The following is a 72,089-nucleotide window of genomic DNA, read 5'->3' as shown; positions in this document are numbered from 1 at the left end:
CATAATTTATATCTGCTCTCAACGGAACGAATGCAGGGATGACATTCTGGCTTTTCGATGACCCCTTTATCCCTCAAAATCTGCAGACTAAATCAGCAGATTATTGTTATTATCATGTTTATGTTGAATTTCTAGGTGAAGGCAGCCTGTCAGCATGTTCTACATTCCCTACATTTGGGTGTTCTTCAGCAGGATCAGCATCTTGTCATGGTAATAAAAAAAAATATTCAGCTCTTGAATATCTTGAAAAATCATGATTGAATATAATATGCAGACGACAGTAAAATTGAATCAGTTCTTTGAAATGAATATAGAGTCCCTTTTGGAGCACTATGATCAAGTCGTAGGTCAGCCTTGTAAATTTAATAGGCAATACAAGTTCTGTTACAAAAATAAAAGAAAATTATAACACATGTGATATTGACACTTCATAGCCATTCTTACAACGATTGATGATACCTTTGGCTTAATAGCCAATAACGTTATATAGCAATGAGTGTATGTCATTTCATCTTGTTGTTCGTTTTTTTCCCATTGCAAAATTTACAATTTGTTTCGAACATTTTGATATACAAATTAGAGCTGGAAAACATATAGCAAATTTCTATGTACATGTATGATAATTACAATAAAAAATGTCGTAAGTATACCGATAAATGTAAGATCCCATTCATTAAGGCTCGTTCGAGGAAATATTATAAAAAGGAAAGGGACAAGGGTTATGAAATTAAAAATGTAAAACAAAAACTTTTTTGCTAAAAAGAAATGAATTTCGGCACTGAAGGGCCGCAGGCAGGTATTACTTTGGCGAAAACGAATTTGCAGACGTTTACTCTTCATTTAGCATATTTTCGGCGTACTTTTATTACTTTTACTAGTAATTCAGTTCAATTCAATCCTATTCAATTAAACATCTGTTTTCCTCAGATGGACATCCAATGTCATATAAGATATACAAACCAATAACATAATTATAAAACAATGGATGGAAATACAATATGTTATGCACATTGAATAAGGCGTATGATAGACCCAGGAAGCAAGTGAATGTGTTTCCGAAATGACTGACCTTATAGCTCCAGTAGACCTGACCTTATATCTTCAATAGGACTGACGTTCTATCTACAAAATTACTGACCTATTTCCAATATGACTAAACTTCTACAGGACTGACCTTATCTCTCAAAGAGGATTGACCTTCTTTTAATTGTTCGTATTTTTCTAGAGAATAAATTTAAATGATCATATGGCCAAATTGTTGCAATGCAATGCCAATGATGTTCAATGAATATAGTGCAAATACCAAACGGAATACCTGTATGTACACAACAATATTTTAAATAATTTATAATCCTACGTTTCCAAATGCAATTCTGAAACTCGTTACTTTATCATTTATCCATTTAGGTGATGGATATCTTGGGTGTTTTGTGGATGTTTCCGGTAACAGAGTGTTATCTGGCAATATGAATATTAGTCATCTACGTGTATATCAAGCATTATCCTACGTTTTTACCTTTTTTATTCATCATATAGGTGAGGGATATCTTGGATGTTTTGTGGATAATAGGGATGACAGGGTGCTTCCAGGCGAAAGTACGACAAATAATCCACTGATGAGTATTTCATATTGCATCCAGTTCTGTCAAGAGTCTACCACAGCTAACTATACATACGCTGGTGTTGAAAGTGGAAATGAATGTTACTGTGGAAAGGCCAGTGATAACTATACTAGACATGGAGTGGGAGTAAATTCAGACTGTTCTCTTCCATGTCATGGAGACCCAACTGAGAGCTGTGGTGGACCTGGATACATAGCTGTCTTTAGAAGTAAATTCAAATGTTACAATAATCATTCCTATAAACGGGAATGTATCCATTCCGTACTGACATGGGATGACGCAGTAGTTGATAATAACTTAGTTTTATTTTCCCTGCATTCATAAATAATACAATTTTTTTTCAAAGAATTATTATCTATATAAGTTTTTAATATCAGCTGACAGATGATATCGAGAATGAAATATCTTGGAAGAAGGAGAGTTTAAAGTTATTCATACTCGTAGTAGAGTAGTAAAACAGCCAGAGTGGTTAGGATTTTTGAAGACGCACGATGTTATTTATTACATACATGCATTCATATATTCTACATAAAAAATATCAGTGAATACTATATGTTACTTTCTTATATTCTTACACTTTCAAAAAGTATACGGGAAATATAAACTTAATCAATATATACAGATTAATTATGGTTCACGCAAAACTTTTATTGTAACAAAATATTTGCCTTAATAAAATGCGCTTGGAGGTATGGAAGTCACTCAAGCTAATGGGTTATAATAAAGAGAGTATGTTGAGTAGAATAGAAATAAATTCAGATTTTCTTTATGAAAAAAGAGGTTATTGAGATCTCGAGTGAGGTGATATTAGTGATGTCGATGATGAAGGATATGTTCCCTATATAGAAAAAAAGACACATTGACGCTTCTTCTTCTTGCTATTATCGTTACTGTCATTATTATCATTAAATTATTATTGTTTTTAACATTATCATTATCCAAATTATCATTATCACCAATAACATTTCTATTACAATTTGAGACATTCACAATTTACTATGAATGCTATAAACAGTATGCTTAAACAACAGTTCACGTCCTACTATTGCGTCAATCTGGTCGACTGAGGGGATACAAGATATAAGCACCCAAAATAAACCGATGACCAGTCAGCAAAGTTTTGAGATGACCAGTGGTCATAGTACAAGCATGGAACTACATCATACTACAAGGAATAATCTTCCGTCATCACCAATCGGCACAACCTTTTTCTCTATGATTCAGCCAAATAGCCACAGTTCTTGTAATTATAGACAATTGAATATTATTTTTTTAAAGATGAGATACTGCATGTCACTCCTTTCTAATTTGAATGATTTCACAACGAATACAAAAAAATGACATTGAATGTGTTTTGTGGTCGATTTAGACCGATTGGGAATGTTTTTAGCCATACACAAACTCTATGTACCATCCTTGAAGAATATTTTTTTTATGTAAATATCAATACCGCATTATATGGGGGCCAGTACGAAGGAAAAAATATAAATATAACACAACCTAGCGCAATGAGTTTGTAATAAAAAGTTTTCACTTCCACGGTGTACGACGAATTAAAGAACAAAGTAAATGTGTTGAAGATGCCCGTCAAATGACAATGGACAACTTGGAGGTCTTTGTCGAAAATAGGTGAACCGGGCGAGCAGTTTTATCCTAAGTTTTGGATCTAACGTAAATGGCAAATTTGTCTTTATTCTAGAGTCCACGAAAAAGATGCTGTTTTGATCCCCCATTTTAGACAATGATTTCTTGGTCGTTCATTGCCATGAAGGGCATTTAACAATGCATGTTCTATGTTTTTGAATCCGTCCTGCGTCTGAAAGCAAAAAAAGTCCCAAACAACTCAGAATTAAAAAATGGTAACAACCGATATAAAATGATTTGCACTAACTCATACATATCATTCTAATGTACAAGCGATACCATTTCTGATGTATGCATTTCCAATTTAATCGCTACAGGTCTAGGTGTTGGACTCGGCGAAGGTGTTGTCATTATTATCCTTATTGTACTCCTCATTGCCTTGGTAATATACATCATTCGTATTCGGAGGTAAGTCCCATTACTTATGATAGCTTTTGCAGTTTGAATAAATAAACATGGCATGGGAAACTATCAAAGTCATACATTCAATTTGAATACAAACACCATACCTTAAAATTTAAACCATATTAATGTATCATATGTAAAATCGAAAATGTATTATGGTCAAGAGAAGCTCGATCATCGCAACCCAGTCAGGGGGTGTCAAAGTATTGAAAGAACCGAATCTTTAGACTACATAGAGGCTTATATACCAGGGAATGACTTCTTAACCCGTTCGCGACGGCATAGTAGAATAGGTTCTAACACCCCAAACGAGATTAATCAGCCGGCCATGTCAAGTTCGAACAGCTCCATTGTTCCGTGCGTGCGAGCTGGATCGTTGATTACAAAAGCGTGTGTGCGATCCACGATGAGTGAATTGATCGATCGATAGTTTTCGCGCATGCGTAGTTCATTTCCTGTTTTGGCTGCACGGAGTTCAGAGCTCACCTGTCGCTCCAGTGCTATAATTATGTCCGTACAGAGTGACTTCTTTGAGAATGTATTGTTGGTGATGTGGGTTTTGAAGTTCTTCTTGGACTTCTTCTTTTTCGATATTACTATTATCATAATATTCTCATAATGTTACTATTATCATAATATTCTCCATTCCTTTCTTCTTCCTTTTCTTCTTTTTCGATCTTCTTATTATTATCAAAATTATTATTCTCATTTCTTTTCTTCTCATATTCTTTTTTTTCGATATTCTTCTTATCTTATCATCCTTATTTCCTTTCTTCTTTTGTTCGATCTCTGTCTCATCTTTTTGTTCTTATACTTCCTATTTATAGACCCCCCCCTTCTCCCTTGATATAGTCTTGCTTTGTTTCCTCTTGCAAATGAAATCCTTGTTTTTTCTTCCTTTTTTATAATGCTCCCTTTTCATTTTCTCCTCCTTCTTCTTCTTCACTGATAATTGTGTAATCCTACACCTCCATCTCCTAAGTTTTCTCTTTCTTTTTCCCTTCTATTTATTCTTGTTATGAATTTGCTTGTGCTTCTTTTTTTCGCCTTTTTTCTTCGTCGTCTTATTTTCTCTTTATACCTATTTTCATTCTTTTACTCCCGTCGTCCTATTTTGCTTAATTTTGTTCTCTCTGTTTTTCTCTTCATGCAAAATGAAAAAAAATGAAGAATATGATATTTCCTTTTAAAAGTATGCCCCCCAAAACATGAATCTTCAAAATATCGTTATATGCATACAAGTAATACTTTCTGAACAAGAAATCATAATCTTCTCGATTAAAATTTGCAAGGTGGTATACGACAATTATTATGAAGATTATTTATCATTTATCATCCAATTACTTAAGTTAGCCCACCCCATCCCCCATGATCACCATTATCTTCTCCCTTCATCTTTTTTCTGTTTCGTCTGCTTTTTTATTTTATCTTTTTCTTTGTCTTATCATTATTATATTCATAATCTTAACCATTGTTGTTGTTATTATTATCAATATTATTATTATTTTTTTATTATCCGATTGTTATATTTTCTTTTATTATTTGTTATTATCATTGTTAGTGTTGATAGTAATGTTTATAATTGTTATCATTGATATTATGTAAACATTTGAATATTTTACATGTAAAGAATAAAAAAATTAGTTTAATTCGATTGAAAATATTATTGTTATTGTCATGAATGCCACCCCCTCTACTCTCTCTAATCCCCTTACCTCTAGTCAACCTCTACTTATATTCTCTCTCTCCTCTATTTTCCCTTTACTTTTTTCCCTTCTATTCAATCAGTAGCTTACGCAGGGGGAGAGGGTTCAATTTCATACGAGGCGCTTTTAATCGAAAAAAATGTACTACAACACTGCGCAGACAAGTGGGTTATGCTCTCTCTCTCTTCTTCATCTCCCGTTCCGTGCCCCCCGGCCCTCTCTCTATTTTTCCCCTTCTGAGTATATTCTCGTCATCACAGAAATATGTCCAAACCCGGCCCTCCAAGCCCAACCCATACTAAAAAATAGAACCTACATTAGGATAGGTGCCCGGCATATTCGGCCCATAATCAATTTCAAATGATTTCTAGATTTTATACGTCGTCGAGAAATGTTCAACAAAAACCTCCAAATTATTTCCTTAATTTAAAATCCAACGGAGACGTTGCCATGTATTTGTGTAAAAAATGAATATTATGTATCAAATGATTCTAGTAATTAAAATTGTATTAAAAACAAGACATTCTGCCTTTCTTTCATTATCCAAGAATATACAATAAGTCCCTGCAAACCGTTTTATTTATTGTGAACTTACTCAATTCTCAGTTTATTTCACTAGTTTAGAACGTGTGTGGTTATTTTCTTGACATGTATGTGCAAAGGATTTAATGATCAACAAATGATTAGTAATTCATGGAAAATGCAAGAAAAAATAACTTAAGTATATGTTGGTCAATTTAAAATGGAAAAAATGAGTGTGACCAGAAAGACATTTTCGGTTTTGCTGGTATTCTAGTTGTCAGAGATCGGCGGTGAACCAAGGAATTCTTGGTGGAGGGGACTATAAATGCGCTACTTTTTCTTTACTTTTTTCTGACAAGCAAAGGGGGGGGGGAGAAATAGAGGTCAGCAATGAAATCGCAACCCAAGTTACACCATTACTATTTTATACCCTTTTTTTATTCTAGTGCATATAAATTATATTCCATCATTTAACCCCCCCCCCCCCATTTGTTTCGCCACACTCACTGTCAAATTTTCGGACAATATATGATTTGATTAACATTTTAGGAACTTTCCGTTCGGAAATTATTATTTCCTGCGTTCAGTTTGTTTTAATATCCAATTTCGTCAAGATGAAAAAGGACTCTGAAAATAATAACCTGCCTTGCCAAAGTATAATTCTAAAATGTCGTAAGTGTATATAATTTCTCACCTGGTACATTCACCTTTACAGAATTTCGATGTATTAAAATAATTCTTATGTTTTATTTCTCCACTTCCTTTTTCCTTGTAGCCAACAATCCATAAGAGCTCCGATGAAAATACAAATATAACGAGTTAATTAGAGAACTGTAAGAGGAAGAGCGTGCTTCAAAAGAGATACATAGAAAGGCCATTCTCGCCTAGCTGCCTAAATATCATATTCCAGCTCATATTAAGTGATATATATTATCTCTAATTAATTAATTAATTGTCTTTATTAATCAATTCATGTACTGATTGCTTTATCTCATATTTATCTTTATCAAAGTTGAACGTCTGTTATATTCTATGGAGTACGGCCAAAAATGAAACAAATAACTGAATGGACGTATATGGAATCACAATATGCTTTATGCCGTTTTTCTCGCACCCTTCTAACAAGCAATTAAAAAAAATTAAACGAGCCGGATGATGATAATGATTAATAATTCATATAATATCCACTAAACATTGTGATCAAGGCGCTCTACTTATTCATTACCCGGCTTACATCATTTGTTCCGTGAAAAGCATTATAGGCCTGTTTGCAGACATAAACATAAATATTTTATTTTAATATATTCTGCTTTTCATTCCCTCTATCTTCTCGAATAATATATCCATGGAATGCATATTTACTCCATGCTCTGGATTCCTATCGCATCACATTTTTTTTATATGCAGGTCAAACCAAACCACGATAACATACTCAATCAGAATAAAATCAATTGGGGAAACCTTAGATTTTTTTCGAAAATTCATATGAGATTACTGATATGGATAAAACATGCTTCATATACTTTGTACATCGTAAATAACACATATTAGTCTTCATTAGCATGATTATGCCTATGTCACGGCGTTTATCACTCTTTGGTGTTAAACCAAACTGACAAAGTGTGAATTCATCCGTACATCCTTCCCTTTCAAGTCACTCTTTTACATTGTTAGTAAGTGGCAACTTTATCGACCTTCGCTGGATGCCCTTTTGTGATTTTCAAAGGAAAGGGGGCCATGCCTCCATCAATTACCACATCCGTATCGTTAGAACAAAATAGAGTGTACGTACGATCCGAGGTATTCTCAATAGCCAGCTGTATACACTTTTTGTTTAGGATTATAGAAATCGATATCAACTTAAAGTCGTGTACTCTCTTCTAGTTTGATCTAGCTTGATCAGTTCATGAAGTTGAATATTATGACAGCCATTTTCAAGAGGCAAATAATGCACCTAAATGAAAGAAGAAAACAAAAATCGATGTGTTATAAACTGAAACCCTGATTTTTCTTCTTCCTATATTTTATCAACGGCGCCATTTTTTAAAAAAAAGAAGTGCACACCTAGTTAGCAGTAATGCATATAGCATTTTCATTTCTTTGAAAAGCAGGATAAAAGAGCATTGTAGATTAAATGCCTTGCTCACGGGCATAGGTGCCGCGGCCGGGATCGAACCCCGGACTTTTTGAAACCTCACAAGCAATCTTATAAAGTATCGATCGTTTTCGATCTATCGTTGATCATATCAGCGCACGCACGCAGCTGTGCGTGCGTTTTGGGTTGCATTTCGCTGCTCCCATTGTTTTCCCTCACTTTTATTGATTACGGTATATACGTGGTTCTGCGAAACTGAAAATCGTTGAAATCAAGCTTCCATCGCGGCAATGCCCACTGTACGCCAATATTGGACTCTCTTCGAAGCATAACTCGTTTTATAATGCTTTATAAACTATAGAAACAAAAGGTAAAAACGTATGACTTTCTGGAATGTGTAGTTTAATTCATGGACATTGTAATTATAACACAGAAAAGGCAGAAACATAGTATGAAATTGTATTTTTAAAGCCTGCAAATGGATGCGAGTAATAGCCTTTGCGGAACCGACTATATACGGCTCCCGTACATGAATAAGTTTTAGGGAACCGTATATATCCGGCTCCCGTTGGCAACGGGTTAAGATGCAAAAAGGTAATACGCTATTCGTCCTTTTCCATCTTATTTTTGTCTTAAATTTTGCAATCTATAGGATGATGAAAGACTCTAACAAGGATCAGAAGACTCAACATGTGGATGTTGTGCAGCCCTCAAGTTCGTATGAAAAAGACACAGGTTTTTATCACGATATTCAGGATGTCATGAAACCGGATCCATCGACAACATCTGACGGCGATATTTACTACTCCTCTCAGATATATGAACATTAAAGGTCAAGTCCACCTCAGAAAATGTTGATTTGAATCAATAGAGGAAAATCAGACAAGCACAATGCTGAAAATGTCATCAAAATCGGATGTAAAATAAGAAAGTTATGACATTTCAAACTTTCGCTTATTTTCAACAAAATAGTTATATGAACGAGTCAGTTACATCCAAATGACAGAGTCGATGATGTCACTCACTCACTATTTCTTTTGTTTTTTAATATTTGAATTATACAATATTTCAATTTTTACGAATTTGACAATTAGGACCTCCTTGCCTGAATAACGAAATGTTAAAAGAATGGAATTCCACGTGTTCAGGGAGGAATGAAACTTCATTTCACATGACAATGACGAGAAAATAAAAATATTTCATATTTCATATAATAAAATACAAAAGAAATAGTGAGCGAGTGATGTCATCAACTCTCTCATTTGGATGTAACTGGCTCGTTCATATAACTATTTTGTTGAAAATAAGCGAAACTATAAAATGCCAAAACTTTCTTATTTTACATCCGATTTTGATGAAATTTTTAGTGTTATGCTTTTTGAGTTTTTCTCTTTTAATTCAAATCAAGTTTTTGTTGGGGTGGACTTGTCCTTTAAGGTGCCTATGTATTTGATTCTGACGACACCAGTGCACCACACCACTCCTATATGATCTAAGGGAGGAATACACACACACACCCACCCTCCCACACACATACAGCCCCCATACGCACACACTCCCTTCCCCCACACACCCCAATACGCCAATACAGTATACACACATGCGTGTGTGGTGTATGTACCGTCATACATACCCCATTTATTAATATAAAGAGAAACAAGAGTTTATGTGAAAGTATTAAGGAAAGTCTATCATATTTACTTCTCTGACCAGTTATTAAATAAAGCAAATATTTTGCTCGGGGAGCCTTGACCAATGCTCGTATTGAAATGTAGCTGACAACTCTTATGGTCATCATATACAAAGCTTTAGATTCAGTCCAACACTGCCCATATTAAAAAAAAATTATGTCGAAAATATTTATTACAAAGATTACAAAGTGTCTTTGATTGAATCTTGACAAACCATATGGGTGCGTGTGTATGTGTGTGTGGGTGTGTGTGTGTGGATTTTTGTATATATAATCATTGTATATATTTTTTATCTCTTTCTTGCTGTAATGTTCTGTATATGGGGCCCCTCTCACAAGCTCTGCTTCTATGTGGTCCCAAACCTATCATGTATTCTCATTTCATGTTAAATTATGTAATATGTCTCTTATTTTGATTCGTTTCAGTAAACTTGAATATAAATAGACAAGGATCCTTATGATTTATTCTGGTTTTGATGGTGTATACACTAATTGCGATTTTCAATCCAGTTTTTCAGATTCCTTTAACAGCTAAAATTTCATGGCATGTAATTATGATTTATTTTTTATATCATAATACTTAAATATCATACATACTAGTATACCCTTAGTCATCTTTCAACCTTGCAAATTAGGATTGACCATTTGTCCTGGGATGAATTATGCTATTTCTGATAAAAAGCAACTTACACATACTGCCAAGAATAAAGAGTATGATAGAGAGGGAGAAAGAGAGAGAGAAGGGGGGGGCATATTTGGTTTCATCCATTGGTCCAATGTCAACATCTGACGAAACAATACTTTTATTATTTTTTTCTTCGAAAGAAATTAATGATTTTAAAATCGAATAATAAAATTAGCTAGATAGAAATGTTTGCAATTTCAGTTATTGCAAATTGAACACTATATTATTCGTTTATTTTATCAGACTATGCTTTCCTTGTGACTGTATTGCAAAATTAATGCGAATAAATGAAAAAATCTTCTAATAAGCTATTATCTTGAGGTTGAAAGATTTCATCGTGAATAAACAAGAATACAAAAATAAATCGCAAGTCTATTTTTTAAACGTAATAAAAAAAAAGTTTTTATATTTGAAGTTGCTCTTTGAAACTTGAATCAATTTGAAATAAGATTAGAGTGTGTAAAATGCATATGAAAGGGAGAGGGAGAGAGAGAAGAGGAGGGATTGTGGTGTGAATAAATACTATTTGTGTATGTGTTAATGGATTGGGGTGTATGTGTAGGTGTGTAATAGATAAATGGTCAAAATTAGACGAGAGAGAGGGAGAGATAGACAGACAGACAGACAGAGAGGGAAAGAAAGCAGTGAGTTTTTGACTGAGAGAGAGAGTTGGGGGGGGGTGTAGGGTAATGGAGGCAAATAAGTTCAGACAAGATGCTAAGAGAATTTGAGAATTGTATTTGCAATTATTTGGATACAATTTTGTTTCAATATAATTTCAAATCATGATGGTTCACATCTTAAATTACATGAAATTTACACAGACTTCAAACCTGCCAAGATTGAAGCTGAGGATCAATACAAAATTCGCTACAGATCATTCATACGAAGGTACACGATGGGCTGTAACCATCGACATAAAAAACTGGATAGGGCTCACTGTATGCTGCCACACAAATGAACTTGAAACTACAGGATAAGTACTCCATGACAAAATTAACAATAAATGGGACCATACCAAGACCTTTTGAGTACTTTTATTTTTTCACCGATTGCATAAAAAATGCTGTTCTATATATGTTTATTTATTTATATACATATGTCAATGGCTGTGACTGAGCCAATTATTCATCCGAACACAATCTCAAAACCCTACGGAAAGTGTACCCCAAAACAAATGACGGTCAAATTTGATTTTCAGACATTATATAAATAGGCTAAGAACATTATAAATACGTTCCCGTCAAAGAGGAACTTGACTCTGAAAATAATTCTGTTTGCCTATTATTCAGATATTTGATCGGGAATCAAGAGCAAACACAATAGAAATCAAACAAAATACTGTTCTTTTGTGAGAAAAAAGGAATGTCAGAATAAATAGTATTCTCAGCAATGTTTCCCGAAATGTGATTAATACAAATGGTATAATAGGAGCAATATAAGTATAGGAAAGACGTAATTTGATTGGTTTAGCATAACTTTGAAGCTACAGTTCCCACTTTCAGTTGTGGTTGCCATTTTGTGAAACCAGGTCCTGTCCAGTATTCTTGAGGGGGCAAAAAGGGGAATTCCTGAAGCTTTGTCGTCACTAGTGAACCTGTAAGTCAAAGTATTCATAAACATATTCCTGCATATTTTGACAGGCAACTGTGATAGTACCATGTATCATCAGACTTAATGATCATGATGATGTGGTTTTATTGCAAGCAGATTATCATTCAGCTCCTAACTAGCCACAGACTGGATTGTTGGATTGTCGACTGGGCAAAAAAGATCTCCTAAATCATTACGTAAAATGGTAATTATACATTGTATTTTCATTATTTCCTTTGTCATTTCATGGTGAGACGGTGGAAACACAAATCATCATTGTCATTATCAAAATCATAAGATATATGTATACCTGTATAGGAGTATATGCATATTTAGATTACTAGACATGTTTGAACTGCAGTATAAAATTAAGATAACAGAGAGTCCTGCTGAGTGAATAACAGGAATAGTATATGAACGATGAGAACAACAGATTGGTGAACGTTTTGCTGAAACAAGGAATTAGACATTTTAGTTGTGAGTGTTTGAAAAAATCAGGATCGATAAGATTGTGGTGATTTGAAATTGATAATTGAGGAGTAACAAGCGATAGAGACAAGTTACCTTTTAACTGTGAAATCTTGAGTTCTTGGGATATGTTGGATACCTTTCCTCTGCAACGTTTATTCATTTAACTGTAATACTGTTTGTTAAATATTGAATAACCCATTTGCCTATCTGATATTCTGATTGGTGTTCTTGTACTAATATAATCTAATTCCCTCATATCATGTATTTCATTATTATCTATTGATTTGATTCCATTTCGTTTCATACCGTTTCATTCTATTTGAGATCATTTAATTCAATTTCATCTAATTTTGATCTATTTTCATATTATTGTATTTCTTTACATTTTACTTTGTTCTTAGGACGAGAATCAAGCCTTAGTAATTATTGCTTTGTGCGCGAGTGAAAAATAAAAGAAAGAAGTGAATTATGGTAACAATTTGAAATGAATCAAACATGTTTTTTTTCCAAAATAAGGACTATGATCATCCAAAATGACCAATGTATTGATGAAGTGCAAGGGACTTTGGGTCCTGTTGTCTGTACTTAGGACAGAAAGGAAAATATACCAAAAAGTGGACTGTGTTAAGGTAATAAAAACCAAATCTGTGAAAACCTTTTGATAGATATGTAATGATTATAATTTTGTATTAAAGCAAATGGACAAGTTTTCCCTGCCCAATGTCATTACATTTGCAAATATATGAAATTTGCGAGGTGATTATCATTTTTTTTACCGAAACTTAAACAATATAACGTTTTTACTTTTTTGTCTATTTCCTTAAAACTTTTGCGTGTGTTTGAATATATACTTTACAGTGACAAAAAGTCACTCTTATTAGATCACGTTCAAGACTATTTGAATTACATGTGGGGGGGGGGAGGGGGCTGTAGGCCATTGATCAAAAACCAAAACAAAGACACAGTCACCAAATTTTAAAAAGTGAGATTATATCTTTGATGAACGAACGCCCTTACAATTCTTCGTACTATTTACAAATTATTCTTATTCATTTATTTCATTGAATTGCCAAGCATAATTTGGTGTAAAACCTTAATAGATTTTTTTTATATGATGCAATACAAGTTTACTGAGCCTACAATATTCTGTTCGGGCAAAATATTAGAGAGAAACCATTGATAAATGGTTCGTCCCTGAAATACATATATTCTTTTCTGCTCTGAACGTCGCGGCATCACTGTACAAGTTATTTCTGTGGTATTCGCCCCAAATTTTAATTGATCCGCAGATTCACGGGTGATTGTATATGATCTAAAAATGAATTGGCATCGGATCATCCTCGTGTTCCTAATGACTCTCCTCGTGCAGTACAGTAATCATATGGTCAGATGCGTCATAACAGTAACAGGTACACCAGAGTTTTATCTTTATCAAAGGCTAAGTCCACCCTAGACATAAACGTTGACTTGAATCAATAGAGAAAAATCAAACAAGCATAAAGCTGAAGATCTCATCAAAATCTGATGTAAAATAAGAAAGTTATGACATTTTAAAGTTTTGCTTATTTTTTTCACAAAATAGTTATATGCACAATTCAGTGATATGCAAATGAGAGAGTCGATGATGCCCCTCTATCAACTGTTAGTTTTTGCCTTTTATTGTTTGAATTATGCAACATTTCAATGTTTACATATTTGACTTTAATGACCAACTCGACTAAACCATTAAATGATAAAACAATAGTATTTGCCCATGCTCATGAAGGATGAAAACTTTGTTTCACAGGAGAATGAGAAAAGTTAGAATATTTCATATTATAAAATACAAAAGAAGTAGTGAGTGACGTCATTACTCCCCTTATTTGCATACCGACCAGGATGTGCACATAACTGTTTTGTGAAACCAAGCAAAACTTATTTTACATACGATTTTGATCACATTTTCAGTGTTATGCTTGTTGATTTTTCTCTTTTTATTCACATCAACTTTGTGAGGTTGACTTGTCCTTTAAATGACCTAAGGCATCATGTAGTACAAATATCAAGAACGCCGTAATTTATTTAATGAATGTCTGTCTGTCTGCCCTATAAGCCAGTTCGTAGTTCCTTTCTGCGCATGATCAAAAGATTCTACGCATGATCAGAAAAAGGTCAGTTGTACTAAAGTGACATGGTGCTTTAAAATCTAATGAGATAAGCACCAACTTTGATGTCTTGATTATTCATATATTCTCTTGAATTGTCGTTTTCATTTACATCCACAAAAAACAACAATGCTTCCACGAACGACTGGTATTTCACAGTTTGTCAAGTACATTGTGCAACATGCTAAGATATGCATTCAAAGTAGGAATGCAACAAATACCTTCATTAAGTGTTCATTGGTGTGCTATTCTAGTCACCTGGTCTATTCAATTTCTTCATCCTGCTATGTAAGGTAAGCTTACGTAATATCTTGCTTTGAAATCTGCCTATCATGATGAAAGAAATGAAAGGTCATTTGACCAAAATTGCCCATGAAGTAACTACGAACTGGTCTATTGATTCGAAGGGTCTTGAATGTACTTTGAAGTGATGAAAGAAAAAGTCTACAAACATGAAAAGACAAATTTTAACCTAAATAACCTCGATATTTCGGAATCCATATGAAGGTAAAACTTGCAATAGTGATCAACTATTTTCCGTGTTTATGAAAGTCTGATACAAGTACATTGTCTGTAGAGGATCGGGTGACAGTTGGAACTTGAAAGAAGTTGTTCCCTTTGAAAGCCAATCCTATAGCCGCAAATTTAGTTCTCTCCTAGATTCATGCTCATTTACACACGTTACCTTTTCTTGATAGATGTACAACTGGTTGATGGTCCATCATCTAATAAAGGTACAGTAGAGATCAAGCAAGATGGCGGCGATTGGGAGACGACATGTGGAATAAATCTTGATACCAATGACGTCATCGTCATCTGCAGACAGTTAAGATTCACAGGAGCAAGCCTAGCAATGACAGCCACACCTTATGGGCAGAATTCAATTCCTACCATAGGGCTGCATTGTAACGGAAGTAAATACATACCATTTGATATATCTCCCATAAAATACTCTTACATACATGAACCTTTCTAAAGTAGTAACTTTATATTCTTAATCGAACAAAAAAAATGTAAATAACTGTTTTGGCGTCACCCATGCATGGGAAGCGAAAAGAGAATTGACTCACTATTACACGCAGGTCTCTCCTCCCGAACTGACAGGGAGAGTGCAGCTGGACTTCTCCACCGGGGTTCCCCTACAGATGTGTGTCTGATTTCACAACTCCTGAAATAGATATATAAAATGGCCGAAAAAGTTGTCAGTTTATAGAGTTCGCCGTTCATGGAGGATTTTAAACCGCTGTGAAGAGCGCATCGCCAACGCGGATTAGAGCTGTAATGGCGCTGATCTGTTTTGTGGCGGCAAAGTTCATGTGCGCACCCACTACTCCGTGTAAACAGTGTCATTGTGTAGGTCCATGCTTTGACCAGGGAACTGCCTATAGTGATTGGGCTTCGATTCCCGTTTCATTCAAAACCACCAATACTGTCTCTAGAAAAATAAGAAAGTTTAGTGATGGTACAGTCAAACTGGCCAAAACGAATCCAAATAAAACAAATTTGATAATCAACAACCAGCGGTCAATTTGAAGGCAGATGTAACAATTCATCTGCCAAAGTGGCTCGAACTATCTATAGCCGCCATCTAATAATACAGCATTGATTTTCACTATAAAGGAGAATTACTTGTTAGACTTCGATGTTCCAGCAGCTTCTAATCGGCAAAAAGGTCAATGTGGATATAAAATGGAGAGGGTATACCATACCATCATTATCTTTGTTATACAGTCCAAAGCTTTGAGTTCTATTTGTCGGATGTGTAAAAATTATATACGTGGTTTAATATTCTCTACTTATCCATCACATATGTACTCTCAACAATACGAATGCAGGGATGACATGCTGTCTTTCAATTGCTCCTATATTCTTCATTCTGTTTCTATTAAATGTTAATTATATTTTCAGATTTAAAGAATGCAGACGTAAGTCATCAGACTGTTGTTTATCATGTTCATGTTGAATTTCTAGGTGAAGGTAACCTGTCAGCTTGTTCTACATCCTCACATACATCGGAGTGTTCGCCAGCAGGAGCAGCATCTTGTCATGGTAATTACAAAAACAATATTCAGCTCTTGAATATCTTCAAAAATTATGATAGAATATAATATGCAGACGACACTAAAATTGAATCAGTTCTTTGAAATGAATATAGAGTCCCTTTTGGAGCACTATGATCAAGTATTTGGCCAGCTTTGTGAATTTGATAGGCAAATACAACTTGTATAAAAAACCCAAAAATTGTGTAACACATGCGAAATTGACTCTTCCTAGCCATTTTTACAACGATTAATGATATCATTGGCTTAATAGTCAATAATGTTATAAAGCAATGAGGTTATGTCATTTCATCTTCCTTTTCGATTAATTCCATTGCAACATTTACAATTTGTTTATATTGATATACAAATTAGAGCAGGAAAATATAAAGCAAATTTCTATGTACATATATAATAATCATCATAAAAAATATGTCGTAAGTATACCGATAAAGGTAAGATCCCAAGGCTCGTTCGAGGAAAATATTCCAAAAAGTAAGGGACAGGGTGAATGAAAATAAAAATGTGAAAGAAAAACCTTTTTGCTTAAATTTTTTTTTAAGCAAAAAGGTAGCCAAAAGGTTTTTGCTCTAAACCAAAATTAAGTTTTTGAATTTTGGCACTGAAGTGCCGCAGATATTATTTAGGAGAAAGTGAATTTGCAGACCTTTATTCTTCATTTAGCATATTTTTAGTGTACTTTGGCTAAATTCTTTTATTTTACTAGCCAAAAGGTTTTTGCTTTAAACAAAAATTAAGTTTTTGAATTTCGGCACTGAAGTGCCGCAGATATTTTTTGGAGAAAGTGAATTTGCAGACCTTTACTCTTCATTTAGCATATTTTTGGTGTACTAGGGCTAAATTATTTTATTTCACTAGCCAAAAGGTTTTTGCTTTAAACAAAAATTATGTTTTTGAATTTCGGCACTGAAGTGCCGCAGATATTACTTTGGAGAAAGTGAATTTGCAGACCTTTACTCTTCATTTAGCATACTTTTGGTGTACTTTGGCTAACTTCTTTTATTTTACTAGTTCAGTTCAGTTCAATTACCAATTCAGTTCAATTCATTTTTATTCAAGTAAACATTTATTTTCTTCAGATGGACATCCAATGTCATATAAGATATACAACTCAATAACATAATCATAAAACAATGGATGGAAATACAATATGTTAGGCACATGGAAGAAGGCGTATGATAGACCCAGGAAGCAAGTGAATGTGTTTCCAAAAGGACTGACCTTACAGCTCCAGTAGACCTGACCTTATATCTCCAATAGGACTGACGTTCTATCTACAAAATTACTGACCTATTTCCAATATGACTAAACTTCTACAGGACTGACCTTATCTCTCAAATAGGATTGACCTTCTTTTAATTGTTCGTATTTTTCTAGAGAATAAATTTAAATGATCATATGGCCAAATTGTTGCAATGCAATGCCAATGATGTTCAATGAATAGAATGCAAAAACTTAAAGAGAATAACTGTATATACGGATTTATTCATGTATGCAATAATAATATCGGTATATATTTTGTGTACACAACGATTTTTAAAATAATTTATAATCCTACGTTTCCAAATGCAATCCTGAAACTCGTTACTTTATCATTTATCATTTTAGGTGAGGGATATCTCGGATGTTTTGTGGATATTTCTCGTGACAGAGTGTTATCTGGCAATATGAATGTTAGTCCATTGATGAGTATTTCATATTGCATCCAGTTCTGTCAAGGTTCTACCACAGCTAACTATGTATACGCTGGTGTTAAAAATGGAAATGAATGTTACTGTGGAAAGGCCAGTGATAACTATGCTAGACATGGAGTGGGAGTAGATGCAGACCGTTCTTTTCCATGTCATGGAGACCCTACTGAGAGCTGTGGTGGTAGTGGATACATAGCAGTCTTTACCAGTGAGTATAAAAATTTCTGACACAAGCAATTTTTTTGTTAGTTTTATGTATCACCGGTAAACAACTTTTGTTATTTTTTGACAATGTATTGTAACTTTAATTCTCTTGTGCTGTTCTACATCTTTTCTTTATTGTTTTTCCTTCCTTGTTTTTTTTTTAAATAAAATACAATTGCAATATCAGTCGCCATGACGACAACAGTGAGTACACCGACCATGCCGACTACGGTATTTGGTATGTTTTCCCTCTTATTATGACACACGTAATGTAGTATTCAAATATGCATCCTGATTTTAGCAAAATACATTTGTAAATCAACCCAATGTTATAAAAAAATTGAGCAGCTCCTTGTCATGTTAATACAAATTATTATTAATACTATAAATTAAGTTGTTACTAATACTATTAAATAATGTCCGTCGCTACCATTGGGAAATAGGCAAATGCAGCCAATAAACAGGATACACAACAATGTTACCACTCAAAAGAGATATTGATGATGTTTGAGGTTCTCATTTGAATGGTTTATTTCCCATCATTTGAGGGATTGATTTGTTATCATCTTCATTTCATCAATCATGTGGATAGAATGCTGGAGACTCCACACTCTTTGATTTGAACTCCAGTACCAGTTCTGTAGCGGAAAAATGCAAATAGTAATGATAAAGAAATCACATAAATTTGTTGAGGAAAGTTCTGAACATCATGATTAAGAATAAAGATATTGCATTTATAAGTCTAAATAATTCAGACAAAAATGGGTTTGGTATCTTTTTGACCCAATCTAATAAAAATCGTTAAAAAGAATACGGTTTTACGGTGAGCATGGTGAGAGGCAAGGTGTATTATTGCATGAATGCATGGACCTAGCAGGTCCATGAAACATGACAGCTTTTTGATACTGATCTTTTGATCAAAATTGATCTTTTGATACTGTAAAAAGCAAAATTTGGCTGTCAATAGAATTTTCATTCCCTTTGAATGCAGCAAATAATGAATAGATAATTGTACAAATAATCAAGGTAATCTCAAAAAACAATTGCGATTCTTTAATAAAAAACAGATAAACAATACTCGATATTAAAGCATGTCACGATTTTGTTTACTCAAATTGCCACATAAAGTGCAGTGTTACATGGATTAAAGATATATGTCATTGGGCAATACATTTAATGCAAAATTATAATTCATTCGAAACAGCTACTTCTCCACTTTCGACGACATCCATTGTAACTTCAACCAACCAGGTACCCACAACAAGTAACGGTGATAGAATTTCATCATCATCACCACCACCACAACCATCAACATCATCATCCTCACCATCTTCATCTCCTTCGTCATCATCATCATCATCATCATCATCATCGCCACCACCTCCGTCATCTTCGCCATTACTTTCATCATCTCTTGAACCTCAAGGGACACCCGATCTTCATACGGCAGGAAATAGTACAGGTAATTTAAAGAACTCCTAATAAATGTACACCATATACTTTTAGTAAACCCTAAGTTTATAATTACCCTATCATTATTTTTCTATTTTACTTTCTCTTAGGATAGCAACACAAATCATATTTACAGCAAATGATCCTAGTGACAGTAAAAGAACTGAAAATTTGATTAATTTTGGTAAGAAAGTAATTCTGACGATGAAGGCAGCTAATGCGTATGAAATTAATAGTGGAGAAACCAGTAATAACTATACTAGACATGGAGTGGGAGTCGATTCGAATTGTTCTATTCCATGCCATGGAGACCCTACTGAGAGCTGTGGTGTTTCAGGATTCATAGCCCACATAGCTGTCTTTATGAGTGAGTTCCGATCTTAAAATCACCATTTCCAATAGACAATGATGTATCTAGTCCTAGCTGACATGAAATGACACGCTAGTGAATAATTACTTTGTTTTTATATCCTCTGCATTCATAAATCATATAGAACTTTCAAAATTTAGTATTGTACATTAAGTTTCAGTATGAATAAAAAATGAAACAGACAATGAAATATCTTTATAGTAGGAGACTAAGGAGAGATTAAAAGAGTAGTTAAACGGCCATAAACGGCTAGGTATAGGATTTATGAAGATGTACTTATTGTGTTCATACAACATATTTCATTCTTCATCAAACCATCCTTTCATTCTGTCATTTTATCATGCTATTAATTCATGCCTCATTATTGCCCTGTTGACATTTGCACGCATTGTGGTTCCCGCATAGTTTGCGCATGGGCACGCACTCATGCGGGCCAATGCGCGAGCTATGCGTGCCAGCTTGCGGATAGGTGCGTAGCAGTGCGTGAAATGCGTGCCAAAATTTTCAACATGTTGAAAATTGTGGCACGCATTACAAATTCGTGAACTGTTCGTGAACTATGCGCGACCTATGCGCAACCTTCGTGCCACTGCGTGGCATCGAAATAGATATTTCGCGGCGCAAAGAATAGTAGGCACACCCCCGGAGTAGTGGTACGTACTTCACGACTAGTTCACGACAGGGTCGCGCATACTTTGCGCATATGTCAAGCATACTTCACGCATAGTTCACGAATGATATGCGCAAAATTGTGAATGCAGACCACATGATCAGTATGAGTCGTCCTAATCAACAAACGTAGAGGGTGTCAACAGAAGAACGTTGAATATTTAAATTTGCGCGAGATATGTCACAGAATAGGGTGTCGAGAATATTTGCTGAAAGCACGTCGGGACACTGCGTGAACACTGCGTGAATTGTGCGCGAACACTGCGTGAACTATGCGCGAACTATGTGCAAACAATGCGCAAACATGTCGGGACACTGATATAGCCTAGTCGTGCCATAAAGTGTCCCGCACTGGCACGCATCAATGCGGGGCAATGCGGGCACCACAGTGCGTGCAGGTGTCAACCGGGCATATCTCATTTACTGTTTCCATCTCCGTTCACAAGCTCACTATCATGACTATCATCATGTTTCTTCCCCAGACCAGTTGTGTAAATATTGACCATGCTGTATTACCCCCACCATGAACAACCCCTTGTTCAACTCCATCTGTTTATACTTTCCTCAGAATATTATGTAACTATGTACAGTGAATTATATATTGTAGTTTAGTATAGAGAATAAAGTTAGTTGTGAATGTGACTCCAAGCCAAGCAGACATGCCTAGTTATTGAGTAGAGATCGAGACCGAGTATGAGTTCAAGTGTGTATTAGAGTTAGAATACGCATACACAAAATTGGCGACGAGGATAAAGACCTGAAAAGGCAGAGAAAGTATGGCTCGACGCGTGGACCTTTCGCAGCCAGCACCCTTTGATGTCCGTTCAGCTAGAGCAGGGATTGCCTGGCCAAAATGGAGAAGGACATTCGAGTACTACCTAGCAGCATCAGGAGTCTCAGCAGATGGTCAGAAGCGGGCCCTTCTACTACATTGTGCTGGACCAGATGTTCAAAAATTGTATAAGACACTGGTTGAGACACAGATGAGGAGGAGCCGAGGTATGAGACAACGCTGAAGGCTCTGACCAATTACTTTGAGCCCTGGAAAAATGTGGTATTTGAGAGACATGCTTTTCGACAAGCAGTTCAAAGTGATGGAGAGACAGTCGATAAATATTGCACTAGACTGAGTGTTTTGGCAGCATCATGTGCATTTGGTGAACATACTGATGAACATATCCGTGACCAAATTGTGGATACGTGTACGTCAAGCTCACTTCGAAGGAAGTTACTCAGGACAGATAACCTGAAACTGGAAGACTTGCTATCGATAGCAAGAGCAACTGAATCTGCAGACCGGCAGGCTGGAGTGATGGAGGCGTCGGGAAGAATGTCGGAATCTGCGTGTGTGATTAAAGGAGGACCAGTGAGACAGCCTAATCGCAGTGTCAGGCAAGTGAAGCAACAAAAGTCATCAGAGTGTGTAAACAATCAAGACAATATATGCGGAAACTGGAATATTGGGACATCGACCAGGAGATCGAGCATGCCCCGCCCAAAATCGTGAGTGTCTTGTTTGCAAACGAGTAGGTCATTTTGCACGTGTTTGAAACTAAGGTCTGGTAGTTTGAGATTGGGGACGGGGCAAACTTGGCATCGAAGACGAGTGACAATTTGAATCAGACCTTCAACTCAGAAGAGGACAATTTAATGTTCAGCGTGAGAGAGGAGGGGATTGCCCTTCCTAAACGATCGATTATGGTGAACAATGCAAAGATTAATGCCCTTGTTGATTCGGGATCGTCAGTAGATATCATTGACGAGAGTACTTTTGGCTGGATGAGAAGCCGGTGCTCACCACTCCGGTTGACCCCCAGTCGCCCCAGTCGCATGAGATTATACGCATATGGAAGTCGCAGCCCACTTCCGCTCCTGGGACAATTCTTTGGGAGAGTGTCGACAGTGTCATCGTCAACCACGACTCGATTTGTGGTAGTGAGAGGCAACAGTGAATGTGCACTCAGTCGGAAGACATCAACAGAGCTCGGACTGATACGCTTAGCGGGAGGTGCTCAGACACAGGAGCAGCACGTTGATGAGGTGGATGATTACGAGCTATGGACCGTTGTCCAACGGAGAAGGAATAGGATGAGGAATGTTCAGAGGAGGAATATTCGGCGCTAAAAAAAGTTGAGAAATATGGACCGATAACTTGAAAACGGAACTGGACTGATTATGACCTACGGAACAGAACTGTGAAACTTTGTAAATATTGTAGTAAAGCATAGAAAAAGAGGAATAACTGAGAACATTAATATCTTTTGACTTATTCCATTAATTGCTAAGCTAAGTTCACATGTGATTTCTTAAAGTAAATTGGAAAGGTTATGTGCATGTGGAAAATCTTACGATTGTTGTTATTGCCTTCAAATATTACCGTACCTTAATTAATTAATTCATGCCTCAATTATCTCAACTACTGTTTCCATCTCCGTTCACAAGCTCACTATCATTATGTTTCCACCCCAGACCAGTTTTGTAAATATTGACCATGCTGTATTACCCTCACCATGAACAACCCCTTGTTCAACTCCATCTGTTTATACTTTCCTTATCACTTTGCCTTCCTAAGAATATTATCTAACTATGCACAGTGAATTATATATTGTAGTTTCGTATAGAGAATAAAGTAAGTTGTGAATGTGACTGCAAGCCAAGCAGTTATGCCTAGTTATTGAGTAGATATCGAGACCAAGTATGAGTTCAAGTGTGTATTAGAGTTAGAATACGCGTACACAAAAGTACTATGTTATGCATTCATATATTGTATGTCTATAAAACACTGTATTATTTTGTTATACTCTCATACACCCCCCACCGGGGGGGGGGGGTGCTATACAGTTACAAATTCAAGACTTTTGAAAATACAACCAAAAAAGGTTTCCTTAAACAATATGCAGATATGATAACAGAGTATATTGAGTTGAATGGAAATAAATTAATATATGTTCATTAAAAAAGAGAGGTCATAGAAAATGATGGCGATGGAGGTGATGAAAATGATAATGAACACTATTAAAACAAATCAGTCAAATTGAGTTAACTAGACCAGTACCCAGCTGGGTGCAACTGATATGTCTAGTCAAATTTCTTACATATATTAGAATATGTGTCAGAAAATAAAAATACGACTAGAAAATAGTTCAATATAAGTAGAATAACAGTTGCACCCAGCTGACCCTAATAACTAGTCATGTTTGACTGATTTGTTTCTAGATTAAAGGGTATGTTCCCTTAAAAACATGACACATTGACAATTCTTCTTCGTCCTCTCTATATTTTCTTATTCTTTCTACTATTATTGCTATTATTATTATTATTATTCATAACATCATCTTTATTTATATCATTAACAAAATCATCATCATTAATGTGCAAAACTCTCACAATTTACTATGTATGATAATAATAGTAATAATATTAATAATAATAGTAATGAATAATAACAATAATAATAATTAAAATAATACATGTGACTTATCCACCCTCCACAGTACTAGGCGCATAAAGAAATCAAGAAGTAAAAAGAAAGGTTCCAAAACTATTTTCAAAGATTCAACAGAGGAACAGTTATAGATCCTTAAAATACAATTTAAAATGGTATTCTTGGAAGACTTAACCGAGATACAATTCTAAATGGTATCCTTTACCAATAGTTCACGTCAAGACCAATGAAACCACATCTACTATTGCTTCATCCTGGTTGACTGAGGAGGTACAAGATATAAGCACCCAAAAGAAACTGATGACCACTCAGCCAAGTTCTGAGATGACCAGTGGTCATAGTACAAGCATGGAACTACATCATACTACAGCGAATAATCTTACGTCATCACCAATCGCCACAATCTTCTCCACGCTCCAGCCCAATAGCCACAGTTCTTGTAATTATAGACAATTGAATATTATTTTTTTTTAAAGATGGGATACTGCATGCCACTCTTTCCTAATTTGAATGATTTCACAACGAATGAAAAAAATGACATTGAATGTGTTTTGTGGTCGGTTTAGACCGATTAAGAATGTTTTAATCATATACATACTCTATGTATCATCCTTGAAGAATATATTTTTTATGTAAATATTGATATCAAAATATATGGGACCAGTAAGAAATGAGAAGAATGTAAAAATAACACAACCTGGCGCATGAGATTATAACAGGAAGTTTCGCTTCAACGATGCAAGACCAATTCAAGAACACAGTAAATCTGTTGTAGATGCCCGACAAATGACAATGAACAGCTTGGAGGTCTTTGTCGAAAATTGGTGAACCGGAACCGCAGTTTCCTCTTTAGTTTTGGAGCTGACGAGCAGTTACAAATCTGTTGGTTGTCCAGAGGCCACGACGAAACTGCTGTTTTGATTCCTCATTTTGGACAATAACTTCTTGGTTGTTCATTGTCATAAAGAACATTTAACAATACATGTTCTCTGTCCTTGAATCCGTTCGCGTCGTGGAGATCAACAAGTCTCAAGCAACTCATAATTGATAGTAACGACAGATCGAAAATGATATTGCACTAATTTATATAAATGTTTCTTTTGTATACAAGCGATACCATTTCTGATGTGTGCCTATCCAAATTAATCGCTACAGGTCTAGGCGTTGGACTTGGCGAAGGTGTTGTCATTATTATCCTTAGTGTACTTCTCATCGTCTTGGTAATATACATCTTTCGCAGCCGGAGGTGAGTCCCATTTCTTTTGAAAGGTTTTGCAATTTGAATAAATAAACATGGCGTGGAAAGGAATTAAAATCATACATTAAATTTGAATACAAACACCCGACCTAATATATCAAGGTTAGCAGAAAGCATATTATGGTCAAGAGAAGCAAGATCATCGCAACCCAGCAACTACCATATAGTCAGGGGATGTCCAAGTATTGAAAGAACCGAATCTTTAGAATACATAGAGCCTTATATACCAGGAAATGACATCTTAAAATTAAAAAAGTAATACGCCATTTTTCTAAAGTATCCTATTCCATTTTTGTCTTAACTTCTTGATACCCTAAAGGATGATGAAAGACCCTAACAAGGATCAGAAAACACAACAAGTAGATTTGGTCCAGTCCTCAAGTTCGCCTGTAAAAGATACAGGTTTTTATCATGATATTCAGGATGTCATGAAATCGGAGCCATCGACAACATCTGATGGCGATGTTCACTACTCCTCTCAGATATACGAACATAAACGTGCCAATGTATAGGATCCTGACGACACCAGTGCACCACACCACTCCTATATGATCTAAGGAAGGAATACACAAACACACCAGCACCCTCACCCACAAAAACTCTTACGCACACCCACACATATATATTCGTGTATGTGGGGAGGGTATGTGCGTGTGTGGGAGGGAGGTTTTATGTGTGAGGATGGACGAGTGGGTGTATTGTTGTGTGTATAGTCGGACATACTCAAGTTGTGAAAGTTGAGAAGAATACGGTTTACGCATTTAGGGGGAGACTTTTTAATTGTATGACCATTTATTACAAAACATTTTACACCAATATAATTTTCTCATAGTGCTGCTATTCTTTGGAATCAGCTGGATAGTAGTGCAGTTTCGTGGCAATCCTTCTCTTTATATGGTCCGGGTTATAACTGAGCAAGGTGCCACTTGGAGAAGGAGAAATTTTCATATAGTGCCTCTAGACCAGTTTTTTACGCTGAATATGAATATATGAGGTAAACAGGCTGTATCCTAAAAATTAACCTATGAGGGCGCTTTTTTCAAAATGGCCGCCAAATTTTCATAAAATTTGAATATTCGTCCATAGATTTTGACACAAGCATCCAATTGCCATGAAATTAGTGTCATATGAAAGCCAATTAAATTTCCTACGATTTGATACTATTTATGGGGGGATAAGTAGGTCATTTGGCTGAGATTTTAAGTAGAAAACTCCATTTTTTGTAATTTTTTCCCCAAAATTGAAAATATTGCAAATACATAAATTTACATAATTCTAAGAAAAATAAATCAATTACCTTGAAATATTCCAGGAAACTTTACTGGTATACTATTATCACGTGTATGAAATCCCAGGTCTGTATCATTTTGTTTAGCGAATTTATAAGGTGTCAAACTTGAATTCTTCAATATCAGAAATGTTGCTTTTGTATGCATTTCCATAGACTAATACGTGTATTACATGTATAATACATGGATGTATAATGTTTACCGGTAATTTAAAAATTAAATGCAATTATCTCCGCTTTTAAACCACTTGTAGAGTTAAGAGTAGGCTTTTCTTTATCAGCTACATAAGAAAATGTTGGCACAGCACATCAAGGCCTGACCCTCTCATGGGGATGGGGGTTTCGAAGTCACCCGCCCTTTGTTATATCATGTTATTGTACATGTTGTATATTGCCTATTTGTTAGAAAAATAACTGTTTTTGGAGCACTCATGGAGGCAAAAACAGGCATTTCTGTTATAAAGTACAGCCACTTTGATCTCTTTGAAACCACTTGGAGGGGAAAGAGTAGGCTTTGTTCTACCTGCTAAATCTAAAGAAGTGGTACATCGAAGCCTACCCCTCTCGGGGGGGGGGGAGCTTTTGCTTAATATTGCCAATTTATTTGAAAATTCACAATTTTTGGACCCAACATTGAGGCCAAAAAGCGTTTGTGCTTTGTTGTACACCCCATTTTATTGATTTGAAACCACATAGAAAGGAAGGGTTTACCAGCTACATATAAACAAGCGCTGGCACGTCAAGCCCTAGCCCTCTCAGGGGCTGTCTAAGTCAACCCCCCCTATATCATGTATATTGCCTATTTCATTGGATATTTCACCATTTTGAATCGCCCATTGAGGCAAAAGGGCATTTATACTGTACATGTATAGTACAGTCAATTTTATTTTCTTGCAATGACTTGGATAGGAAAGAGTAAGCTTTGATCTATCAGCTATATATAAACAAGTGCTGGCAAATAAAAAACTATCCCCTCCGGGATGCAGTTGAAATCACCCCATCCCTTCTGCATTATTGCATATTTATTGACAAATTCACCATTTTGAAGCCCCCATTTAGGAAAAAAGAGTTCTGATATATAGTTCTTCCACTTTTACTGCCTTGAAACCACTTAAGGAGGAAAGAATAGGTTTTGCTTTATCAGCCACACATAAAGAAGTGTTGGCAAATAAAAACCTACCCCCTCCGGGAGGCTGTTGAAATCACCCCATCCCTTCAGCATTATCACCTTTTTATTGGAAATTCACCATTTTGGAGCCCCCGGTATGCAAAAAGGCGTTCTGATAAATAGTTCTACCACTTTTGCTGCCTTGAAACCACTAAAGGAGGAAAGAATAGGTTTTGCCTGATCAGCCACATATAAAGAAGGGCTGGCAAATAAAAGCCTATCCCCTCCGAAAGGCTGTCGAAATCCCTTTTGCATTATTGCCCATTCATTGAAAAAATCTTGAAGCCCTCTTTGAGGCAAAAAGGCATTTCTGATATATAGTTATGCCTTTTTTCTCCCTTGAAACTACTTGGAGAGAAAAGAATAAAGGCTTTGCTTTAACAGCTACATATAGAGACATGCTCGAAAATAAAAGCATATATCCCCATCAGAGGGCTGCTGAAATCACCCTACCCCTTTTTCATTATTGCTTATTTATTGGAAAATTCACCATTTTGGTGCCCCCATTGAGGCAAAAAGGCGGTTCTGATATATAGTTCTGCCGCTAATTACCGCCTTGAAACTACTTGGAGAGGAGAGATAAGGCTTTCTTCTATCAGCTATATAGAAAGAAGTGTCTCTACTATATGCCAGAAACACCTTTTTTGCCTCAATGGGGGATCCAAAATGGCGAGTTTTCCAATGAATTGGCAAAAATCGTAAAAAAGGTGGGGTAACATTAATAGTTCCCCTGAAGTGGATAGGCTTCGATATGGCAGCAATTCGACATATATAGCTGAAAGAGGGGAACCTACTCTTTCCTCTCCAGATGGTTTCAAGAAAATGAAATCGGGTGTTTCATACAGCAGAAGTGCATATTGCCTCAAAGGGGGCTCAAAAATTTTGAACTTTCGAACAATTAGGCAGTAATGCTAAAGGGGTGGGATGGTTTGACAGCCGCCCAATGGGTAAGCTTCAATGTGCTAGCACTACTTAGAGACGCCTTTGTACCTCAATGGGGGCTCCAAAATGGTGAATTTTCCCATGAATAGGCAATAATGCAAATGGAGGGGGGGGGGTAATTTTGACAGCACCCCGGAAGGGGGTAGGCTTTTATTTGCCAGCACATCTTTATAGCTGATATTCTTTCCTGTATAGGCGGTTTCAAGATAAAAAAGTGGCAGAACTATATATCAGAGACGCCTTTTTGCTTCAATGGGGGCTTCAAAATGGTGAATTTTCCAATTAATAGGCAATAATGCAAAGGGTGGAGGGGGTGATCTCGACAGTCCCCAGAAGGGGGTAGGCTTTTATTTGCCAGCACATCTTTATAGCTGATAGAGCAAAGCCTATTCTTTCCTCTCTAAGCGGTTTCAAGATAATAAAAGTAATAGAACATTATATCAGAGACGCCTTTTTGCTTCAATGGGGGCTCCAAAATGGTGAATTTTCAACAAGTTGCCAAATACCAAAAATCAGCGGGATAACTTTTACAGCCGTTTGAAGGAGATAGGCTTCGCTTTGCCAACACTTCTTTATATGGAGCTAATAGAGCAAAGCCTACTCTTTCCTCTCAAAGTCATGGCAGGAAAATCGAAATTGCTCTACTATAATAGTAGAAATGTCCTTTTGCCTATAATGGGTGATCCAAAATTGTGAATGTCCTTACAGATAGTCAAATACTGATAATTGGTATGGTAAATTCTATAGCACCCTGAACATTCTGAAGGGGATATGCTTTATAGTTGATAGAGCAAAGCCTACTCTTTCTTCTCCATGTCATTGCAAGAAAATGAAATTGGCTGTATTATATAGTAGAAACGTGCTTTTGTTTCAATGGATGATCCAAAATGGTGAAATATCCAATGAAATGAGCAATATACACGATATAGGGGGGGGGGGGTGACTTAGACAACCCCTGAGAGGGCTAGGGCTCGACGTACCAGCGCTTATTTATATGTAGCTGGTAAACTCTTCCTTTCTAAGTTGTTTCAACTTTCAAATCAATATAATGGGGTGTACAAAAAGCACAAACGCTTTTTGGCCTCAATGTTGGGTCCAAAAATTGTGAATTTTCAAATAAATTGGCAATATTAAGCAAAAGCTCCCCCCCCCCCCCGAGAGGGGTAGGCTTCGTTGTACCACTTCTTTAGATTTAGCAGGAAGAACAAAGCCTACTCTTTCCCCTCCAAGTGGTTTCAAAGAGATCAAAGTGGCTGTACTTTATAACAGAAATGCCTGTTTTTGCCTCCATGAGTGCTCCAAAAATAGTTATTTTTCTAACAAATAGGCAATATACAACATGTACAATAACATGATATAACAAAGGGCGGGGGGGTGACTTCGAAACCCCCATCCCCATGAGAGGGTCAGGCCTTGATGTGCTGTGCCAACATTTTTTTATGTAGCTGATAAAGAAAAGCCTACTCTTAACTCTACAAGTGGTTTAAAAGCGGAGATAATTGCATTTAATTTTTAACTTACCGGTAAACATTATACATCCATGTATTATACATGTAATACACGTATTAGTCTATGGAAATGCATACAAAAGCAACATTTCTGATATTGAAGAATTCAAGTATGACACCTTATAAATTCGCTAAACAAAATGATACAGACCTGGAATTTCATACACGTGATAATAGTATACCAGTAAAGTTTTCTGGAACATTTCAAGGTAATTGATTTACTTTTCTTAGAATTATGTAAATTTATGTATTTGCAATATTTTCAATTTTTGGGAAAAAATTACAAAAAATGGAGTTTTCTACTTAAAATCTCAGCCAAATGACCTACTTATCCCCCATAGATAGTATCAAATCGTAGGAAATTTAATTGGCTTTCATATGACACTAATTTCATGGCAATTGGATGCTTGTGTCAAAATCTATGGACGAATATTCAAATTTTATGAAAATTTGGCGGCCATTTTGAAAAAAGCGCCCTCACAGGTTGATTTTCAGGATACAGCCTGTTTACCTCATATATTCATATTCAGCGTAAGAAACTGGTCAAGAGGCACTAAATGAAAATTTCTCCTTCTCCAAGTGGCACCTTGCTCAGTTATAACCCGGACTAATACATCTTATTGGAGAGCAAGAAACCACTCAATCAAAAATAACTAACCCTATCTCCCTGATTCCAGGGACGAGCAATCAAGTAAACACAAAATTAATCAATAAACATATGATCATAGGGAGTATATAATTATACGGATTTGCATATGCACAATGTATATGTTGACTTTTGTTCTACATACACACATGTATTTTAGCAATGTTTAGCATGACTGTGTGTATGTCCTGCAGGTTGCTTGTCTCTTTGAACCAGCATAATTTCTTCCTTGTTTGATACCTTTTTTGTTATTTGTATGCAGGGTCCCCAAGAAAAAACAATGTTTAGTTCACTGATGGGGTTACCCTTGGTAAACAAAACGAAATCAATAAATTAATAAATAAAATATTATTTTTTTATCGGCAATCAAAGGAAGAATGGGACTGTGGTTGTCAAATGTGTTCTTGCATATATCATGTATGGAAGGTTCATTAGACCTCGTCGTCAATGACAAATCATACGTGTATGGTAGTCGTATGAAACAGACAAAGATTTGCAAAATCTGTTTTGGTTTAGATTTTGTACGATATACTCTGGCTTGTCCCACTATGTTTTATAAAATAAATTCAATGGCCTGATGGTTAAGGCTTCATCTTTTCAGGTTGAAAGATGATATCGTGAATGTACAAGAAGACACAAATAAATCACAAAACTATTCATTAAACATAATGAAATAGACTCACCTTTTATTTGAAATTGTTCTTTGAAACTTGAATAAATTGAAAATATGGCAAGAATGTGCATCATGTATATGAGAGAGAGGGAGAAATAGAGGGAAAGAGAGAGAGAGAGAGAGGGGAATGACAACCTAAAACGATAGATAAGAGTAAGGATATATTGAAACACACTGTTGCTTTGGGATATGGATCGTTTCCTATGAAGAAAAAAAATTACGTTAGAGCGAGATTCTCACACGTTCTTTCAATAGGATGTGTTCGTAAAAGAGGAACTTGACTCTGAAAATTATTTTGTTCGCCTATTATTCAATTATTTGATCAGCAATGTAGAGTAGACTCAATAGAAATCAAACAAACGGGGTTCCTTTGTGACATAAAAAAGGAGTGTCAGAAAGGGCAGCGTCTTAGGCCATGTTTCCCGAAATGTGCTTTCTGCAAGACGATGCCATTAACAATAGAATGTATTGGAAACTAGAAATTCAATCAATGTAGCTGTTACATGATCCCGCCCTCGGTTGATAAAAACCTGGTCCATACGTCATACCCTCTACCAAAAAAGAGGGGGAAGTCCGGAATAAAACTGCCATGAATCTGAGTATTAAAATCTAACAAGACAATTGTAAGTATACTCTCTATCATTATTGAAAACTTGAATGATCATAACAGCTCGTTGTATCATTGTATTGAAACACTTGTATTTGAAAGAGGGCCCGCATCCATTTGTTGTGAATAAAACAAAGGAATTGGAATTTGCATCCTAGATTTTATGTATGAAGCGGAAATATATAAAATGGTAATTACAATTATTTTTATTGCCTTCCTTTGAGTTTTCAAAATCTTAATCCGTGTTACAAATTAACTAATATAATTAGGAGTGGGCTATACATGGCTCAATATTCCTTTTTTTTGGTCATTGTGATATGGCTAAATTTGTTAATAATTCCTTGTAATGTATCTCAACATGAAATGACAATAATTTTGTGTCGTGTCCGAGAAAAAATATTGTAATTTCATGTTGAGATACGGTAAAAGGAACACAAAACTGTTGCAACAGTAAAACCAAGAATCACCCATTTATAGCCTACTCCTAATATAATTTATGATATACCGAAGAATATTATGGTAAAAATCACAATAACTATTGAAAAAAAATTCTACAAATATTTTGGTTGTTTGTGTTTATTCTTTTCTATTTTAACACGAATGTTTTAAGATTTTTTATGACCTATAGTTTACCACCACAACCTTTGTGTTTCCCAATTTTTTTGTCCTGGAAATCATTAAGCAATAAGAGAATAACATTAATAACATCAGAGTTTTCGCAGCTGCAACGGGATGGATTATACAACGAAGTCAAGTCAATTCTTTTAATATGTCCGTCAAATTACGATGAACAGCTTAAAGTTCTAGGTTGAACATTGGTGATCCAGGACAGCTGATCGTCCTGAGTTTTGGAGCTGATGAAAAACTGGAAATATGTCGTTTGTCCGGAGTCAAGATCGGTATTAAATGCACTATTAATTAATCGATCTCGACAAAGAATGCTTTTTCATGAAGGACTTTTGACAATAGATTCTCTTTAATTCAGAAAGCGTCAGCGTGGTGGTTGCGAAAACTTGCTATAACAAAGGCCTTGTTACTTCCAGACATGTCACAACGATGCCAAATGTCACAGCATGTTGATTGGCCCGATTTCATTTTTTTCCAGCTTCATCAGTGATTGCAACACTGTTCGACATGGATCGGAATCGGATTGGATTCGGTTCAGCATCTGTGTCATAACAGGTAACCATATTTCTTTATCATGTTTATACTCTCATTAAAAATCTCACCAATTTGAATCATAATATATACAGTCGGTTGTCTCTTAATCCGGCAACCCGGGTTTGAAACCATATTGATGCGTGAAAACTCCTTGGAAGGTTATCAATGAATACTCATAGCAAAACCTATGTCAGCAAACGACTAAAAATCCAGGTTTAATTGATCTTTTAGAATCTTCACATATTAAATGAATGTTTTTAATTTAAAATATAAAACTAGAACGTGAACAAGACTTTACAAAGGACTTATTTAGCAATTTTCCATTTGTTTGTATTCTGTTGACAGATGTGCAACTAGTTGGCGGCCCAGATTGTAATAAAGGGACAATTGAGATCAAGATAGACAATGGGACATGGGAGACAACATGTGGGACCAATACTGATACCTTCGATGTTGTAATTTGCAAACATTTGGGATTCAAAGGAGCAAATAGAGCAATACGGGATACGCCTTATGGACAGAATTCAACTCCCAACCATGGGTTATTTTGTGATGAAAGTAATGGCGTTTCGGTTAAATTTATTTGATACATATTTTTGTTCTTACACCATGACAACTGAAATGTTTATCAATCATGTAAAAATTAAATCTTGGCAGACAAACCTTGCCTTCTAAAGCTGATGGTCTTTGAGATTTTATATGGACATTAGTTTGTAATTAGTGAATTTTGCATAAAAATAAAACAATCCAAACATGAACTTAGAATGAAAATTTACAGCATGTGCTTATCAGTACTTTATGTGCGATGATCTGCAACCTCATTACCTGAAAGCTGACCCTCAATCTATCATGAAACGATGTACGAATTCATTTTGTAATTTAATTAAAGAAAAAGTTTGCCGAAAGTGTAGCTTATTGTGCATTTGTTCGATATATTTTACATTTTTGTAAAGTTTGAGAAAAGTGCTGATTAAGTTTGATGTCATATTCTTTTATTTGATAATTTAGATGACAATAACCTGTCGGAATGTTCGCTTGTGAATTCAGAGGGATGTTCTCAAGCAGGAGCAGCTTCTTGTCATGGTACCATTTCCGTTAGATATGTGAAAACAGCTCTAATCTCGTAAAAATAACTTTTCATTTTTAAAAAGATAAATGCAATTAACATATTTAATTCAACATACTTAATACAAAATGGTATTTGTGGAATGGTACAGATATTGTACATTAATATTCAGAAATAGATTTTAAGATCACAACCAATCTCTTAATGTGCTACTTTTACGGATGAAACAAATTCAAATATTCGCCTTGCACTTTTTAATTATGCAACTCGCCTTTTCCACCATTCAGAGTTCTAATTGAAATCTAGCACCCTCCCTTGGTAGTGTTATTATTTTAATGTAAAATGGCCGTTTTAGCAAGCACTTCATATTTTATTCAATTCTTTTATTTCATTTCTATTGAAAACATAATACAAATTAACATAAGCAATGCAAATCAAGTACAATTTTATAGGGCATTCTTACTTCGTAAAACATAAAAAACAGTATAATATGGACCATAAATGGAAATGATATATAGTAATTGGATGTTAATAATCTAATGACATAGTCCTGAAATTTCCAGCCCTTTCCTTTGTTGAGAAGTAAATTCTATAAAGAAGACGAAATTACGTATTTTTTTTTAATAGGGCTCCAGATCGAATTTAATTTCGATGTAAAGTTGTTAAAGTTTAATATCCAACAAATGGTGCCAGCAGCCGAATGTCTGGCACCTCTGTCCGTGAGTAAGACAGTTATTGAAAAAAATCCTCTTTTATCTTAAATTAAAATAAACAGAAATGCTCTCAGCATTCTCTGCAACTATGGGCGCGCTAGCTAACCCCCCCAATAAAATGCAATTGTAATTAGTATCCTTTAAACCACAACCGTTTTGGGGTACATGCATCTATTTTTTTTTTGGGTGGGGAAGATTTACCAAAATTAATGATAGGTTTTAGATATAGCCAACACATATTTTAAACAAGTTCCCTAGATATATGACTGGACCATTTCATCCCAGTTCAACCACACAATGACTAAATCCTTGTCACCGATTTGCAATGAGAATTTGGTCAAGGTATCAATCATGTCGCACAAAATTATGGTTACTATATTTACATGTACCATAGGCTAGATGGAATGTTATCTTTCATCTGACATTCTTTTACATTTTGAATATTAAATTCTATAAGAGACAAGGTGTGCCTTAATACTATTTTGTCCCACTTCGGTGCGGTCTGCCCTATCATGCTTATCAAAAATCTTTAAGGTCCAACTACTTGTAACGCACAACACACGTAAACAAGCAGGTGCCATCCTACGTTATTTCATATAATCCTTATGTCTTATAGGTGAGGGATATCTTGGATGTTTTATGGATGAAATGAATGACAGATTAATATCTGGTGACTTCAACCGTATTTCATCGATGAGCATTTCATATTGCATCCAGTTTTGTCAAGATTTTACCACGGTCAACTACATGCAGGCTGGTGTTGAAAATGGAAATGAATGTTTCTGTGGCGAAGCTAGTGATAACTTTACAAGACTGGAATCAGATATATGGAATGTCAACATCCATGCCAAGGAGACCCTACCGACAGTTGTGGTGATACTGGTTACATAGCTGTCTTTAGAAGTGAGTTCCAATTTTAAAGGTCAAGTCCACCCCAGAAAAATGTTGATCTAAATAAATCAAGTAAAATCACACTAGCAAAACGCTGAAGATTTCATCCAAATCGGACGTGAAATAAGAAAGTTATGACATTTTAAATTTTCGCTAATTTTTCACAAAATTGTTACTTGCACAACTCAGTGACACGCAAATGGACAGGTCGATGATTTCCCTCACTCACGATTTCTTTTATTTTTCATTGCTTGAATTGTACATTTTTTTATTTGTTTAACAGATTTGACGATAAGGACCAACTTTCACTCTGCACCTGCATTAAGACGATGTTGTTAAATATGATTTTTTATTGTTTCCCGGGGTTGCCACAAAGTCAAGCTAAGCTTAAATTGGTAACACCTGCAACCTTAGAAAATCTTAAAACCTTCTTCTCATTTTTATTATTGTTAGATATTAATGAATTAAGTTTTTTCTTTGTTACTTTGTATAATCTATGAAAATGTGCAGAAACAATAAATGAAAAATGAAAATTGTTATCAATATCATCATTATTTATATCTTTGTCATTCTCATTCTCATTATTATTACTATTATTATTATAATTATAGTGTGGGACATTAGCAATTTACCATGTAAAGTAAAAATGGTATTCTTAAAGTAGACACCCGAAGAATCAAAAGTATTTTATAATGCCTTTTTGTGGTCATCATTGTAAAGGGGAAGTATTACTAATCAGATATATAACTTCACTTTTCAAAATAGTGATTAGAGTTTTCAGAAATCAGCTATCAAAAATAATTTATTTTCATGCCATATTTCTGCCTTCCACCGGTCCTCTTGCGAGCTCCAGCTGAGTGACGTAACACAATGAGCGTGAGCAGCTGAGCTGACAGCAGCCCATTGAAGACGATCTTTCCAATCAGCGTTTTTTGCTCTTAGAATTGTTTATTCCTCACATGATTGGTCTTGTTATATAGATAAAAGTTTGAATTTACTGAACAGTGAAATAAAGTGCACATTTAACGTATTTTTGTAACCGATATTTAGCTTAGAAAAAATGATTTTTTTTCAAGAAATATATTGGAATGAACAAAGCATATTTTCACTTAGAAATCACACTTGCGACAAATTAATATTAAATCAATATAAAGCATATACATTCTTCGTCACGACTGAAAAAAAAAATCATGAAATTTCATTACGTAACAAAGTCAGGAACCACAAAATAACACGGCAATATCCATCGCGAAATGATTGAAATTGCAGTTGAATTGCCGAAACATGATTAGCCCACAGCGGCGAGCGGACTTTGTTTCATATATCTTATAAGCCCACTGCCCGGAAGAAAATGGTCTGTGGCCAAATGTGTTGGCCATTGTTTTGTCGTGTGCGAGGACCCTGGTTCAAAACTCGGATTAACTTGGGTATTTTTTTATTCCTTCTCGTCCCTACCCAGCTTTTTTTCTCTTTTTTTCTTGTGAAATCCTATTCAGACCTGTATTTATCAAATCTTACTTAATTGCTGCTTTTGATTTTCAAGTTCTTGATTAGATTCTACTCTTATTTGGGATGGGAGGGGTAGAGGATGAGTTAAAAGTCAAGTCCACATCAACTAAAAATTATTTGAATAGAGTAATTTCCCTTGTTGTTTTTACTCAAAACAGTCACAAAACAATGATATGCAAATTAGTGTTGTCACTCACATCACATTCGTTTCTAATTTTTTGTGGCATTTTGTTTTTTAATTCTTTGCAGATTTGAGGATAGGAAACTCTTCATCTGATCACAATAGGTTACATTTACGGAACTGTAACTCTAAATGTTATTTGGAGGAATTAAAATCCCTCCGAAAAATTTTCAGAAAATAATTAGAAAATTAAATATTTAATCTACATGTCATGTAAATATATCAAACAACAAAATACAAAAGAACTTAGTGCGTGTGACATAATCGGTTAGTGTAATTTGCACATCGACACAGATGAGCATATCATCGTTTTATAAATTAGGCAAAATTTCTCAATGTTAAAATAGTAATTATATAAATTTGAATCAAAGTTTTTATGAAATTTCCTGCAATATCTTATTTTTCTTTGAATTCAAATGAATTTTTGATTGTGTGGACTTCTCCTTTACTCTTAATGTAGGGAATGCATAGCAATATTTATCCAGAAACAAAATTGTCTTAGAATATGCAAATCTGTAATTGGGCACATGTTCACTTTTCTTTCATCCAGGCCACTTCCTCACACCCACCAGGCTTACAGTCTTACTCTTATAACAAAAACATGATGAACCATCACACAACAGCACACAACATTCAGTGCTTCACAATAAATATTTCACTTCTGTTCATACATGTACATGCAATAAATATTGTGGAAAACAAATAAAAGGCGTACCCATATTCAAATACCGTTTAAAAGGACAAATATATTATACCTTTCGAGAAAAATCAGCACGTTAGATATCTGACAACAAAACACAATTATGGGGCACTGCAAGAAACTTATGTTCCATTGCAAATCAAGCGTAAGTCTTAAATTCAAATTCAAGCGTAATAAGGTCGAGTTGCAATAGCAATTCAACTACATGTACATGTTTGTCTTTAATCAAAGGACTTACCCTTGATTTGGGACGTGTGATTGATTAGAAAATTTCTTGCAAAATGCCCTAATAACATTAAAATTGTTCTTTCGTTTTAAGTTGTGTGTTCTTATTTTCGACAAGCTGTATTCCTGTCCAAGTCAAATTTTTTAGTTCTCTCCAAAACTGTGCTCAAAATTGTTTCCAAGATCGATAAAGATAAATTTTCTGTTGCATCATTATCAGTCCAAAACTTGCACCGTAGCTCCTGGAAAGAGTGAAGAAAAAAATGGCTATATCCAAATCATAGTAAGAGGACATGATGGAATCTCCCAGATTGAAGTAGCGAGCAGAGACCAGAAGTCACCAGAGTCAGCAAGTGTGCAGATCTGTGTGTAGAAGAGTGAGAGAAAAAAAAAGAAATAATTTAAATAATCAAATCAAAGTATGAATTTCATTATCTTGATGATTGATGACGTGCGGTGGCATGTAATTCCCGGTCAACAACAAATAATAGTAGGTTTAGACACCTGAAAAATTCCACTCAGAACACTGGTGCTCTACCTCAACGCTCAAGTGATGTTTGTGCAGGCCCCACTCTACTTCACTACCGCTTCACTACCATACATGTACGCCACACCTACCCGGGTAGGTGTGTAGCGTAGTGTAGGCTGTAGCGGTAGTGAATCACTTGAGGTACGGTACTCTGTGTCATTACAAAGAGTGCATTTATCTTCATTGTTTTATGTTGAAGGCATTACGCATTCATATGTAGCAGCAATCTAATCAGAAAGAAACACCAGACTCTAGTTTTGGCCAGGAATCAGCATGATCAGGGTAACCACTGCTGAAAATTTGTCTTGCTTCATGACATCGGCATTATGGTGATATAATTCTGTGTATCTGGATGTATACGATACAGGGCCCTCCTGAGCATAAACGCATTGGGTACTAATACACTACTAGACCTGTGTATAATAAAAACTTAAACATTTGGCCTTATCGTGAAAACATTCGGCCTTATCGTGAAATTTGGTGTTTGTGCGCTCGTTGTGTACAAAGTCAATGGGAGTGGATCACCGCCGTTGACGAAATAAACGGTAGTGAATGGACTGGTGACAAAAACTACGATAATGCCAAACATTCCTCTGAAAAAGTATATTTTCAGCCATGGTCCATGCCAGTGCTCCTAAATAATTTAATCGCCTGAGTCCTGACCAGTTTATTTAGAAATCTGAAGAAAAATCTGCTGGAATTGTGCAAAAACATTATTTCTAAAATAAAGACTTTTTAATTTTAATAGTAGTCATGCCAAAATGCATGATTCTAAAATTATATCAGATCTGTATCTGTCATCTGACCTGAATGCATCGTCAGAACAAGTACAGACTACAGTTTCCAAACATGCTTACCTTGACTTTTGACTGGATCAAACCATGGACCTACCAGCTGCTAGGTCCATGATCAAACAGCGTAACCTGCATCGGCAGCAAGTGAATGGGACCGTACAGCTTGGAGTTTTTCAATATTCAGAGCCACTCACACAACATGCGAGGTTAGCAACACAACAAGACTGTCGAGTGGACAAAATCGGTCTTTCCAGTTCACAATTCAATAAAAAAATGGACAAAGTAACACAGTTCTGGTTCTCTTATAGTCTGAAGTTGTCGAAAACAGAAATCGGATATCACAACACATGAAGAAAACGGTAAATTCGAAGAAAAATAGAGACCAGGAAGGTGTATCAGTGTATTATGCACAGAGAGATGATGTGAAGTCGATCATCATGTGACGTCATTATTCTCGACTGTTTTCGATCGCGTGAATGTCTGCCTGGGGGCGGCTGGGGGGGGGGGGGGCTGAGAAGGGTCTCTATTAATTTCATTTCTTGCATTTCCACAACATCTGTAAGACTTTTTAGTGAAATATTTGTGTATAAAAAGACAAGACCTTTCCATTCATATATAATTTGTCTATAATCATCACTTTCATGAATTTTCTTTGTGTGTATACTTTAAACAACAGTTCACTTCCAGATCAGTAAAACCACATCTACTATTGCGTCAACCTGGTCGACTAGTGAGATGCAAGATATAAGCACTCAAAAGAAACCGATGACCAATCAACCAAGTTCTGAGATGACCAACGGACAAAGTACAAGGAATGATCTTACGTCATCACCAATTGCCACAACCTTCTCCATGCTCCAGGAAAACAGTCACAGTTCTTGCAATTGCATACAACTGTTAACATTTCTGAGATGGGATACTGTATGGGATACTGTATGGGATATTGTAAGTCATTCTTTTCTGATTTGAATGATTCTACAACAAATCCCAAATGATATTGAATGTATTCTGTGGTTGATTGAGACAAAAGACTAAATAAGAGTATTTCTAGTTATAATTCTAGATATCATCCTTAAAAAAATAATTATGTTCATCGTCATACTACTGAGATATATATGGGCCAGTGAAATGGAAAATTAAAAAAAAAAAAAAAAAAACACACTACCGGTCACAATAAGATTATATTGATTCAGTTATTAAGCAATGACTACAGAAATTACAATAAACTGCATAATTCAAAGAACAGAAACAAAATAAAATGCATCTATTCATACAAATCATCGTTATATGCTTTAACCTAATTACCATTTTTTCACCAGCGCATATCCAATTCAATGTCTACAGATTTCGGTGCTGTAGTTGGTGAAGGTGTTGTTATCATACTTTTGAGTTTATTCCTCATGGTCTCGGTAATATACATCGTTCGAATCCGAAAGTGAGTAACACTACTTATTAAAAGTTTTAGATTTTGAATAAATACAAAGGGAGCATATGTTCACACAACGTATAACAACGTATAATATAACTGTATGGCAAACTAGGTAAATCATATATATAATTTAAATCCAAACACCCGACCTGGAATGTTTGCTTTTGTGTCGAAACGTAGCACAAGAAAATATTCAGGAATTTCTGGTCAAGATATAAACGGTAATCGCAACCGAGGTGTTTAATCGATCTAGTCAGGTAAACTTCAAAATACTGAAAACTCCCAAATCTTTAGAATACATAGAGCTCTATATATCAGGGAATTTACTTCTCTTAAGATAAGTGGGAAAAAGGCTAATACATGGCTCATCACTGTGATCCATTTATTTTTCTGTCACACTCGATACGCATTTGTCTATATTCCATTTTCATTTTGTCTTAAATTTGATTCTGTATAGGATAATGAAAGACTCTAACAAGGATCAGAATACTCAACATGTGGATTTGGTGCAGTCATCAGGTTAGCCTGTAAAAGAAACAGGTTTTTTATCATGCTATTCAGGATGTCAGAAAATCGGATCCATTGACAACATCTGACGGCGATGGTTACTACTCCTCTCAGATATACAAACATTAACGTGCCAATGTATTGAATTCTGATGACACCCGTGTACTACACCATTCATACATGATCTAAGGGAGGAATATACCGTAAATGAATCGGACTTCAGATCATTAGAGAATTTTAATAATCACGAGGCGGCCGCTCTATACAGCGCACCGACTCCTTTCAAAATGCAAGTCAAATCACTAAAGCGAACTGAGAGGCTTTTGTCCTGTTTGTCGAAAGTTGATGGACCGGGACAGCAGACCATCCGAAGACTTGCACCTGACGAACAATTGCAAATATATCGTTATCCAGAGTCATAAGACGACGCTTCTATCCTGGTCCACAAAACTTTAGACGAAAGCCTATGAGCTCTCCATTGTGATTTGATTTGCATTTTTAAATGGAATTGGTGCGTTGTTGAAAGTAATCGCTTAGTGGAAGGAGAACCTCTCTATTGCAACTGTATCCTATAACCGAATTGCTCTTCATATATACCAGTTTATACCATGTATACTGTACATTTCTGTTGTGAAAGTGGAGACAAGATATGTTTCATGCATATCAGGGAAAGGCTATTCTAGTTATCTAAATACTAAGCTTAATAAAATTAGTATGTTACCCTTGCAATCTTGGCCAAATAAAGCATGGGAATGCGTTTGACAAAGGTGTTCTTGCATATACCATGTCGAAAGATGATTAGATCCTGATGTCCGAAATGAGACTATGCTTGTCGTAAGTAGCTGTGAAGGATTAGTAAAATGAATTGTTGTTTGATAATAATAATAATGTATATTTTCCTTGTTCTACGCTATAAACTGCGATATTTTGTGATGTATTTTAAAGTTACTTTGATTTAATGGTTAATACATGTAACTTCATGGTTTGTTATTATGAATGTTTAATGCTCGAATATCATGTGTAGATGTATACCTATAGTAATCTGTCCACGTTTCATTTGGGATCTCATATTTGTTCTAAGATGAATAAGGTTATTTCTTGATAACTAGCAAAGGTAATGATTAAAGTGCTTATCTGAAATATTAAAATTAATAAAAATAAAAAAGTATGAATCTTACATAAGGTAAAATCTTTCGATTGAAAAATGACATTGTAAATGAAAAAAAAAGGAAAATTAAACTACAAGCCCATTCATTAACCATTATAAATTAGACACACCATTTGTACTTGTCTTTTATAAAAACAGAAGTGTACAAAATTCGAATAAATTAAAAACAGTAATTGGAATGTGCAACATCCACACTGGATAGAGAAGAGAAAAAGAGAGAGAAAAGAGGGATGGTGAAGGTTAAATAAATAAATGTTTGTACGTGAGAGTAAGAATGTATTTGTGTGTGTATGATCGATTATAGGTAAAGTATCATATGTGTATGTGAAAAATAGCGATAGATAGGGGAGAAAAAGAGAGACATGCAGAGTCATAGTGATGCTCTAAATTATTCTGGAAAGAAATTTTATTGACAACCTGAAAACAAAACAATGAAATAAGGATATAATTGAAAAATAGTGTTGTTTTGGGATGAGGTTTGTGTGGGTGTGCGCGTGTGTGAGACAAAATTTACGTTGCAGGGTCATTCTCAGAAAAATGAACCAATTGATGGGGGAAAAAATCGTAAAAATGAAGTCTACGGAATGGGTTGAAAGATGCATATTGTGAAAGTACCATGTATGAGAAAGTGGCAACAGAAAAGGGGCAAGTAGATGTTGCGTCAATTTGAAGTACTGACCGGATTAAGTCGAGCACTGTATATCATCGTTACGGAGGTTAATCGTTAGCATGGCCCACTTATTTTACTCGATTAAATCACTTTTGAAATGATTGAAATTGAAATGCACACAATTTGGTTTTAGTGTGGTATCAACAATTTCATTTTCTGAAGCAAAAATGTTTGCAAGATGGAAAAACTATTCAATATTGTTTTCATAAGCAGGACTTTACCAAATAACATATAACAAAAAGTACCAAAAAATCATGGCACATCTTTCGTTCAGTTTAATGTTCATAATTTGAATGAGGCAACCTTAAAATGATTTTCATCCATAAGCTGAGATCCTTAGCAATGCATGACCAATGCTAGGAATCCAAAGATAGTTTACCATTAAATCCTCACGATAGCATTTAACCTTGTCAATCTTCGTTACGGAAGTTAAAATCAAGTTGCAAATTGCAGTACTTATTTTGTTAGCTTGTGAATATCCATATCAAGGTATTCGTCTACCTTTTTTATATTTATTAAAGATTAATGTGGAACGCATTGCTTAATCCCCCCCCCCTCCCAATAAAAAATGTTAAAAACAGAACAGGAAGCGGACAACTGTCATTTTTGTTGTCGTTCTTGTTCAAAGTTGGAATGAGAAAACTGAATAACCAAGCCACAGAACTGCAGTTCATCTTAAAGTTTTCTGGCAATAAACAAAATATAACAATCGCAGTCCCGTAACCATGATGGGTTCTCTGGGTTACGAGGAATCTCGCCGCTTGCCAATATAGCCAAAATGATAGAGAGAAAAAAAAGAAGAGAATTAAAAAAGGACATGGGGAAATGAATAATAATAAAGTGAGGTGAATGAAACAAGAGGCTAAAAATTCACAAATACATGAATTATTTATGAATTCTAAATGATCTAATTGCGATTTGCTTTCATTATTTTGTTTCATTGAGATACGCAATTACGCATCCTGATCGTGATTTTAAAAAAATATGAATAGCCAAAATGTTTGATTATCGAAATACGTATAATAAATTCCAACAAACATGACAAACCGTGAGTGTTTGAAATATCTCTTTCCATGTTTTCATGTCATAGGCCTATATCAATTATTTCAGCGCTTTTTCATGCGCATTAAAGGGGTCATCCAGGCTGAAAAATCTGATCTGAACAGATAATAATCAGACAAACAAAATACTGCAAATATGATCAAAATCGAACAAGGAATAACAGCGTCATGCCATATGAAAGATATGCATTGTTTTAGTGAAACAGTTTGGTCTATGCATATCTTCATGAATATTAAAAGAGTTGATTGATGGTGTACATAATGTATAATCCCCACTTGTTCTTTTGCATTCTCTTGCATGAAATTATTTTCTATTCAATTTATATCCTCTTTTTTTAAAGTGTGCTTAAAATGTCTGGTTTTCATATTGGAATGACGTATTTTCAGCTCGCGCTTCGCACTCGCTGCTTATCATTTCCTTAGCAAGACACCCATCCTTTTTATGATTACAGAAAGTTAATAGAATGTCCCATTTTGGGCTCTAAACCTAAATAAGCGAGCGTTTTACCCTTGCAATAATTGTTTATTGGATATATATCTTGTTCTCAAATTAAAACGTTCAAAAAATTATTGTTCTCAGATCAAAATATAAAATATTTACAGTCGCATCAATTAAGATAAACATCCTTGTAATTAGTACAAACAGTGTTTAGAATGTCAATGTTTCAGTCAGAATACGAAAAAAAAAATCAGCTAGCACTTTGTACTTGCATTAATACTTTATTCAGATAACATCCTGATCATTTCTACAAAAAATGTAAAGTTTTCAGATTGGACTATTCACAAGATTTAGCTCGCGCTTTGCGCTCACATTTTTGATCGGTGAAATAACCTTCCTCATGGGTCATTGCAAATAGTTTTCCTTCCCCTTTCCTTGTCCATAAAAGCTTAATTGTTTCTCCTTCTTCCCTTTATCTCCACCGTTTCTACCGACTTCAGAATTAGACAAAGGCATGTCACCTGTTCTGGAACTAGAATCGTACTATCAATCTCAGTAAAGTACAGCAGAGAAGTTTATTAACTTCCGTAACAGTATTGTTACGGAAGTTAATGCACTTTATATAGCAAAGAAATTTAGAAATGTTAAGTTCTAAAGAAGATTCCAATATTCACAATTTGTAGTATGAATTATTCAAAATTCCAAAAGCATTAAATATCGAATATAATTCTTGGGAAATTGTTTTCGCTGGCAATTTTCCCTCTTTACAAAGTGATGTTGAAAATAAGATGTGCAATAATAATTTTACAAGGATGAATAGCTATTATTTCTAAGGGTACGTAGGTGGAGGGTACCTTATATAATTTATATCTGTATGATCCGGAGTGATGCGGTATAGCAAAAATTTTGTACCGTATTCAAGAAAAAATGTTACGGAAGTTAATGCGTTACGGAAGTTAATGTCTTTGTGCTTTGTGGTCCAACGTGGACCTTATTTAGCAGCCCTACCTTTGAAAACTGTATTTATTATGAAAGGTGTCTCTTATCCTATATAATACTGGATCCTTAACAGAACTGCCAAAGTGCATATTTTCTTAAGGTGCGTTACGGATGTTAAACCTGTTTAGTCATACATTTCATTTTTAAAGAATAGTCCTTTATTTTATGTAATACAGGAAAGACATAAGATACTTCCCTATCAATTATTTATTAATGAATATCACTCTACTTGCAGACACATTATCATGTAATATTATTCAGTTTAAAAGGGAGAAAAAACTTGTGGCAGTATTCGTTACGGAGGTTAAAACGAATTGAGGACAAAGTTAAAAGTGAAATTAATCACAAAGTGATCATCAAATACTAGGATAAGCCCAGTTTGTCAGACGTATACACCATGCTGCAATCACCAGACAGTGATGTAGGAAAGAAATACAGAGTACATATAAAAGAGAATGATAGTAAAATAAAAAACTGACCCAAGACAGTGTATATTCTAACAAAAAGCAAAATAAAAGGCCTGTGTAATAAATTTAGAGCTTTACTAGTCACTGGTCGCATATGGTTTGTGGAGGTAGACTATTATTGTCATTTTATTGATAATATTTTTGTAGAAAATGTTCAGGGTTGTGAAACTAGCGGGCATAAGATAGTCGAGACACGTTTTTTGTGAATTGTAACATTTTTTTGAGATTGACCCATTAGTTATTGGCACTTTGACACTCATCCAAACTTTCTCATTCTTTCGTTTCTTTTGCGCCTCGGAATAGAAGATTTCTAGATAGATGGCGCTATATAAATGCCTATTATTATTATTATTATTATTATTATTACATTACGGAGAATGGAAATCCATAAACTAATGTTCATTAAAAATAAGTTTATACAGACTCCGTTAGTATTGATAATGATGATGTTGTTGTTGATGATGATGATGTTGATGTTGATGATGGTGGTGGTAGTAATGATGATGATTAGGGATATGTTCTCTAAATAGAAAAAAAAAAACATTTACACTTCACACATTGATACTTCATCGTCTTTTTGGACGTCTCCCTCTTCTTACTATGATGCTGATTATTACGATTATTATTGGTGTTATCATTATTTAGCATCATCATTATGATTTATCAGTATTATCATTATCATAATCATCGTTATTACTATCATTATCATTATAGTGTGAGACTTTTGCAATTTGCATTAGGTATAAATGACATGCTTAACCTACATGTGTAGTCCACACAGAGATTAGAGGACCCACACCTACTATTGGGTCAACATGGTCCACTGAGGAGATACAAGAAATAAGCCCCCACACGGAAGTGATGACCAATCAACCAAATTCTGATATGACCAGTGGCCATAGTCCAAGGGACGAGCTGACTGCATCACCACTGACCACAACCTTCTCAACACCCCAGCAATATTGTAACAGCTCTTGTAATTATACAAAATTTATCATTTTTTTTAAAAGGACGTAATTCTTTTCTGATTTGAATTAGCCACCGACGTGCCTCCACAATGAAAGTGATGGTACCATGGGGTCAATTTGACATTAAAGACAGAGTAAATCCAGTCATATGAAATTATAATAAATTATGTTTATGTTCATCATATAACAAAAAAAAAACATATGAGGGCCAGTAAGGATAAGAATAGAAAACATATCGCTACCGGTCGCAATAAAATTATATTGATTCAGTGCTCAAAAAATGATGACCACGGAAATGCAACAAAATGCATGTATTCACATAAATAAAACACAATCGAAATAAAAATAGAATGCACTTATTCATGTGATACATATGCCTTAACCCGAACGAGTATTAATAATTGTTGATATGTGCATACTGCATATTATATGTAATCTCTACAGATTTTGGTGCTGTAGTTGGTGAAGGTGTTGTCATCATTATCCTTAGTGTCCTTCTCATCGTCTCGGTAATATATATCATCCATATCCGAAAGTGAGTCCCACTATTTATGAAAATGTTTGTATTTTGAATAAAAAAGGAGCAGATGTTTACATAACGTGAACTGACTTTTGGAAAGCAGAAGGAAATAACTGTTTGACCAGCTAGGTAAATCATACATCTAATTTTAATACAAACATCTGACTTTATTAGGAATGATTTTTAACCATTATAATGTCCGGTTTTGTGTCCAAAGGTAGCACAAACAACATTCCGGAATTTCTGGTCAAGATAATAAACGGTCATCCCAACCGAGCAATTATCGATATATTCAGGTGACGTACAAATATTAACCCCCCCCCAAATCTTTAGAATACATAGAGCTCTATATATCAGGGAATTGACTTCTCTGAATGAGTAAAAAAATACATGGTTCAGCACTATGATGCATTTCTTTTTCTGTCACACTCGATACGGATCCGTCTACATTCTATTCTCATTTTTTATTCTACATTAAAGGATGATGAAAGACCTAAAGAAGGACCAGAAGATGCAACACGTAGATTTGGTCCAGTCTTCAAATTCGCCTGAAAAAGACACATGCTTTTATCATGATATTGAGGATGTCAGAAAATCGGATCCAGCTACAACATCCGATGGAGATATTCACTACTCCTCTCAGATATACGATCAGAAACGTGAAAATGTATCGGATCCTGACGACACCACTGCACCACATCACCCTTACATGATCTAACGGAGGAATATAAATGGAATCTGACTTCAGATCATTAGAGAGTTTTCGCAATCACGAGGCGGCCGCTCTATACAGCGCACCGACTCCTTTCAAAATGCAAGTCAAATCACAATAGCGAGCTGAGAAGCTTTTGTCCTGTTTGTCGAAAGTTGATGGACCGGGACAGCAGACCATCCGAAGACTTGCACCTGACGAACAATTGCAAATATATCGTTATCCAGAGTCATAAGACGACGCTTCTATCCTGGTCCACAAAACTTTAGACGAAAGCCTATGAGCTCTCCATTGTGATTTGATTTGCATTTTTAAATGGAATTGGTGCGTTGTTGAAAGTAATCGCTTAGTGGAAGGAGAACCTCTCTATTGCAACTTATGAGGGCCATAACTGTATCCTATAACCGAATTGCTCTTCATATATACCAGTTTATACCATGTATACTGTACATTTCTGTTGTGAAAGTGGAGACAAGATATGTTTCATGCATATCAGGGAAAGGCTATTCTAGTTATCTAAATACTAAGTTTAATAAAATTAGTATTTTACCCTTGCAATCTTGGCCAAATAAAGCGGGAATGCGTTTGACAAAGGTGTTCTTGCGTATACCATGTGAAAAGATGATTAGATCCTGATGTCCGAAATGAGATTATGCTTATCTTCAGTAGCTATGAATGATTAGTAGAATGAATTGTTGTTTGATAATAATAATGTTTATTTTCCTTGTTCTACTCTATAAACTGTGATGTTTTTTAAAGTTACTTTGATTTAATGGTTAATACATGTAACTTCATGATTTGTCATTATGATTGTTTAATGCTCGAATATATGTAGATGTATACCTTGAGTAATCTGTCCATGTTTCATTTGGGATGTCATTTTTGATGAATAAGGTTATTTCTTGATAACTAGCAAAGGTAATGATTAAAGTGCTTATCTGAAATATTAAAATTAATAAAAAATAGAAAAAATATGAATCTTTCATAAGGTAAAAATCTTTCGATTGAAAAATGATATTGTAAGTGATAAAAAAAGACAAAAATAAACTACAAACCCATTCATTAACCATTATAAATTAGACCCACCATTTGTATTGTCTTTTGTAAAAACAGAAGTGTACAAAATTCTAAAAAATTAGAAACAATAATTTGAATGTGCAACATCCACACTGGATAGAAGAGAAAAAGAGAGAGACAAAAGAAGAGGAATGGTGAAGGTGAAATAAATAAATGTTTGTACGTGAGAGTAAGAATATGTTCGTGTGTGTGCGGTTGATTATAGATAATGTATTATGTGAGAAATAGCGATAGATAGGGGGAGAAAAAGAGACGGAGACATGCAGAGTCATAGTGATGCTCTAAATTATTCTGTAAATAAATTTTATAGACAACCTGAAAACAAAACAATGAAATAAGGATGTAATTGAAAAATAGTGTTGTTTTGGGATGAGGTTTGTGTGGGTGTGCGCGTGTGTGAGACAAATTTTACGTGGCAGAATGAAAGGAAGAGAGGGGAATGGGGAAGTGAGACGGATAGAGCAAATGTACAGATAGTGATATGCTAAATTCAGTGAATAAATTTGATTGACAACCTAACAACTACACAAAAGTGTAAGGATATAATCGAAACACAGTGTTGGTCTGGAATGAGGATTGTTTACCATTAAGAAAAAAAAAGAATTAAAGTGAGATTCTCACGCAATCTGTAAATAGACTGTGAACATGAATAGTAAGTGTTTGTAAAAGAGGAACTTGACTCTGATAATGATTCTGTTCGCCTATTATTCAATTATTTGATCAGTAATGTTGAGTAGACTCAATAGAAATCGAACAAAAGAGGTTCCTTTGTGATATAAAAGGGAGTGCCAGTAAAGCCCCTTTCACAATTGGTTGTACGACTGCTTACAACCGTTACGATTGTGTGCAACATATATTTTGACCAATTAATGGTCGCAAACGATCGCACGAGCAATTGTGAAAGCCCCTTAAGGGTAGCGTTTTAGGCCATGTTTCCCGAAATGTGCTCTCCGCCAGACGATGCCATTAACAATAGAATGTATTGGAAACTAGAAATTCAATCCATGGAGCTGTTACATGATCCCACCCTCGGTTGATAAAACCTGGTCCATACGTCATACCCTCTACCAAAAAAGAGGGGGAAGTCCGGAATAAAACTACCATGAATCTGAGTATTAAAATCTAACAATTGTGAGTATACTCTCTATCATTATTGGAAACTTGATGATCGTAACAGCTCGTTGTATCACTGTATTGAAATACTCGTATTTGGAAGAGGGACCGCATCCGTTCCTTGAGAATAAGACAGATGAATTGGAATTTGCATCCTAGATTTTATGTATACATAATAAAATGGTAATTATTATTATTTTTTATTGCCTTCCTTTGATTTTTTTTAATACGAGTTAATTAGGAGTGGGCTAACATGGGTCATTAATTTGATGTACAATATACATGCGATATTAATGTTCTGGTTTATGTGCAATTTATGTTACATCGGGTAATACGGGCTACATCATGCACATAAGCTGACAAGCAATCAAATTCACAATTCAGTTATTAACTTCAGGAGCTCACTTTTAATGAAACTATAGTTTGTACGTAATATATCCAGACCTTGTTCATATATGTCCTTGTGGTTAATGCATGGATATACAGTGCATACCGCATAATCCCTATCATAAATCACATTGTCTTTTGTTTATTGAGATGTATTTTGCAAATATCCATAAACCCAAATTCATAAGAATAAAAGCAATTTTAGCTATGAATCTGCTCGGTAGTGTTCAGTTGGTATTGTCAAATATCCAAGACGATGAAACCTATCTATTGGCAAAAAACGGCTCTAGAAATTGGTAAATTTAGCCAAAAAAATTAACTCTACAAATAATGGTTTAAAAGAACTAATTTTAGGAAAAAACGAATTGCCTGCCCCCAAAATATATGAATAGACACCAAAGCCAGAAAAAAGACCACAAATACAGAAGTTGTGGCTAAAAATGTGAATTTGGGGGTTTGGGTGGCCATTTTGGATTTTGGCCCGGCACACTTTTTTCTTGGACCCGAAACAAAAATTAGTGTCATTTCATGTTGAGATAAGGTAAAAGGAACACAAAAATTGTTGCCATATATATAGTAAAACAACACAAAATCATTCATTTCTAGCCCACTCCTAATATAATTTATGATATACCGAAAAAAATTATGGTAAAATCACAATAACTGTTAAACACAATTTCTTATATCTGACGCGCTTGTTCTAAGATTATACTTCAATGACCTAGTTGACCACCACAACCTTAATTTTTCCCACTATTTGCTAAAAAAATCAGGCAATTACCCTTTACCGTACGCGCAGAAACGTTATTTGAGTTTTCGCAATTGCAACGGGGGTGGATTATAAAACACATAAAATACAGTAAATCTGTTGAGTATGTTCGTCAAATGACAATGAACAACTGAAAGTTTTTTGTTTGTGACAGCTGATCGTCGTAAGTTTTGGAGCCGATGAAAAACTTGAAATATGTCATTAGTCTGAGGTCATGTACGGACGGCATTGTTCTTTTGATTAACCTATCTAGACAAAGAATGCTTTGTTTTGAAGGGCTTTTAACAATAGATTCTCTACATTTTGAAAAGCGTCTGCGTGGTGTTTGCGAAAAATTGCTATAACAGAGGCCTTGTTAATGACCAGTAATGTCGCAGCGATGTTAAATGTCACAATTTTTCTTAGAGGCCGATACATGTTGATTGGTCCAATTTCATTTTTGCAGCTTCGTCTGATTTAGTGAACACTGTTCGACATGGATCGGAATCAGATAACCATTGTCTTCTTAGTGATTCTTTCGATTCGGTTCAGCATCTGTGTCATAACAGGTAATCATATTCCTTTATACTTTAATTCAAAATCTCATCATTTTGAATCATATATAACGTTGGTAGGGCGGTTTTCTCTTAATCCTGTAACCCCGGTTCGAAACCAATGACGCGTGAAAGCTCCTTGGATGGTTATCAATAAATACTGAAACCTATAATGTCAGCAAACGCTGCCTAAAAAAATCAGGTTTATTGCCTTTTTAGATCTTCACATATTAAATGAAAGTTGTTAATTTCAAATACAAAACTAGAACGTGAACAAGACTTTACAAAGGACTTATTTACTAATTTTCCATCTCTTTGCATTCTGTTGACAGATGTGCAACTTGTTGGCGGTCCAGATTCTAATAAAGGGACAATTGAGATCAAGATAGACAACGGGACGTGGGAGACAATATGTGGGACCAATACTGATACCTTCGATGTCGTAGTAATTTGCAAACATTTGGGATTCAAAGGAGCAAATAGAGCAATACCAGAGACGCCTTATGGACAGAATTCAACTCCCAAACATGGGTTATTTTGTGATGAAAGTAATGGCGCATCCGTTAGTATGGAAGCTTAAAAGTGCCACCGAGATGTTGAGATAATTATTTTGGGAAGTCGATATCATGATAGCAAAAGATCAGATGACAAGATCCTGGATCTCATCATGTTGACATCTTTTAGAAGAGATGATGAGATGACAAGATCCCGGATCTCATCATGTCAACATCTTGTAGAATAGATGATGAGATGACAAGATCAGGATCTCATCATGTCAACATCTTTTAGAAGAAATGGTCAGATGACAAGATCTTCGATCCATGATCATGTCATCTAATCATCTCTTCTTAAAGATGTAGACATGACGAGTTACGAGATCATGACATCTGATCATCTCTTCCAATGGATGTAGACATGACGAGATCCAAGATCTTGTCATCTGATCATCTCTTCTACAAGATGTCAACATGATGAGATCCGAGATCTTGTCATCTTATCATCTCTTCTAAAAGATATTGACATGATGAGTTCCGGGATCTTGTCATGTCATCATCTCTTCTAAAAGATGTTGACATGATGAGATCCGGGATCTTGTCATCTCATCATCTCTTCTACAAGATGTCAACATGATGAGATCCGGGATCTTGTCATCTCATCATCTCTTCTAAAAGATGTCGACATGATGAGATCTGGGATCTCGTCATCTTATCTTTTGCTATCAAGATGTCGACTTCCCGAGATAATTATCTCAACATCTCGGTGGCACTTTTAAGCTTCCATACGTTAGACTTATTTTATAAATATTAATTCTTACTATCATAACAACTGTATCAGATTTCTTGCCTAAATCACGTGGAAATTAAATCGGGGCAAACAAACTTTGTTGTCTGAAACCGATCGTCTTTGAGATTTTATGATAAACATATTTGTATGGACATTAATTAGAGGTATTTTCTGCGCTTATCAGTTTTCTTTGTGTGATCCGCAACATCCAATTTTACTCTCATTTCATCATAAAAGCGATGTGCAAATCCAAATCAATGATTTTTTTCACATATTCATGCAACAATGGCTGAACTGTAGAATGCTGCTTACTCTGCATTGCTCGTTGTATTGTACATTAAATAAAATTCTGATTATGTTCGACGTCATCATGGTCATAATATCTTATTTTATTCTTCAGATGATCCTAGCCTGTCTGAGTGTTCGCTCGTACAATCATTTGGATGTTCGTCAGCAGGAGCAGCTTCTTGTCACGGTATCAAACGGTTCTGTCAGATTTGCACAAATGACTCTTTTCTCGTTGAATAAAATTTAAGTTAATTTTTCATTGTTATCAAGATCAATGAAAGAAGCATATTTATTCTATTGAATGTAAATACAAAAGGGTATCTGCGTGATGTTACATATATTGAACATCACAATAAACTTCCGAAACAGGTTTTAGAGCCTGTGTATAGCTTTGGTAAAGGGTCAATAATGTGATTGATAATCGAATATTATCTAATATGACAGTCTTACTGAAGCGTAGAGACCGTTAGATATTTTTCCAACTGCACTTCTCTGAGAAAACTTCAAATTTTAAAATCTTGGATATATAGCGCCCTCTCTCGGCGATGCTTGTTTTGAATAAAAAAAATGGGCATTCAAGCACTTATCTCATAAATTTAGTGATTAGTTATCCAAAAGTTACAGACAAAGAACATATCTTGAAAGTTTCAGCCCATTCCATGATTTGGAATAGGATTTAATTGAAAGACAAAAACACACAGATATTTTAATTTGATCGGGTGACCCGATCAAGTTAAATTTCCATGTAAAATCGCAAAATTTATCCTGTAAAACACATTTTCATTTCATATCCTCCACATCATAACTGTTATAGGGCATATCCATTCATATTAGCTAGCAATGAATTGGAATAGTGATAGGTGCATTTTGGTGGATTTACCAAAACTATACACAAGCTTTAAGGTTTATGTACTTGGGATGAAACAAACAAAAATATTTGGCCTGCACCTTTAAAGGGTGTATTACCTGTGCAACAGATTTAAACCAAGGGTCGAAGGTTCGAATCCCACCCGAACCTAATGTCCTTTGGCACTTATCCACGTTTGTCACTCTCCACCCAGGTGTTAAATGGATACCAGGTAGGATGTGAACATCAATGTAATTAGACTGGCACGTATGCACCAATAAACGGTTGCCTGGCCTGGATACTCCACAAGAAGTAGAGATGGTGCATTTTATGTGTGGAACAGTAATGGTTCCTATGACAGGGTTTATAATTATTTCAATGTAAAGCGCTACATAATGTAACTATTATTATTATTGATTTGAAATGACCGTTAGTTTATTTCATTTAGTAAATAAATGTTAGAAATCTAATGAAAAAGGCAATTTCCAGAAATTTCCAGCCAATTTCATGGGTGAGAAGTTCTTTTATATAAAGATAATATAAGAATATAAAAATACGCAGATATGTATTTTTCTATGGAATGGCTCCAGGTAAAATTTAGTTTCGATGTAAAATTGGTATATGTATACAATAATTGGTGTCGTGGCCGAATTTCCGGAGTTCGATACTCAGTCACAATACCTATGACCATGAGCAAGACATTTGCTAAAAAGGCTCCCTTTAACCGAAATTCAAATAAATGGAAATGTTCTCAGCATTCTCTGTAACTATGTGTGCGATAGTAAACAAAAATATTGAAAGCATTTTTAGTTAATGTCCTTCAAACCACAACCATTTTGGGACCAATGTATCCTTTTTTGAGAGGGGGGGGGGGTGCATACCAAAAACTAAAGATATGCTTTGAATAATTCCAGCACTAATTTCAAATAAGTTCCCCAAATTTACGACTTGAGCATTTCGTCCAAGTACACGGTGACCAAATCCTTGTCACAGATTTGTAATGATTATTTTCAAGGAACTAGACAGTGAATAATTTGGTCAAGAGTTAAATCATGTCGCACATATGGTAACTACTGTATTTTCCATAAACTAATTAGAAAGATACCAGGAATATTATGTTTATTCCACCACGCTTTAATATCTCGAATGTAAAATTATAAGAGAAAGGGAGTGACTTAATACAGTTCTGTTCATTTTCTGCTCGCTCTGCCCTATCATGCCTATATCTGATAGGTCTAACTACATTAATGTCCCACACGCACAAACAAGCAGATACCATCTTAGGTTATAACGTTATCGTTCTTTCTCATGTAGGTGATGGATATCTTGGATGCTTTGTGGATATGAGGAATGACTCGGCGTTGTCTGGCGAAAGTTTGACAAATAGTCCATCGATTACCATTTCATATTGCATCCAGTTTTGTAATACATCTATCACAGCTAATTATACTTATGCTGGTGTTGAAAATGGAAATGAATGCTACTGTGGTGAAGGCAGTGATAACTATACTAGACATGGACTGGGATCAGATGTGAACTGCCAATTCCCATGCCAAGGAGACCCTACCGAGAGCTGTGGTGGAGTGGGATACATAGCTGTCTTTACAAGTGGGTACCAATCTTAAACTTCATAAATCATTATTTCCTCGATAATGAGGTATCTATCAAGACCTAGCTGACAAGGAGTGAAACACTAGTGTTTATTTATATTTCCCCTGCATTCATAAATGATACATTTTTTTTCAAAAGATAACATGATACGTAGAAAGTATAACTCTCAATGATGAATGATATAGTGAAACAAATAAATCTTAATAATTTACCAAAACGCAGCAGCCCCTAAAAAGCCCTAAAAGATAATATCAAACAATATTTAAGACTAATTATCATTGTTCATTCAACATTGGTTTACATGTTTTATAAAAGAACAACAAATGCCACGTTCTAATGCGCTTGGAGGTATGATAGTTCCCCTAAGGTAATGGGATAATAAACAGAGTACATTCAAATCCAAACTGAAATCTTTATCTTTTCTTACAGTATCAGTTATTGGCACTTTGACACTCATCCAAACTTTTTCATTCTTTCGTTTCTTGTGCGCCTCGGAATAGAAGATTTCTAGATAGATGGCGCTATATAAATGCCTATTATTATTATTATTATTATTATTATTATTATTATTATTATTATTACATTACGGAGAAAGGAAATCCATAAACTAATGTTCATTAAAATAAGTTTATACAGACTCCGTTAGTAACGCAACTGATGATGATGTTGTTGTTGATGATGTTGATGATGATGTTGATGATGATGGTGGTAGTAATGATGATGATTAGGGATATGTTCTCTAAATAGAAAAAAAGAAACATTTACACTTCACACATTGATACTTCATCGTCTTTTTTGACGTCTCCCTCTTCTTACTATGATGCTGATTATTACACATGTATACGATTATTATTGGTGTTATCATTATTTAGCATCATCATTATGATTTATCATTATTATCATGATCATAATCATCGTTATTACTATCATTATCATTATAGTGTGAGACTTTTGCAATTTGCTTGGGTATACATGACATGCTTAACCGGTGTGTTGGCTCAGTTGGTAGAGCGTCCGTCTCACACCCGGGAGGTCGGGGGTTCAAACCCCGGCCGCGTCAGACCAAAAGAAGTTAAAAGATGGGAGTTGCTGCTACCCTGTTTGGCGTTCAACGATTAAAGGGATAGAGCATCTTCGATCTGGCGCTCCACAGTGGCTGCCGGGCCCACGATCAATTCGGCAAAGCAAATTTTCGATTTCATTTCATGTCTATTTCGAACAATAAATTATGGATTGTTTTCATGTGTAGTCCACACAGAGACTAGAGAAACCACACCTACTATTGGATCAACATGGTCCAATGAGGAGATACAAGAAAAAGGCCCCCACACGGAAGTGATGACCTATCAACCAAGTTCTGAAATGACCAGTGGTCATAGTCCAAGGGACGATCTGACTGCATCACCACTGACCACAACCTTCTCCTCAACACCCCAGCAATATTGTAACAGCTCTTGTAATTATACAAAATTTATCTTTTTTTTAAAAAAGGACGTAATTCTTTTCTGATTTGAATTAGCCACCGACGTGCCTCCACAATGAAAGTGATGGTACCATGGGGTCAATTTGACATTAAAGACAGAGTAAATCCAGTCATATGAAATTATAATAAATTATGTTTATGTTCATCATATAACAAAAAAAAAACATATGAGGGCCAGTAAGGATAAGAATAGAAAACATATCGCTACCGGTCGCAATAAAATTATATTGATTCAGTGCTCAAAAAATGATGACCACGGAAATGCAACAAAATGCATGTATTCACATAAATAAAACACAATCGAAATAAAAATAGAATGCACTTATTCATGTGATACATATGCCTTAACCTGAACGAGTATTAATAATTGTTGATATGTGCATACTGCATATTATATGTAATCTCTACAGATTTTGGTGCTGTAGTTGGTGAAGGTGTTGTCATCATTATCCTTAGTGTCCTTCTCATCGTCTCGGTAATATATATCATCCATATCCGAAAGTGAGTCCCACTATTTATGAAAATGTTTGTATTTTGAATAAAAAAGGAGCAGATGTTTACATAACGTGAACTGACTTTTGGAAAGCAGAAGGAAATAACTGTTTGACCAGCTAGGTAAATCATACATCTAATTTTAATACAAACATCTGACTTTATTAGGAATGATTTTTAACCATTATAATGTCCGGTTTTGTGTCCAAAGGCAGCACAAAACAACATTCCGGAATTTCTGGTCAAGATAATAAACGGTCATCCCAACCGAGCAATTATCGATATATTCAGGTGACGTACAAAAATTAACCCCCAAATCTTTAGAATACATAGAGCTCTATATATCAGGGAATTTACTTCTCTGAATGAGTAAAAAAAATACATGGTTCAGCATTATGATGCATTTATTTTTCTGTCATACTCGATACTCATCCGTCTACATTCTATTCTCATTTTTTCTTAACTTTTTTATTCTACATTAAAGGATGATGAAAGACCTAAAGAAGGACCAGAAGATGCAACACGTAGATTTGGTCCAGTCTTCAAATTCGCCTGAAAAAGACACAGGCTTTTATCATGATATTGAGGATGTCAGAAAATCGGATCCAGCTACAACATCCGATGGAGATATTCACTACTCCTCTCAGATATACGATCAGAAACGTTGAAAATGTATCGGATCCTGACGACACCACTCACCACATCACCCTTACATGATCTAAGGGAGGAATATAAATGGAATCTGACTTCAGATCATTAGAGAGTTTTCGCAATCACGAGGCGGCCGCTCTATACAGCGCACCGACTCCTTTCAAAATGCAAGTCAAATCACAATAGCGAGCTGAGAAGCTTTTGTCATGTTTGTCGAAAGTTGATGGACCGGGACAGCAGACCATGCGAAGACTTGCACCTGACGAACAATTGGAAATATATCGTTATCCAGAATCATGAGACGACGCTTCTTATCTTGGTCCATCAACTTTCGACGAAAGCATATGAGCTCTCCATTGTGATTTGATTTGCATTTTTAAATGGAATTGGTGCGTTGTTGAAAGTAATCGCTTAGTGGAAGGAGAACCTCTCTATTGCAACTTATGAGGGCCATAACTGTATCCTATAACCGAATTGCTCTTCATATATACCAGTTTATACCATGTATACTGTACATTTCTGTTGTGAAAGTGGAGACAAGATATGTTTTATGCATATCAGGGAAAGGCTATTCTAGTTATCTAAATACTAAGTTTAATTAAATAAGTATTTTACCCTTGCAATCTTGGCCAAATAAAGCATGGGAATGCGTTGGACAAAGGTGTTCTTGCGTATACCATGTGAAAAGATGATTAGATCCTGATGTCCGAAATTAGATTATGCTTATCTTCAGTAGCTATGAATGATTAGTAAAATGAACTGTTGTTTGATAATAATAATGTTTATTTTCCTTGTTCTACTCTATAAACTGTGATGTTTTTAAAGTTACTTTGATTTAATGGTTAATACATGTAACTTCATGATTTGTCATTATGATTGTTTAAAGATCCAGACCGGACCCAAAAATGAAACTGACAAATTATATACCAATCGAAAGCTTATAAGCTACTAAATACAGCACGGTATGCTTTATGTATTTCACCGCTTCCCAGCTGAGTATTTTGCTTAAGAATATTCCAATTATCGGGGCTCGAACCCCGTTTAGAGAATAGGCTTTATTGTGCTTTTCACCTGCCTCGAGACCGTGACGTCACGTTGTGTAAGAAGCGTCGTGATTCCATAGGTTTGTACACAGAAAAACTGGGTGATTTTTTTGTTTTCCAGATAACGCATTTCATTCTCTTCACTTCTATCACAGAGGGATATCACATATATTTTTTCCCACAAGCTTGAAATTATGAAATCTACAGTTTTGAACTAGTTTTTGCCATATTTTATTTTCTGCTTATTTGGCGCAGATTTCAATTCTATCTGCATTCTGATTATGTATAACAATTTTTCCTGACATAGCAATTTAGGCCCAATAATAGCCAAAAAAAAAGAAATCACAAAAAAAAGTAGTGAATAGTTGTAGGTTCACAACAATTTGAACAGTGAATAATTTTAAGTGCCATTTTTATCTGAAAACGAAAAAAAAAATGGATTCATAACATGGAAATGGAAAAAAATACCTAATGCTTTTGTACACAAACCTATGGAATCACAACCCTCCAGACACAACGTGACGTCATCATTTCCAGGCGACGTAGGGGTGCTCAATCAAAGCGTAATTTGAAGGTGCAGTTTCTTTGATTTTTATTTAACATTTTTAACTATTGGAAGGAGATATATGTAATATTTTTGGTATGTTTGTATTGTATGAATCATTACCTTTATTTTGATATATGATTGTTTTTACACCGGTCAGGGTCTTTAATGCTCGAATATATGTAGATGTATACCTTTAGTAATCTGTCCATGTTTCATTTGGGATGTCACTTTTGATGAATAAGGTTGTTTCTTGATAACTAGCAAAGGTAATGATTAAAGTGCTTATCTGAAATATTAAAATTAATAAAAAATAGAAAAAATATGAATCTTTCATAAGGTAAAAATCTTTCGATTGAAAAATGATATTGTAAGTGATAAAAAAAGACAAAAATAAACTACAAACCCATTCATTAACCATTATAAATTAGACCCACCATTTGTATTGTCTTTTGTAAAAACAGAAGTGTACAAAATTCTAAAAAATTAGAAACAATAATTTGAATGTGCAACATCCACACTGGATAGAAGAGAAAAAGAGAGAGACAAAGGAAGAGGAATGGTGAAGGTGAAATAAATATATGTTTGTACTTGAGAGTAAGAATATGTTCGTGTGTGTGTGTGGTTGATTATAGATAAAGTATATTATGTGAGAAATAGCGATAGATAGGGGGAGAAAAAGAGACGGAGACATGCAGTCATAGTGATGCTCTAAATTATTCTGTAAAGAAATTTTATTGACAACCTGAAAGCAAAAAAAAAATGAAATAAGGATGTAATTGAAAAATAGTGTTGTTTTGGGATGAGGTTTGTGTGGGTGTGCGCGTGTGTGAGACAAATTTTACGTGGCAGAATGAAAGGAAGAGAGGGGAATGGGGAAGTGAGACGGATAGAGCAAATGTACAGATAGTGATATGCTAAATTCAGTGAATAAATTTGATTGACAACCTAACAACTACACAAAAGTGTAAGGATATAATCGAAACACAGTATTGGTCTGGAATGAGGATTGTTTACCGTTAAGAAAAAAAAAACGAATTAAAGTGAGATTCTCACGCAATCTGTAAATAGGCTGTGAACATGAATAGTAAGTGTTCGTAAAAGAGGAACTTGACTCTGAAAATGATTCTGTTCGCCTATTATTCAGTTATTTGATCAATAATGTTGAGTAGACTCAATGGAAAGCAAACAAAAGAGGTTCCTTTGTGATATAAAAAGGAGTGCCAGTAAAGCCCCTTTCACAATCGGTGGTACTACTGCTTACAACCGTTGGGATTCTGTGCAACATATATTGTGACCAAATGATCGCAAACGTTCGCAAGAGCAATTGCAATGGCCCTTAATTAAGGACAGCATTTTAGGCAATGTTTCCCGAAATGTGCTTTCTGGAAGACGATGCCATTACCGCTAGAATGTATTGAAAACTCGAAATTCAATCCATGCAGCAGTTACATGAGCCCACCTTCGGTTGATAAAAACCAGGTCCATACGTCATACCCTTTACCAAAAAATAGGGGAAGTCCGGAATAAAACTACCATGAATCTGAGTATTAAAATCTAACAATTGTGAGTATACTCTATCATTACTGGAAACTTGATGATCGTAACAGCTCGTTGTAAACTTTATAAAACTTGTAATTGGAAGTGGCCCACATCCGTTCGTTGAGAATAAGACAGAGGAATTGGAATTTGCATCCTAGATTTTATGTATAAAATGGTAATTATTATTATTTTATTGCCTTCCTTTGATTGTTCTCTTAATAAGAGTTAAATATTAACTAATATAATTAGGAGTGGGCTATACATGGGTCATTAATTTGATGTACAATATACATGCGATATTAATGTTCTGGTTTATGTGCAATTTATGTTACATCGGGTAATTCGGGTTACATCATGCACATAAGCTGACAAGCAATCAAATTCACAATTCAATTATTAACTTCAGGAGCTCATTTTTAATGAAACTATAGTTTGTACATAATATATCCAGACCTTGTTCATATATGTCCTTGTGGTTAATGCATGGATATACAGTGCATACCGCATAACCCCTATCACAAATCACATTGTCTTTTGTTTATTGAGATGTATTTTGCAAATATATCCATAAACACAAATTTATAAGAATAAAAGCAATTTTAGCTATGAAGCTGCTCGGTAGTGTTTAGTTGGTATCGTCTAAAGCCAGACGACACCAAAGCCAGAAAAAAGACCACAAATACAGAATTCGTGGCCAAAAATGTGAATTTGGGGGTTTGGGTGTCCATTTTGGATTTTGGTCCGGCACACCTTTTTCTCGGACCCGAAACAAAAATTAATGTCATTTCATGTTGAGATAAGGTAAAAGGAACACAAAACTGTTGCCATAGTTACACAACACAAAACCATTCATTTCTAGCCCACTCCTAATATAATTTGTGATATACCGAAAGAAATTATGGTAAAATCACAATAACTGTTAAATAAAAATTCCTATATCTGACGCGCTTGTTCTAAGATTATACTTCTATGACCTAGTTCACCACCACAACCCTTCTATTTCGAACTATTTGCAAAAGAATCAGGCAATTATCTTTTACCGTCCGCGCAGAAACGTTATTAGACTTTTCGCAATTGCAACGGGGGTGGATTATAAAACACAGTAAATCTATTGAATATGTTCGTCAAATGACAATGAAAAGCTGAAAGTTCTTTGTGTGTGACAGCTGATCGTCGGAAGTTTTGAAGCCGATGAAAAACTTGAAATATGTCATTAATCTGAGGTCATGTACGGACGGCATTGTTCTTTTGATTAACCTATCTAGACAAAGAATGCTTTGTTTTGAAGGGCTTTTAAAAATAGATTCTCTACATTTTGAAAAGCGTCTGCGTGGTGTTTGCGAAAAATTGCTTTAACAAAGGCCTTGTTGATAACCAGTAACGTCGCAGCGATGTCCATTGTCACAATTTTTTTAGAGGCCGATACATGTTGATTGGCTCAATTTCATTCTTTGCAGCTTCATCTAATTCAGTGATTGCAACACTGTTCGACATGAATCGGAATCAGATAACCATTGTCTTTTTAGTGATTATTTGGATTAGGTTCATCATCTGTGTCATAACAGGTAACCATATTTCTTTATACTCTCATCAAAAATCTCACCAATTTCATCATAATATATACAGTTGGTAGGGCGGTTTTCTCTTAATTCGTTAACCCGGGTTTGAAACCATAATGATGCGTGAGAACTCCTTGGAAGGTTATCAATGAATACTCATAGCAAAACCTATAATGTCAGCAAACGCCTAAAAATCCAGGTTTAATTGATCTTTTATATTTTGTTTGCAGGAGTTTCTGCATTTTATTCAGAAATCAATGATAAATAATCATGTTCACATAATTGAATGACAAATTAAATGTGACAATTTAAAAGATACAATGTAAATAATACAAACAAGACTGATAATTAAATCATACCTTAGCATGTGATATAGTTCGGTAAAATACAGGGGCCAGCTATTATAAGCACAGAGGTGCTTGAAGCAATAGCAGCCAGGAGAGGGGGCTACATGAAAACCATCATAAATTATATTTGATAAATTGATCGTCACGAAATATAAGATTTAAATATATATATATATATATATATATTGGTAGAAAAAAAATTGTAAAAAGAAGTGCAAGTGTGTGCATGTGGGTGAGTGCAGGTGAATCAAATTAGGTATACTTAGAAATAAGAAATTTTTTCAACGAAGCTTTAAACGAATAGAGAGATGTACATTGTTTTATAGCATGTGGCAATGCATTCCAAATGTCTGGGCCACGGTGGCGTATCGTTTTATGAGCGAGTAATATTCTTGGGTTGGTTAAGTGAAGATCTGGTGAATGCCGTGTTGGATAATTGTGAATGTCTTTGTTGTAAACAAAAAATTGCGAAATGGAATCGGGATAGTATTGGATGAAAATTTAAACATAAATATGGCCGTTTGATAAATGTTAATATCTTCAATTTTCAATGTTTTTAAGTTGTGAAATATTGGATCAGTATGTGCAATGAAATGTGAATGAGTACATATGCGGAGTGCTTTCTTTTGGAGACGGAAAATCGTTTCTATTTTTACCTTACTACCGTACCCCCATACTAAGTTGCAGTAAGATAAGTGGGATAAAACGAACGAATTATAAAGCATAAATAATGATTTTTTGGAGAGATAATATTTTAATCTAAACAAAATTCCTATTCCTCTGGATGCCATCATGCAAATATTGTGAATGTGACTGTTCCAGGTTAAATTTGAGTCAATCCATACACCTAAAAATTTGGTTTCTTGTTTTTCAATGATAGGGATGTCATCTATGTATATATTAAGGAACATATGTTTAGTTTGAATGTGTTTAAAATACATAAAATTTGTTTTGCTTATATTTAGGGAGAGTTTATTAGCTTTAAACCATTTTGATAATTTCTTTAATTCTAAATTAAGTGTCGGGACGAGTATACTTAAGTCTTTGTGGGAATAGAAGACATTTGTATCGTCTGCAAATAAAACATATGTTAATTCTCGAGATGCATTTACAATATCATTCATATAAATAAAAAATAGCAAGGGACCTAAAATCGATCCTTGTGGTACTCCACATTTCATAGTACAAATATTGGATGTTTTTTATTTGAAAGAAACATAATGGCGTCGATTACTTAAGTAATCTTTGAACCAAGTGAAAACACCCCCCCCTCATTCCATATCTCTTTAATTTACAAAGTAAAATGCGGTGATCCATTGTATCGAATGCTTTTGATAAGTCCATAAAAACCCCAACATTGTGTTCTTTTTTAGAGAGAGAATCAGATATTTTGTCGAATAATTGTAAAATTGCATAATTGGTTGAGTGATTCTCTCTAAAACCATATTGATTTGGAAATAATATATTGTTATTGTTCAAAAAGGAATACAATCGCTTGTAAACTATTTTTTCAAGAATTTTAGAGATACTCGGTAATAAAGATATTGGTCGGTAGTTGGAAGTGAGACATGGGTCATCTTTCTTACATATTGGTATTATTTTTGCAATCTGAAGTGGATCGGGAACAATGCCATGATACAGAGAGAGGTTAAAAATATGCATGAGCGGTGAAGCTATAAAGTGAATTATTTGTTTTAATAAACAGACACTTATTCAATCATGCCCTGAAGATTTAGTTGGTTTCAAAGACCTAACAATTTCTAAAATCTCATGAGTATTAGTCGGATTAAAAAATAAAGAATGTTCCGGAAAGTCGTTTAAGTATTCAGAAAAGTCATTATCATTAGATACTATTTTTGAAGCTAAATTTGGACCGATATTATTGAAGAAGTTAGTAAAGGTATTAGCAACATCACTTGGGTTTCGCAAGTGTTGACCATTTTCTACGAAATTGATGTTATCATAGTTTTCTTTTTTCTTACCTAATATCTCATTTACAGAATTCCATAATGATTTTTTATTATCTTTGTTATTTTCAATTTTATCAGAAAAGTAAGATTTGCGAGCAAGGCGAATAACTGAAGTTAATTTGTTGCGGAATTTTTTGTATTTATTTATGTTTTGAATTGTAGGCGATTTAATGGATATTTTATAAAGTCTATTCCGAGTGAATATGGATTTAATTATACCTTGTGTGACCCACGGTTGTTTGTTCTTCTTTTTTCTCGATTTAACTCTTAGTAATGGCACGTTTTTATCATAATAATAAAGAAGTTTATTTAAGAATATTACATAAGAGTCATTTGCATTTTGTTCTAGGTAAATATCATGCCAATCTTCTTCAGCCAAATCTACCTTAAGGGATTCTACATGTATATTACGTTGGGTTTCATTCCGTCTGGTTATGTTATCTTTGTCCCTAGGTTGGTGAGGCGCTTGTCATTTGGATACATTGCAAAAATAGGCAGATGGTCTGAAATATCATAGTATATTATTCCATTATCACTTTTATCAAGTGCATTAGAAAAAATATTATCAAGTATTGTATTTGATATGTTAGAAATTCTAGTTGGTTTATTAACGAGATGTTGTAATCCAAATGATGATAATAAATTAGTAAAATGTTGACCTATTGTAGTATAGGGGAATGACAAATCAATGTTAAAGTCGCCCATGATAAAGATTTTTTTGTTTTCTCGAGAAACTGATTCAAGACTAGATTCCAATTCATTTAAAAATATATCAGCATTATTGGTTGGGGGTCTATAGATTACACCGATTATTTTATTCTTATTTTTAGCGTTAGAAATTTCAATGAATAAGGATTCCATATTTTGAAGTTCAATATCATGTCTTACTTTGTAATTAAGATCTTTATGTACATAGAGAGCGACACCTCCTCCCTTACCAACTTTTCGATCTATATGGAGGAAGTTGTAATTATCAATGTTGTAAATTGGAGGAGACAATGGATGCAACCATGTCTCCGTGAGACCAATAATAGAAAATGGAAATGTGTTTAATGTGGATAAAAATTCGCAGAAAGTATAAATTTTTTTTTTGTAAGCTTCTTATATTTTAATGCATTAAACTAAAGTAGTCGGGAATATCACTTTGAGCTAATTTATGAAAAGCCTTATTACATTCACTGGCTGTATAATATTTGCACTGGGGTGAAAAGGTTTCCCCGTTTAATACATCTGCTCTATTGAAAGAGAATAGATAAGATTCTGTTTGCAATCGTTGAAGAAGTAACCGAGGTGCATGGTGCATGTGAGTGCAAGTAAGGGTGTATGCCAGAAGCATTGAAGAAAGTGTTATACATGTTCACTTATGTGTGACGATCTGACAGACTTTAGATCTTCACATATTAAATGAATGTTGTTTATTTCAAATATAAAAGTAGAACGTGAACATGACTTTACAAAGGACTTATTTAGTAATTTTCCATCTCATACCATTCTGTTGACAGATGTGCAACTTGTTGGCGGTCCAGATTCTAATAAAGGGACAATTGAGATCAAGATAGACAATGGGACGTGGGAGACAACATGTGGGACCAATACTGATATCTCCGATGTCGTAGTAATTTGCAAACATTTGGGATTCAAAGGAGCAAATAGAGCAATACGGGAGACGCCTTATGGACAGGATTCAACTCCTAACCATGGGTTATTTTGTGATGAAAGTAATGGCGCATCCGTTAGACTTATTTTATAAATATTAATTCTTAGTATCATGACAACTGTATCAGATTTCTTGCCTAAACCACGTGGAAATGAAATCGGGGCAAACAAACTTCGTTATCTGAAACCGATGGTCTTTGAGATTTTATGATAAATATATTTGTATGGACATTAACTAGAGGTATTTTCTACGCTTATCCGTTTTCTTTGTGTGATCCGCAACATCCAATTTTACTCTCATTTTATCATAAAAACGATGTGCAAATCCAAATCAATGATTTTTTTCACGTATACATGCAACAATAATGGCTGAACTGTAGAATGCTGCTTACTGTGCATTGCTCGTTGTATTGTACATTAAATAAAATTCTGATTATGTTCGACGTCATCATGGTCATAATATCTTATTTTATTCTTCAGATGATCCTAGCCTGTCTGAGTGTTCGCTCGTACAACCATCTGGATGTTCGTCAGCAGGAGCAGCTTCTTGTCACGGTATTAAACGGTTCTGTCAGATTTGCGCAAATGACTCTTTTCTCGTTGAATAAAATTTAAGTTAATTTTTCATTGTTATCAAGATCAATGAAAGAAGCATAATTATTCTATTGAATGTAAATACAAAAGGGTATCTGCGTTATGGTACATATATTGAACATTACAATAAACTTCCGAAACATGTTTTAAGGTCAATGTACTTTGGATGAAACAAACGAAAATATTTGGCCTGCAACTTTAAAGGATGCATTACCTGTGCAACAGACATTTTCCGGCCTTTAGGATTCAAATTTAATTCTAACACACCCTCTTGATAATGTTATTATTTTAACCATTTATTATTTAAATATTTTAATAACTTGACCCTTAAACCAAAGGTCGAGGGTTCGAATTCCACCCGGCCCAATATTGTCCTTTGGCACTTATCCACGTTTGTCACTCTACACCCAGGTGTTAAATGGATACCAGGTATCATGTGAACGTCAATGTGATAAGATTGGCACGTGTGCATTGATAAATGGTTGCCTGGCCGGGATACTCCCCAGGGAGTGGAGATGGTGCACTTTATGTGTGGAACAGTAATGGATCCAGTGACAGGGTTGATAATTATTTCAATGTAAAGCGCTACATAATGTAACCATTATTATTATTAGTTTGACATGGCCTTTAATTTATTTCATTTAGTAATTAAATGTTAGTAATCTAGTGAAAAAGGTAATTTCCTGAAATTTCCAGCCGATTTCATGGGTGAGAAATTCTTTTATATAAAGATAATATAATAATATAAAAATACGCAGATATATATTTTTTGTGAAAGGGTCCAGGTAAAATTTAATTTCGATGTAAAATTGGCATATCTATACAATGAATGATGCCGTGGCCCAATTTCCGGCTTCCGATACCCGGTCACAGTACCTATGCCCGTGACCCGGGCACGTGAGCAAGACATTTGCTATATAGGCTCTTTTTAACCGAAATTCAAATAAATGGAAATGTCCTCAGCATTCTCTATAACCAAGGGCGCCGGAAGCGGGGGGGGGGCAGGGGGGGCACTTGCCCCCCCAAATAAAATTTTTTGGGGGCAAAATCTTGTTTTGCCCCCCCCCCCCCCCAAAAAAAAAAGTAGAAAAATTATAAATCATTCAAAGACAAAAGTAAACGATGAAAGCACTTTTCTGCCTACAAATTGCCATTTCCATTTTCAAAAATGAAAAAAATTCGCCCCTGACGGGGCAATTACATATCATAGTAAGCCTCGCGTATTTTGATGAAAATGTCCCTCTATGAAACATACCTTTGATAAGCCCCTTTTCCATCTTATTACAGTGTGATAACGTTTAACCTTTTAATGAATACATTTCAGACTAAATGTAATTGTTTTCTTTTAAATAATATGTACATTATGAACTGCGGTAATTTGTTAATCAGTTCATTTAAGTTCATTTAAGCTTGTCATATTTCTTTTTCCTCCAGTCAGTGGCGTAACTACGGGGGCATGGGGGCACGAGGAAAAGGAGAAAAAGAGGGAGAAAGAAAGAGAAACGTAGTGGGAAAGAAGAAATTATTAATTTCATATTACATGTATATTGTAATTATGTTATGTTGCTGTATATAACATAAATAAACATTTTTTGGGTCATAACTTTATGAAACATAATTTGCTCAGGGCTTATGTCTTCATTGTTCTTGGTGCTCGCATTGTCTGTTTAGATCAAATATTTTTTTAAATGTCCCTTATTCTGATCTGAATATCAAAAATTTTCAGCTCGCGCTTCGCAATCGCAATATTTCATTAGTAAGATGTGTGTGATAATCATGATAACAATGACAACAAAAAGTGCTTCATGTGTTTAGATGTAATTCAAACCAAATCAGCAAGCGCTTGCCACTTACATTAGATGACTGTGGTGAGATATGTATACACTTAATGGATTCGTTAAAAAAATAGTCCTCAAAATATCCCCTTTTCAGCACTCGCTTCGTGCTCGCATCATTTGGTTAGTGAAATATGTATGGTCTTAGTGAATTCCTACAAACAAGCCTTAGAATGCCCCTCTTCAGGTCTGAATTTTCTAAATATCAGCTCGCGCTTCGCGCTCGCATTATTTGATTAGTGATGCGTATGATAATCATGATTACAATGACTACAAGTGCTTCCTGTGTTTATATATAGTCCTAACAAAATCAGCAAGCGCTTCGCACTCGCATTAGAAGAATATAGTGAGATATGTATACTCTTGATTTCTAAAATATAGTCCTTAAAATGTCCCTGTTTGGGGTCAACATAATTTATACAAAATTTTAGCTTGTGCTTCGCGCTCGTATTGTTTGTTCAGCGAGACAGGAATGTAACATGATTAAAACAAATTGCTGACAATGTCCCTTTCTAGGTAGGTATGAATGTCAAAAATTTTCAGCTCGCGCTTCGCGCTCGCATTGGCCATTGCATGATCAGTTAATGGCACCGTCCTTACAATGTCTCTTTTAGGTCAGTGTACCTGGCAACTGAGTATCTCACGCTGTCCAAAATATTGTGCTCCCTTCCGGATTTTGCCCCCCTAGAACTGAAAGTGTTCCGGCGCGCCTGTCTATAACTATGTGTGCGATAGTAAACCAAAATATTAAACGTTTTTTATAGTTAATGCCTTTCAGACCACAACTTTTTGAACGGGGGGGGGGGGGGGGGGAGGATACCAAAAACTAAAGATAGGCTTGAATACTGATTTCAAACAAGTTCCCCAAATTTACGACTTGAGCATTTCGTCCAAGTACATGGTGACCAAATCCTTGTCACAGATTTGTAATGATTATTTTCAAGGAACTGGACAGTGAATAATTTGGTCAAGAATTCAATCATGTCGCACATATGGTTACTACTGTATTTACCATAAACTGATTTGAAAGATACCAGGTATATTATATTTCTTCCACCACGCTTTAATATCTCGAATGTAAAATTATAAGAGAAAGGGAGTGACTGACTTAATACATTTCCGTTCATTTTCTGCTCGCTCTGCCCTATAATGCCTATATCTGATAGGTCTAACTACCTTAATGTCTAACATGCTTAA

The 72,089-nt window shown here is 35.0% G+C and overlaps 3 protein-coding genes across 6 annotated transcripts in view; all 3 read left to right on the top strand.

The window, feature by feature from the left end:
- The first annotated feature begins 32,313 nt into the window (after positions 1-32,313).
- Positions 32,314-60,678, top strand: LOC121431015 (neurotrypsin-like). Of its 4 annotated transcripts, none has more exons than XM_041628474.1 (8): positions 32,316-32,574; positions 53,059-53,161; positions 53,479-53,694; positions 54,831-54,905; positions 56,880-57,173; positions 58,426-58,620; positions 59,070-59,160; positions 59,636-60,678. In XM_041628474.1, exons 2-8 carry the CDS (start codon positions 53,089-53,091, stop codon positions 59,817-59,819), a joined length of 1,128 nt encoding a protein of 375 aa, XP_041484408.1. In that variant the 5' UTR covers positions 32,316-32,574; positions 53,059-53,088; the 3' UTR covers positions 59,820-60,678. The 4 variants fall into 4 exon arrangements, with proteins under 4 accessions (XP_041484410.1, XP_041484408.1, XP_041484407.1 ...); XM_041628473.1 differs by having other exon boundaries at positions 32,317-32,574; positions 58,426-58,632; XM_041628476.1 differs by lacking the exon at positions 53,479-53,694 and having other exon boundaries at positions 32,314-32,574; positions 58,426-58,632.
- Positions 47,817-50,059, top strand: LOC121431016. The gene is made up of 3 exons (XM_041628477.1): positions 47,817-48,043; positions 48,480-48,570; positions 49,036-50,059. Exons 1-3 carry the CDS (start codon positions 47,929-47,931, stop codon positions 49,271-49,273), a joined length of 444 nt encoding a protein of 147 aa, XP_041484411.1. The 5' UTR covers positions 47,817-47,928; the 3' UTR covers positions 49,274-50,059.
- Positions 60,679-72,072: 11,394 nt separating the features above from the next.
- Positions 72,073-72,089, top strand: part of LOC121430583 — a 5,155-nt gene continuing 5,138 nt past the window's right edge. Inside the window, exon 1 of the mRNA XM_041627901.1 lies at positions 72,073-72,089. This exon is cut by the window's right edge and continues 344 nt beyond it. Coding sequence (XP_041483835.1) covers positions 72,073-72,089 — 17 coding nt within the window.

The sequence above is a fragment of the Lytechinus variegatus genome, chromosome 17 (genome assembly GCF_018143015.1).
Source record: "Lytechinus variegatus isolate NC3 chromosome 17, Lvar_3.0, whole genome shotgun sequence".
In the NCBI taxonomy this organism is placed as follows: domain Eukaryota; kingdom Metazoa; phylum Echinodermata; class Echinoidea; order Temnopleuroida; family Toxopneustidae; genus Lytechinus; species Lytechinus variegatus.
The sequence above is the reverse complement of the archived record's forward strand: the minus strand, read 5'-3'. Positions and strand labels throughout refer to the sequence as shown.

Coding starts and splice junctions, on each gene's coding strand:
- LOC121431015 (XM_041628473.1), top strand. CDS start 53,089: ATGGATCGGAATCAGATAACCATTGTCTTCTTAGTGATTCTTTCGATT. Junction 54,906..56,879: donor AGGAGCAGCTTCTTGTCACG/GTATCAAACGGT, acceptor TTTCTCATGTAG/GTGATGGATATCTTGGATGC. Junction 57,174..58,425: donor ATACATAGCTGTCTTTACAA/GTGGGTACCAAT, acceptor TTTCATGTGTAG/TCCACACAGAGACTAGAGAA.
- LOC121431016 (XM_041628477.1), top strand. CDS start 47,929: ATGACCAATCAACCAAATTCTGATATGACCAGTGGCCATAGTCCAAGG. Junction 48,044..48,479: donor GCAATATTGTAACAGCTCTT/GTAATTATACAA, acceptor TAATCTCTACAG/ATTTTGGTGCTGTAGTTGGT. Junction 48,571..49,035: donor TATATCATCCATATCCGAAA/GTGAGTCCCACT, acceptor TCTACATTAAAG/GATGATGAAAGACCTAAAGA.